The following is a 72,089-nucleotide window of genomic DNA, read 5'->3' as shown; positions in this document are numbered from 1 at the left end:
TGAATCTCCAGACAGTATTTATTTGATCTGCACTATTTAGAATTTGTATATTGTGATTGTTATTTATTTTCCCAATCAGCAACTAAGAGAAAAAGATAAAGAAAGAATATTTTCATAATTTTTACGGTGTAGAGTCGTTTTTGGAACGGATGCACGCATGGTTATTGTATGGGTATATTGTATGCTTAGCACTGCGCCTGTTTCCTGACCACTCGAGCCAAGCTACCCCATTGTGTCGGGAAGATCCACCACCACCCTGCGGAGTGGGAGTGGGCTGTTTCCAACATAAATTGGTGTTCAGTGGTGGGATAGAGCTGTGCCTACATATACTCAACAATAACTGTGGGTAGTCCATAGGCCTACACCGGGAGTTTTCTCACAGCGGCCTTCCTAATTGTGGGTTTTTGTTTTTTTCCAAATTTACTCTGGTGGTGGGAGGAGGTATTACTAAAGGTACCCCCCTGCATTGTTACTGCACAAAACCTGTCCTCTAACCTGAGTGGGCAAGATGGAGTTTGTTCTTGAAAATCTAGACACGTACACTGTGGCCCAACTCAGGGAGTTTTGCCAGCGAGAGGGGGTGTACTGTCCCCCAGGAGCAAAGAAGGGTGCACTCCAAACCAGCTTAAGGGCTTGGGGGGAGGCACGCAGGGAAAGCAAGGCTGAGGAAGAAGACAGGGATGGAGAGCCTGACCCTGAGGGGGCTGAGATGTACCAACCTGAGGTGGGGAACCTGTCCGCAGGGCCCAGGACACTTTCTAGGAAGGGCAGCACTGTCTCTAGTGGGGGCTTATCCGAAGTGGAGTTAGCAGACCGGAGAGAGAAGAGACAGCTCACATGGGACTTAGCAAGGCTGGAAAAGGAGAAAGAGGAGCAGAGGATGGCCCATGAATTGCGCCTGAAAGAAATAGATCTTCAGATTTTGCGAATCGGGGCACAACCTGTTTCCAATGGTGGCAGCCAAATCCAAGAGTCCACCAGGGAATCCAAACCTTACCTGCCAAAGGACATTGTAGCGAGCTATGGGTTGGGTGACGACATCGCCAAGTGGCTAGCCGCCTATGAGGTCTCCTTGAGGGCCCATGGGGTTCCAGTGAAGTATTGGGGAGGGGGATTGTATAAGTACATGCCTCCAGCTGGTAGGGATGCTTTATTGGCCCTCGAAGAGGATGAGCAAACCCACTACCCCCCCATGAAACTGACGCTCATCAGGAAGTTTGGACTAACTCCGGAAAAGTACAGACAGAAGTTCAGGGGTAGTCACAAACTGGGCACACAGAATTGGGTGGACTTCCTGGACTATGCAAAGAAGGCACTGGAAGGTTGGATTCAAGGCAGTGAAGTAAGGAACTACGAGGAGCTGTTTGACCTAGTATTGAAGGAACACCTACTCGAGAAATGTTTCCCTGAACTGCGGCAACACCTGGTGGATAGCAAGCTGACCAGTCCCCGGAAGCTTGCTGAGGAGGCGGACATTTGGGCTAGTACCCGGGTGTCCACAAGGGGGACTGGAGGGGATACTCAAAAGGCCGGACAGGGCGCCCCCCAGAAGAAAGAGGGAGGGGAAAAGAAAAAGGAGTTCTCCAAAGGCCCCCAAAATAACTTCCAAGGGAAGGGAACAGGATTCACCTCTAAGGCTAACCCGCCCAGAAACCCTAATCCTGGCCAGAGTCAGCAGCCAAGGGTTGTCCATTGCTACGAGTGCGGTGGCGTTGGACACTATAAAGGAGATCCGAAGTGTCAGAAACGATCACCCCCTCCCACTGGAGGAAAGCCCCCCGGAGTAGCTAGTGTAGTGCTCGGGGAGGAGATGCCCTTAACTAAGGGGAGGGAGTGGGCGGGTGTCACTTTAGTGTCCCTGGGAGAACGGGAGATGGTTCCTAAGATCCAGGTGCCCGCAAATACCGCAAAGTATGGGCAATGGATCACCATCAACGGCCAAAGAGGGGAGGCTTTGAGAGACACAGGAGCCAGTATGACTATGGTGCGTAGCCAACTGGTGTCTCCAGAGCAGGTAATTCCCGATGTACTCCACCCAGCCGCGATGGCTGACGGCAGAACCGGTCACTATCCAGTGGCCGAGGTTCCCTTTGAATGGGGGGGGGTTGCAGGTTCACTTCGAGTTGCCGTAAGCCCTGCCGTGCCAGTCGATTGTCTGCTGGGCAATGACATGGAGCACAACGCTTGGAAGGAGGTGGAATACCGGACTCACACCGAGATGCTGGGTACACCTGACTGGGCCTGTGTTAGCACAAGGTCCGTGACTACCCGAAGAGGGAGTTCATTCCGGCTGGAGCCTGGAACAAAGGCCCAGCCAGCTGCCAGTCAAGGGAAGAACCGAGGACAGGAGGAGCCTGCCTCGGCGTCTCCACCCCGTAGGACGGATAGGCCACCGGAGGTGGTGGACCAGGAGTCTGCGGAGGGGGACGTTACCAACCTGGAGGACTTACCCATCCCGGCCGAGTGGCACGTGGAGGGAGGCCCGTCCAGGGAGGAATTCTGCCAGGGCCAGAGGGAGTGCCCTACCCTTGAGGGGCTGAGGCGACAGGCCGAAGCCCAGGCAGCAGGGAACGTGGAAGGGAACTACAGTGTTTACTGGGAGGATGGCCTCCTCTACAGTGAACCCAAGGCACCCCTACACGGATCGTCACGAGCCTTGGTAGTCCCTCAACGTTATCGAGCCTTCCTTTTAGAGTTGGCTCACGAGATCCCCTTGGCAGGACACCTGGGGCAAGACAAGACCTTCGCCCGTCTTGTCCCACACTTTTATTGGCCTCAGATGAAAGTGTCGTCCGATACCTACTGCCGGACATGTGTGTCTTGCCAAGCCAGTGGGAAAACAGGGGTGAAGCTGAAAGCTCCCCTGGAACCACTTCCTGTCGTTAGCACCCCCTTTGAAAGGGTGGGCATCGACATTGTGGGTCCGTTAGATCCGCCAACATCAGCTGGTCACAGGTTTATCCTGGTCCTGGTGGATCATGCCACACGGTACCCAGAGGCAATCCCTCTGAGGACCATAACAGCACCTGTTGTGGCTAGGGCCCTGATGGGAATCTTTACCCGAGTGGGTTTTCCCAAGGAAGTTGTGTCCGACAGGGGGACCAACTTCATGTCAGCATATATGCGGGCAATGTGGAAGGAGTGTGGAGTGACCTACCGGTTCACAACTCCTTACCACCCCCAGACCAATGGTCTGGTGGAGAGGTTTAATAAAACCTTAAAAGGCATGATCAGAAGTCTGCCTGAAAGCCTGCGGAGGAAATGGGACGTCCTCCTACCCTGTTTACTTTTTTCTTACAGGGAAGTGCCACAGAAGGGAGTGGGCTTCAGCCCCTTCGAGCTTCTGTATGGGCACCCTGTACGCGGACCTCTTAACCTGGTGAGAGACGGATGGGAAAGAACTCCCAGAAAGCTCCCCCAGGATGTGGTGAGCTACATGCTGGCCTTCCGGAGCCAAATGGCTAAGTTGTGGAAGCAAGCTTCTGACAACTTGGAAGCCAGCCAAGCAGTAATGAAGGCGTGGTATGACCACAACGCTCACCCGGTGGAGTTGGAGCCTGGCCAGAAGGTGTGGGTGATCGAACCAGGAGAGCTTAGTGCCCTCCAGGATCGCTGGTCAGGACCCTTTGAGGTGTTGGAAAAGAAGGGTAAGGCTACCTACTTGGTGGACCTGAAGACCCCTCGTCAGCCCCTGCGGGTGCTGCATGCCAACCGCCTCAAACCCCACCACGAGAGGCCCGAAGTCATCTTGATGATGGTGACTGACGGAGGAGAGGACGTGGAAAGCGAGCCTCTCCCTGATCTGTTTGCGTCTCAGGAAAAGGATGGGTCGGTGGAGGGAGTGATTCTCTCCCCATCTCTAACTCCTGAACAGCAGGAGGACTGTCGCCAGGCCCTGGGGCAGTACTCTGCGTTGTTCTCCCTTGTCCCGGGTAGGACTCACCTGTGCGTCCATGACGTGGACACAGGAGACAGCCCACCTGTGAAGTCCAAGATCTACCGGATGTCAGACAAGGTGAAGGCCAGCATTCATAGTGAAGTCACTAAGATGCTGGAGCTAGGAGTGATTGAACCTTCTAGCAGCCCCTGGTCCAGTCCGGTGGTGTTAGTACCGAAAGCTGCACCACCGGGTGCCCAACCAGAACTGAGGTTCTGTGTGGACTACCGGGGACTGAATTCAGTGACAAAGACTGATGCACATCCGATCCCTAGGGCGGATGAATTGATTGACCGGCTGGGAGCTGCCCAATATCTAAGTACCTTTGACCTTACTTCAGGGTACTGGCAGATCTGGTTGACTGATGGAGCAAGGGAAAGGTCAGCCTTCTCCACGCCCAATGGCCACTACCAGTTCTGTGTGATGCCCTTTGGGCTCAAGAACGCACCTGCCACGTTTCAGCGCCTGGTAAACCAGATCCTCACCGGAATGGAGAGTTTCTCTGCTGCTTATCTGGATGACATAGCCGTCTTCAGTAACAGCTGGGAGGATCACTTGCGTCACCTGCAAGCTGTTCTCCAGGCCCTGAGACAAGCTGGATTGACGATCAAGGCCAGCAAGTGCCAGATCGGGCAGGGGTCGGTAGTGTACCTTGGACACTTGGTGGGTAGGGGAACGGTGCAACCTCTCCAGGCGAAGATCGAGGCCATCATGGCCTGGGAACCCCCCAAGACACAGACTGAGGTCCGAGCATTTTTGGGCCTCACGGGATACTATCGCCGCTTCGTGAAGGGGTACGGTACCATCGTAGCCCCTCTCACGGAGCTCACGTCCAAGAAACAACCTCGACGGGTAGTCTGGACGGAGGCTTGTCAGCAAGCCTTTGAGAAATTGAAGAAAGCCATGTGCGAGGCCCCGGTCTTAAGGGCCCCAGACTTTTCCAAGAAGTTCATTGTCCAGACAGATGCATCAGAACATGGCATTGGGGCAGTGTTATCGCAACTCAACGAAGAGGGTCTGGATCAACCCGTGGTCTTCCTATCCAGGAGACTACTTCCCAGGGAACAGAAGTGGAGTGCAATAGAGCGTGAAGCCTTTGCAGTGGTATGGGCTCTGAAGAAGTTGCGGCCATACCTGTTTGGCTCGCACTTCCTGGTTCAGACCGACCACAGACCCCTTCGTTGGCTGATGCAAATGAAGGGGGAGAATCCCAAGTTGTTGAGGTGGTCTATTTCCCTACAGGGGATGGACTTTCAGGTGGAACATCGGCCTGGAGTGGACCACGCCAATGCAGACGGTCTCTCAAGGTATTTCCGCCTTAGTGATGAGAACTCCCAAGGGGTTGGGTAGCTCTCCCCACTTTCAGCTGGGGGGGACGCGTGTTAGACCTGTCAGCCCTTTGGGTGGTCCCTCCTCATCATTATTTATTTTGTCCCACTTTTGCCTCAAACCCTGTTTGAATTTTTCCTTTTTGGGAACCACCAGACTTTTTAGTGTTGCTACAGATTCAGGGAGCCATTTTAGCTACCCCTGAAACTTCTGTCTGAGGGCCTGAAGCACAAAATGGTGGCCTCCTGTGACATCACCAGCATCCACTGGAACCTACCAGCACCTTCCAGAACCTTCCAGGAGATTCCAGAACTGTGTGACAGTTGGAAACCGTTTAGAATGTTGGGAGGATAAGAGAGGCAGTTGGCAGTTGGAGCTGGCAGTTGGCACCTGACTGGTGAAGAGAGAGGAGCACAACAGTGAAGGAGGAAGGAGTGAAGCAGCAGGGGTGGAAACTTGTGCCTGGAGTGGGGTCCATAAACCCACCCTTGATACTTGTCCCTACTGATGGATCCCAGCCTATAGCCCTGTGTGGGGAGAAGACAGAAGAAAACCATCCTAAGGACCTGGACAGCAGGAACAGGCCTTAGAACCAAGAAGACAGCAAGATTCTGACCTGAGAACTGGTTTCCCTGGAGCCTGGCGTCGAGTAGCCGAAGACCTGGAGCCCGAGGTGGAGAAGCGGCGCTGACTGAGGTGGCAGACGTCGTACCTGGAGCCGCCTGAGGTCGTAAGAGGGCGCCGGCGGAGGTCGAGAGGAATACCAAGGGTCGAGAAGGAGGTGAACCGAGGTCGAGCGAGCGGCGTCATCGGAGGAGTGAAGTCCGCCCTCCGGAGTCGTCGGAGACCGAGGTAGAGGAGCACCGGAGGTCGGGAGTGAGGATCGCACTCCGGAGTCGCCCGGAACCTGTGAGGAGGAACACCGGAGGTCGGGGGTGAGGATCGCACCCCGGAGTCGCCGGAAGTCGACAGCGAGGCCAGGCCGGCCGACGTCATTGGAGCCGAGAGCGCCATCGGACCGGAGCCGCCCGAAGTCGACTTCGTGAAGAGACTGCCCGACGCCGTCGAATCGGAGGTCGAGATCAAACCGAGGCCACCGACGTCGGACCGGAGCCGCCTGCCGGCGTCGTCAAAGAACTGACATTGTGCCGAGGCCGCCGAGACCGAACCGGAACCGCCTCACGGCGTCGACACGACTCCAGCGGCGTCGGAACATCAGAAAAGGGCAGTAAGTGGAGTAGAGGGCGCCTAAGGCCCTGTGGAGACCTGAGAGACTACTCTAAGGGGCTAGGGAGGTGCTGAAACCCACCTGACTGTGCCTGGGGTGAACTGGGACTAACCTAGAGAGGTTGTGTGGAGAAGGGAAGCCAGGGCATTGGAATTCCCCCCTTTGATCTACCTCAGTTTAGGCCTCAGCCTTTGCCTCAGCCAGGGAGTAGAACCCCCCCCAAGCCTTCCACAACCCTACAAGCTGTGCCTGGGCCAAATCAGCCCTTAAGAATTGAAGTGTCATCTGATTCACGAAGTGTACTGTATACTTCTAATTATTTATTGGGGATACTGTATTTATTAAGTTCTTATCTATTTATTGCTGCACTGAATTTATAGGTCCACAGGACTTGTTGGTGTACAGTATTTATTGGTACAGTATTTATTGGTACAGTATTTATTACCTCAAAGTATTTAATTGTCTGTATATATTGCACTTGTATTTATGCCCTGTTATTTATGATCACCCCTATTTATTGAATCTCCAGACAGTATTTATTTGATCTGCACTATTTAGAATTTGTATATTGTGATTGTTATTTATTTTCCCAATCAGCAACTAAGAGAAAAAGATAAAGAAAGAATATTTTCATAATTTTTACGGTGTAGAGTCGTTTTTGGAACGGATGCACGCATGGTTATTGTATGGGTATATTGTATGCTTAGCACTGCGCCTGTTTCCTGACCACTCGAGCCAAGCTACCCCATTGTGTCGGGAAGATCCACCACCACCCTGCGGAGTGGGAGTGGGCTGTTTCCAACAGGAGCCATAATCACGTTAATGTGCAGAATCACGCTTGCAGTAATATCAGCAGGATGGTGAAAGTACGTTTAGGAAAACCAATCACATTTAGGAGCAAATTCACATTTAGATGCTAGATCATATTTATGTGAAAAATCAATTGTAGATGCAATATCTCATGAAGGTGGAATATTACCCTTGGTGCAATATCAGCAAGAGTGAGAAGTCACTTTTGGGTGCACAAACAGGTTTAATAGCAAAAATCACATTTACGTACACAAACACATGTGCAAAATCACCTTTTGTGCAAAACCTTCAGCTGTGTAATATCACATGTAAGTGTAAAATATATTTGGTAGAGAGTGAAATGCAGTAGCTGTAAAATAATAATTGAATGACATCATATCAATATGCAAAATCACCTTTGGTGCAAAATCAGCATAAGGGTGGACAACATTTAGAAGCACAAAACACATTTACGTACCAAATTAATACTAATGCTTCGTGCAAAGTAAGCAATGGGGTGTTATTACATTTAAGAGTAAAATCAATGTTGAGTGCTAAACCACATTGAGGTACAAAATCATCCTTGCAACAATATCAGCAGAAATTCAGAAAAAGTTTTAGCAGTTTTAAATTAAATTTAACAGCAAAACCACATTTAGGTGCAACATCACCCCTGCTGCAGTAACAGAACAAATGTAGAAAAGTTTAAGAGCAATAAGCATACTAAGTGGTGAAGTCATTTTAGGTGTAAATTCAGCCTTGTGCAATATCGGTAGGAGTGAGGAAACACATTTAGGACCACAAATGCACCCTCACTGTATCACGTGAACACTTCACTACACCCTCATGTACTTTGATAGAAGCACTTCATAGGCAGGCAGCAGTGCTGGACTGTTCCCATGAGGCACAGGGTCAAGACTGATTTGCATATGGCTGGTTTCAAACTGGAATGGCATGGTGAGCAAAAAACACAATGGATTTAGGCCCAGATCTCTGTACTGGGGTGAATGTATGACATTGTTCTGCATTCTGTCCATCAACTGTTGTTTTTGTATTTGTCACCCCGAGTGGGACGGGTATGCCCAGATGTGGGTCCTGTGCTCTCCATGCCACTGGAATCAAGATATCCTGGCTGAAGAAGGGTGATACCCCGAAACCGGTCCTAGAATGCTGGTTTCCGGTCCAGGGAGGACCTGGCTTGGCAGTTCGGGCTGGACTGTTCCCATGAGGCAGAGGGTCAAAACTGATTTGCAGATGGCCAGGTCTAAACTGGGGTGGCATGGTGAGCAAAAGAATTATGGGTTTAACCCAGATCTCCTGACTGGGGGTGGATGTTTTGATTTGTTCTGCATTCCGTCCATCAATTGTGTGTCTTTTACATTTTCTTCAAGCAATGCCTAAAAGGTGCAGACTAGAAGGAGCCAATGGCTGAAGGAGGCTGACTTTTAGCCCTTCCCTGCCAGTGATTTTGGTGTCAATGACATGAGCTCTGGCAGGCAGCTACAGCTACACGTAACCAGGAGGCTAGTCCAAGTCTTTTTGAAGCCAGCATTCGTTTTGTCAGCTAGCCTAGGGCCTAATGAAAGTCAATCGCAACTGTACGTAAGCCTGTTAGTCGACCATTAAGTGAACAAAGGGGCGTAGCTTGGTCAGTAAGATTGAGGCATATAATGTTAAAATACATCATACGTAGTGCTTTAAATTGGCAGGTACTGTCCAGAACTGAGTGCCTGCGCTTCTTTAATTTGGAAGAGAAAGTACCTGCACTTTCTGGGACCCGTGCTCACTACGCCACTGGAGTCAAGCTATCCTGGCTGATGACGGCTGATAGCCAGAAACCGGTCCTAGGATGCTTGATTCCGGTCCAGGGAAGACATGGCTTGGCAGTTCGGGCTGGACTGTTCCCATGAGGCACAGGGTCAAGACTGATTTGCATATGGCCATGTCTGAACTGGGGTGGCGTAGTGGGCAAAAGAACGATGGATTTAACCCAGATCTCTTGACTGGGGGAGAATGTCTGCATTGTCAGCATTCCGTCCATCGTATGTTTGTTGTAACGCTTTTCGCCCTAAGTGGGATGGGTATTCCCAGACGTGGGACCCGTGCTCACTACGCCACTGGAGTCAAGCTATCCTGGCTGATGACGGCTGATAGCCAGAAACCGGTCCTAAGATGCTTGATTCCGGTCCAGGGAAGACATGGCTTGGCAGTTCGGGCTGGACTGTTCCCATGAGGCACAGGGTCAAGACTGATTTGCATATGGCCATGTCTAAACTGGAGTGGTGTAGTGGGCAAAAGAACGATGGATTTAACCCAGATCTCTTGACTGGGGGAGAATGTCTGCATTGTCAGCATTCCGTCCATCATTTGTTTGTTGTAACGCTTTTCGCCCTAAGTGGGATGGGTATTCCCAGACATGGGACCCGTGCTCACTACGCCACTGGAGTCAAGCTATCCTGGCTGATGACGGCTGATAGCCAGAAACCGGTCCTAGGATGCTTGATTCCGGTCCAGGGAAGACATGGCTTGGCAGTTCGGGCTGGACTGTTCCCATGAGGCACAGGGTCAAGACTGATTTGCATATGGCCATGTCTAAACTGGAGTGGTGTAGTTGGCAAAAGAACGATGGATTTAACCCAGATCTCTTGACTGGGGGAGAATGTCTGCATTGTCAGCATTCCGTCCATCATTTGTTTGTTGTAACACTTTTCGCCCGAAGTGGGATGGGTATTCCCAGACGTGGACCCGTGCTCACTACGCCACTGGAGTCAAGCTATCCTGGCTGATGACGGCTGATAGCCAGAAACCGGTCCTAGGATGCTTGATTCCGGTCCAGGGAAGACATGGCTTGGCAGTTCGGGCTGGACTGTTCCCATGAGGCACAGGGTCAAGACTGATTTGCATATGGCCATGTCTAAACTGGAGTGGTGTAGTGGGCAAAAGAACGATGGATTTAACCCAGATCTCTTGACTGGGGGAGAATGTCTGCATTGTCAGAATTCCGTCCATCATTTGTTTGTTGTAACGCTTTTCGCCCTAAGTGGGATGGGTATTCCCAGACGTGGGACCCGTGCTCACTACGCCACTGGAGTCAAGCTATCCTGGCTGATGATGGCTGATAGCCAGAAACCGGTCCTAGGATGCTTGATTCCGGTCCAGGGAAGACATGGCTTGGCAGTTCGGGCTGGACTGTTCCCATGAGGCACAGGGTCAAGACTGATTTGCATATGGCCATGTCTAAACTGGAGTGGTGTAGTGGGCAAAAGAACGATGGATTTAACCCAGATCTCTTGACTGGGGGAGAATGTCTGCATTGTCAGCATTCCGTCCATCATTTGTTTGTTGTAACGCCTGCACTTTCTCAGCACTGGTGTAACACATTTAATGGAAGAGTACCGGCACTTCTCAGGAGCAAATGGGTACCCTAAATACTGAGGGGCATATCTACAAGGCCAGGCGATAATTATCGCCCAGCGCTCTTAGCGCGAGGATAATTATCGCCGGCCAGCGCTGAATTTTATCGTGGCGATAGCGTGCTATCAGCAATGCTTATCTGCAAAGCGATAAAATTGAACGCGCAAGCTGCCAACTGTGCGATTATCACTGGAAATCCAGCGATAATCGCACAACGTTTGCCGATAGCTTGCTGATAGGGCAAAGCAGACTTAGCCATGATATCCACCTTCCATAGGATATCATGGCTAAGGGGAACAACCTTTACAACGCAACTTTTACAACGCACTACCATTACAACGCATTTTTTACAACGCATAATCCATTACAACGCATGACATTACAACGCATGACACTACAACGCATTTTTAAAAACTACCTTTACAACGCATTCCATTACAACGCATACTACCATTACAACGCATACCATTACTACGCATAATATTACACTATACTATCCAACACTTACCCTACTGATGCACCCCCTGGAGTTAGAATAGTAATTTTTACCCCTATACTATCCAACACTTACCCTACTGATGCACCCCCTGGAGTTAGAATAGTAATTTTTACCCCTATACTATCCAACACTTACCCTACTGATGCACCCCCTGGAGTTAGAATAGTAATTTTTACCCCTATACTATCCAACACTTACCCTACTGATGCACCCCCTGGAGTTAGAATAGTAATTTGTACCCCTATACTATCCAACACTTACCCTACTGTTGCACCCCCTGGAGTTAGAATAGTAATTTTTACCCCTATACTATCCAACACTTACCCTACTGTTGCACCCCCTGGAGTTAGAATAGTAATTTTTACCCCTATACTATCCAACACTTACCCTACTGTTGCACCCCCTGGAGTTAGAATAGTAATTTTTACCCCTACACTATCCAACACTTACCCTACTGTTGCACCCCCTGGAGTTAGAATAGTAATTTTTACCCCTATACTATCCAACACTTACCCTACTGTTGCACCCCCTGGAGTTAGAATAGTAATTTTTACCCCTATACTATCCAACACTTACCCTACTGTTGCACCCCCTGGAGTTAGAATAGTAATTTTTACCCCTACACTATCCAACACTTACCCTACTGTTGCACCCCCTGGAGTTAGAATAGTAATTTTTACCCCTACACTATCCAACACTTACCCTACTGTTGCACCCCCTGGAGTTAGAATAGTAATTTTTACCCCTATACTATCCAACACTTACCCTACTGATGCACCCCCTGGAGTTAGAATAGTAATTTTTACCCCTATACTATCTAATACTTACCTTAAATGTAATTTAATATTATGCGTTGTAATGGTATGCGTTGTAAAGGTAGTATGCGTTGTAATGGTAATGCGTTGTAAAGGTATTTTTTAAAAATGCGTTGTAGTGTCATGCGTTGTAATGTCATGCGTTGTAATGGATTATGCGTTGTAAAAAATGCGTTGTAAGTGCATGCGTTGTAAAAGTGTGCGTTGTAACGTCATACATCCCATGGCTAAGTCAGTTGAAAAGCAGGCGTAAGGAAAGTAGCGATAACCATGGTTAGCGCTACTTTTCTTATCGCTATGCTTGTTAGCGATTCCCTTGATAATTGGAGAAATGTCGGTTAGCAACATTTCTCCAGTTATTTCAGGAAGGAACGCCCACTTTGCAGCTGGGCGTTCCGAAAACAGGCGCTAAGGCACGGATTCACGCGATAATGTGACCTTGCTGATATAGCGATAAAATTATTGCCGCTTTTTGGCCAAAAACGGCTGCAAAAGCGGCGATAAGTTTTTTATCGCCGCCTTGTAGATATGCCCCTGAGTACCTGCACTTGTATATTTCCATTTAAAACACTGATCATACGACGAGCAGGGTGCACAAGAGGGGCTTAATTTGCAGTGGAAAAGGAGAAGGATGAGGACTGGTTGGGGTACGAAATGATCGAAAACACAAGATTTTGAAAAATAACCAACATTTTTTAAGCCTTTCAAAACGGAGAGAAGGAGAGAGTGCGTGTGCCTTTTTGTCTACACGGAACAATTCCTGTGAAATACGACACACAGTTCATAATAACTGATTTAAAGCCCATGCACCCAACTATTTATTTGAAAATACATTTATTAGGGGGGAGTAACAACCCAAACACCCCCCACCCTGAAGCTACGCCACTAATGATGTCATAATATGTTGGAAAGCGAGATGACATCACAAAACACAATTGATAATCAGTTTGATCGGAGTGACTGATGAGATAAGAGTTGCTACAGATAACAGGGCATTCTTTCCCTCATTGCACGTCCCCTTTAAACCATGCAAGGGTGAAACAACTGTACACCTTGACGTCTGCTATTGTGAGTTTCTGTGTTTTTAGTGTAAGGACAGGTGGCTGCCGCCCTGCGCCCGCCTGAGGTGTCTAGAAAGTGTGACAGGTGAAGAGCGCCCCAGCTCGTGACTGGTTTTCGCCGCACCTCACAAGAAGGGTGCGCTAACCGCTCACCTTTACCGGGGTTTTTAGTCGTGGGAGGGGCGAGTTCAAACCTCCGCCATCAGACAAAAGAAGCCGAGAAGTCGCATAACTCCTATCCGAGCCAATAAACCTGTCTCTCCAGTCCAGCGGCCCCCACCACCCACCTGCGTACAAAAAGGGACTGTACACCATCAGTCAGGCTTGTCAGCAAGCTCTGAATCCATATATACAGGTCCCCGCGAGCGGCCGGGCAGACTCCGGGCATCAGGGAAACATGAAGGGCCTCCTCGTCACGCTCGTGGCTGCCGCCCTCTGCTTTGGGCTGGGTGAGTCTTCCCCCGCGCTACACCGCTGCACTGGCGAGATGGTTACAAGTGTGTGTGTGAGAGTGTGTGCTGTGTGTGTGTGTGTATATATAAATATATATATACTCATACATGTATGTATGTATGTATGTATGTATATATGTGTGTGCACACACATATTATATATATATAAAATATAATATATATATATGTGTTATTTCGTGTACTCTGTTTCTTTAGAAATATGTAACGCTGACGACATAGCACGTGACTTGCATTTCTGAAAAGGTTGTCAGGACTCAGAGCGGCAGTGGATGGATGCTAATGTCATGTAATGTGATGTGATGTAAAGTTTGAGTTTTAAGTACTCTGCGTGCTTGTGAAATGCATTATAAATAATGGTGAAAGATATCAAAATATCTTAGGTTTATTTTAAACATGCTTTAAGTGTCTTGCCAAACACTGCAACACATTTGAAAAAATTCCACCCATAACAAACGCGCATGTTTCTTCTGAATTCTATTTTTCTTTTGTGCCCTGGTGAAAGAGCTTCCCAGACATCACCAGGACCGCGCCGATCTGGTCCAACACAGCCTGAAATATAGGCCAGTTATAATACCTGCAGGCTTTTTACGCTTGGTGGTTGTATCCTGGGGAAGCTTTAGTTGACCGCAAAAAATGGCTTTGCTGAAACCAGTTGTAAGAGCAAACACCACTACTACCAGATGCACAATGACACCAGGCAGCCAATGTATATTCAAGGCACCCAGTTGCTACTACCACAACCTTCAAAGCTTCAACCCAGCAATCCCCAAGCACAGTGGCAGTCTACTAGACACAGAAACCCCCCGACAAACAACTGCTCACAGACCACTATCATTTATTTAATTATTTCGAAGGTTTCCATTGAGTGGACTGCATCAGGATGACAATAGGAGGCTTTACATAGACAGAGTTCGTGACTTTGGAGGCACATTATTACACACAGATATTTACTTTGTATTGTACCCCTATGTGAGGCACGCTCACAGCACACTACACGAGTTACGTACAAATATGCACACAAATGCCTGCCTTTCAACAGAAATCTAAATGTAAAGCTTCGCAAACCTACACAAAGCACTTACAATCGTAAGGAAAAGAATAAAAATCAGCATTCTTCCAATCCTTTGATAAAAGAAGTGTGGGCGAGCCACCGTTACTTCCTGGAGGATGGTACTCCAGAGAAGGACTGACCAATCAATCAATCACTGCATTTGTAAAGCGCGCTACGTACCCGAGAGGGTCTCAAGGCGCTGGGGGGGGGGGGGGGGTACTACTGGTCAAAGAGCCAGGTCTTGAGGAGTCTTCTGAAGGCCAGCAGCTCCTGGGTCTGTCGTAGGATGGTGGGGAGAGTGTTCCAGGTCTTGGCGGCGAGGTTGGAGAAGGATCTGCCGCCGCCGGTGGTTTTTCGGATGCGAGGGACTGTGGCGAGGGCGAGGTTGGCTGAGCGGAGGCTTCGGGTGGGGGTGTGGAAGCTGAGTCAGTTGTTGAGGTAGGTGGGTCCGGTGTTGTGCAGTGCTTTGTGTGCATGGATCAGGAGCTTGAAGGTGATCCTTTTGTTGACGGGAGCCAGTGCAGGCCTCTCAGGTGGAGTGTGATGTGGCTGCGGCGGGGGACGTCGAGGATGAGTCAGGCCGAGACGTTCTGGATGCGTTGGAGTCGTCTCAGGAGCTTGTTTGTAGTTCCTGAGTAGAGGGCGTTCCCGTAGTCGAGTCTGTTGGTGATGAGGGCCTGGGTAACGGTTTTTCTCATGTCAAGGAGGATCCATTTAAAGATCCTTCGGAGCATACGGAGGGTGTTGAAGCAGGACGCGGAGACGGCGTTGACTTGCCTGGTCATGGAGAGAGTGGAGTCGAGGATGACCCCCAGGTAGCGTGCGTGGTCCGTGGGTTCCGGGGCTGTGCCTAGTGACGTAGGCCACCAAGAGTCGTCCCAGGCTGATGGGGTGGGTCCGAGAATGAGGACCTCTGTCTTGTCTGAGTTCAGCTTCAGTCTGCTGTCCTTCATCCAGTTGGCTACGGCCTTCATTCCTCTGTGGAGGTTAGCTTTGGCGGTGTGGGGATCTTCGGTGAGGGATATGATCAGCTGGGTGTCGTCGGCGTAGGAGATGATTTTGAGGTTGTGTTGTCGTGCAACGTGGGCGAGGGGGGCCATGTAGATATTGAACAGCGTCGGGCTGAGGGAGGATCCCTGTGGGACGCCGCAGATGATCTCTGTGGTTTTGGAGCTGAAGGGTGGGAGGCGGACGCTCTGGGTTCTGCCGGAGAGGAAGGATGTGGTCCAGGCCAAGGCCTTCTCTTGGATACCGGCGTCATGAAGGCGTGCTGATAGGGTGCGGTGGCAGACCGTGTCAAAGGCTGCTGATAGGTCCAGGAGGATGAGGGCGGCTGTTTCTCCTTTGTCCATCAGGGTCCGGATGTCGTCAGTGGCGGCGATGAGGGCGGTCTCGGTGCTGTGGTTGCTGCGAAAACCGGGTTGGGAAGGGTCCAGGATGTTGTTAACTTCGAGGTAGCGGGTCAGCTGTTCGTTGACAATCTTCTCGGTCACTTTTGCCGGGAAAGGGAGCAGGGAGATGGGCCGGAAGTTCTTGAGGTCCTTGGGGTCCACCTTGGGCTTCTTCAGAAGGGCGTTGGTCTCGGCGTGCTTCCAGCTTTCTGGGAAGGTTGCTGTCTCGAAGGAACAGTTGATTGTTTTCCGGAGGTGGGGCGCGATGGTTGCGCTAGCTTTGTTGAAGACGTGGTGAGGGCAGGGGTCCGATGGGGATCCGGAGTGGATGGAGTTCATGGTTTTGATGGTGTCTTCGTCGCTGACGCTGGACCAGACAGTCAGGCGACTGGTGCGAGTGGTAGTCGCAGGGGTGGTGGACTCAGTGGTGGGTGCAGGGGGGTCGGAGTTGAAGCTGTTGTGGATGTTGGTGATCTTGCGGTGGAAGAAGGTGGCCAGGGAGTCGCACAGGTCTTGAGATGGCGGGATGTCTTTGGTGTTGGAGCTGGGGTTGGAGAGTTCTTTCACGATGCTGAAGAGCTCTTTGGTGTTGTGTGCGTTGTTGTCTAGGCGGTCCTTGAAGGCGATCTTCTTGGCGGTCCTGATGAGTTGGTGGTGTCTGCGGGTGGCGCTCTTGAGGGCTGTGTGGTTGTCTGGTGTTCGGTCGTGGAGCCATTTCTTCTCCAGCTTCCGACAGGTGTGCTTGGAGATCCGGAGGTCCTCGGTGAACCAGGCGGCTTTCTTGTTGGTGTGGTTGGTTGTAGAGGTCTTGAGAGGGGCGAGGGTGTCGGCGCAGTCATTGATCCACTGTGTGAGGTTGGTCGCGGCGGTGTCTGGGTCGGTGGGGTCGGTGGGTGGTCTCAGGGCGAGGGCCGTAGTCAGTTGGTCCTCGGTGACCTTGCCCCAGCAGCGGCGTCCGTCTTATGCTTGTTCGGGTCTGGTGGCTTAGTGGACTAATGCCTGTGTTTGACCTCATGTTCACAGGTTAAAAGTCCCCACGGTGCCACTCAGCCTCTAATCCTTCTGAGGTTGATAAAATGAGTACCATTGAGTGGGAAAACAATAAACATCTGTTATTCAGCGCCAAGACAAACGCACATTTTATGTTGTTGAATTTGGGGACTTCAAGCACCAAGCCCTCGTTGCTTTTAGAACTCAATTTTTTTCCTGGGGGGAAACGTCCTTAAGGACGAAGCGAGAATCACGCTGGGCCTGATTCACAAAAGTAATCTGAGACAAAATCCAAAAGGTATTTAGGAGTAGTAAAGTTAGGGATCCTAACTTTACTACTCCTAAATGCCGTTTGTGGATTCTAAAAGTTGTAAAGTTAGGATTGTGTCTCAGATTACTTTTGTGAATCGGGCCCGCTGTGCCTACACAGCACTGGCAACAGAACGAATGAGTCTTTAGCACGCAATCGTTCTGCACACAAGTCATTACAATGACTTGCTTTAGGAGGGCGCAATGGTGGAGTGGTGTTGGAATTAAAGTCCAACACCTTCCCTACGGTTGCGCAGACTGGAGTTGGAATAGTAAATTAAACTATTCCAATATCCAGCGCCCCCTAAGGCAAGTCATTAAAACGACTTGCGTGCAGAACAAATGTGTGCTAAAGACGCATTCGATCCATTGACGGAGTTCCAAAGTCAGGCGCGAAAAATGCATGTGGAATTCCATCATAGATTTGTCCCTGGGATGTGCAGGTTCTGCACCAGGTAGTAAGGCAAGATATTCTGCAAGGTTTTATAGGTCAGCATGGCATCCTGAGGATGCTGGGGCCAGTTCACAGACCTAAGGACTGGCAAGACTTGTTCTGACCTCTTTGTCCTTGTGACTAGCCTCGCTCCTGAGTTTAGTCGCATTTTAATGGGAGTTAGGCTGGAGTTTGGGAAGTCTGTGAGTGATGCTAATCCATAGTTCAGCCTTGGGTATAGATCACTGTCATTTTAAGGATTTCTGACGACACAGGCAAGATATATTTGGAGGCCCAATTTTAGGAATAACTTTGTATTTTATTACCCACTTGCAGCTCATTCAAGCAAGCAAGATGCCAAACAATATTGAATTATCCGTTGAATTATTGGAAGCGGTGGTAAAACAAAACACAGCTACATTATGTCGTTCCTGGTGTTCTAAAATCCTTAAGATGACACTGGGAGGAGAAAACAGAAGTTGAGGTAGAAGTGGTCCGATGGTACAGAAGAGGTTAAACTAGAGACATAGAGCTATTATAGAGAGAAAAAAAAACATTCGCAGGGGCCTCTTAGAAGGTGCCTACTTTGCCATGCCATAGGATGCCTCTGCTATGGACTGAACTAGAGTTAGTACATCATGTTCGAGACAAGGTTGCAAGTGGTAACCAAGGGCCACTGAGTATCATTAGCTACGTCTTTGAAGTTTCTGCCTCAGTGCTTAATTTGAGCCTGTGGTTTCTAGTTCTCGGCACCGGCACTTTGTTCTCTACACAAGCACTTATGACAGTCTGCCACATGGTGGAGCTATTTATCATATTTAGAATAGAGCACAATACCAATTGTTTATTAATTCAAAATACTTTAAAAATGACGCCCTTAGGGCCCCTACAGCTCGCTTAAGTTTGAATGGCAGTTATACGATGCCTTTTTTTATTAAGCGAGTTACTAGGCAGGTGTGCACATGCTCGCCCCTCCTCTTTGCCATATACATTGATCCCTTAATACGATTATTCGAGGCAAATAATGGAATTATGCCTATAGTTTCTCAGGGGCTGGAATCTAAAGTATTGGCATACGCGGATGATGTTGCCATCGTTACGGCAAACCCGGCAACCTCGATTATGGTGGTTGAGGCGGTGGCCCAGGAGTTTGGTGAATTTTCGGGGTATGCGTTAAATAAAGCTAAAACTCAGATTATATAGAATAGACATCTTAGCTTGGCCGACCCGCGTGTATCTGAGTCAGCAGTGTTCTTAGGTATCATTATTATGTCGGACCTGGGGAATATAGTTGCCAGGAATATTCAATCAGTAATTAGGAAGGCGATGGCAGATTTAACAACTTACATATGTCATTAGTCGGCCGCTGCAATGTGGTTACAATGATGTTTTTACCTAAAATACTGTACCTATTTAGGGCAATACCACTAGAATTCGAAAAACATTGTTTTTCAACTTTGGAGAGTATAGTTAATCGTTTCATCTGGACGCATGGGAAAATAAGGCAGGCACTAAGGTTTATGTCACTGCTGTCCCTGATTTAAAAAGTTATTACTGGGCAGCGGCTCTTCAGTATATGAGTATATTGTCCGGTGCTACCCCTGGTGAACCTGCTGAAGAACCTAGACTCCCTGATGTTTATAAACTCCTGCTCGGGGATCAAGCCGGGAACTGCTTTATGAAATTTAGCGAGCACAGCTATTATAAGAGGACAAAATTTAAGACACTATTAGCCGCCTTTAAAATCTGGGCGTCACTTAAAAGAAAGACTGGTCTTGGAAGGATCAACCACTATACACAGCTTCATAAAAACCCTATGTTTCCCGAAATATTTTTTGATGCGATTATGGCAGACTGGGAGGAGCGGGGGGTTAGAAAGGTGGGGGATTTAATACAGAGCGAGGGTTTTTGCCAGTTCAAGGACATTCAGATTGAATATGATCTGGATCATACTAATTTTTTTAAATATCTGCAGCTGCGTAGCTTTTTCAGTAAGAAGGTGGGGAGGTTTAGTGGGCTTAGTAAAATTAAAGTTATTGCTGTCATTAGAGATAATAATAGATCTTCTATCAGGTTAATATATACAGAATTAATTGCACTTAAACAAGATGATTTAGATAAACATCAACCAAGTGGTCGGATCGGGTGGGTGTCGACCCGGTAAGGTTCCTGGATTCTTTAGAACTGGGTCAGATTGTGGTGTGCTCAGCAGGGCTCCAAGCACAGCATTATAAAACTCTTTTCTCACTTTATTATACTCCGGTAAGGATCACACATTGGGGTGGGCAGGCAGGATCCAGCTGCTCTCGGTGCAATACACCAAATGCTGATTTGGTCCATATGTTTGCACCCTTTTTCTTCTCTTGAGAACCTTTTATATTCAATAATGAAGTTTCTTGATTTTAACATTAGGCCTGAAAATTATTCTAACCCCTGCCTCTATACTTCTCGGAGTTAGCAATAACGAGGTACAAGATCCCTCCCATCAATTTCTCTTTCTGGCTATAGCTGTTTTACAGATTAATATTGCCTCTGCCTGGCTTGATCCGCTACCTCCAGCGTTCCAGCAGTGGTGGTCACGGCTACTTGCAATATTTACGGTGGAAAGAGCTATGTATGAGAGAAAGGGCAACAAAGCAAGCATTATGGTACACCGTATCTGGGCCCGTCTAATACGATGGAAGGAGGCATTCTTAGTTGATGTTCCATGAACTTTATGTTGAAATGGATTGGAGGAATTTCTTGGTGCAATATATTTTGGTATATTTGAGGAAACTTGATCCTTGCTCTATGTTTTGCCATTTGTTTGAGTTTTGCTTTAGTATTAACCATATTAACTGCATCCTGGTTATCGATGAATCTTCTGTTTGACTGTATATAGGAATGTATTGTATTCTGGATCTAGATGTACTAATGCCTAATGGGAGCTTTTCTTTTTTCTTTGGCCAAAATAAGTGTTGATGTCACCTCACGGTTAAATATGTCTTGTAAAATTTGTGCTGTTTATTAATAAATAAAAAAAAAATTAAAAAAATGACGCCCAAGCCATTCTTATAGCTTTGGAGACCTGGCTTAGTCTGAATTGTCACACTTGTAGGAGTGGGCGGGTTAGTAGCTGTTTTGGGACTGTCATTGGCAGCGCTGGCAGGGGCCATGGGTGGTGAAAGTAGTCGTGGCCTCCTGACACTTATTTTTGTACAAATTAAGCACTGGTCATGTGCCCTTGTAGTGAGAGCCGGTTATCTAGCATGAAGCCTGGGGACTTTGCCTGTTGACCGCCGTTGGTGTGGTTCCTTGTGGGTTTCGCTCCACTCTCCATTTGTTGGCATGGATGTTGTTAGGGGTTCTACAATTGAATTCCGAGCCTTAAGAAATGTCAAGGCGGCCATAAACGAGGTAACTATAGATCTTTTATGGGTACAACACATCTCCATAAACAAACTAGACTGTCCAAGATTCCAGCTTGTTACAAAGGAGCGGTGTCTGGCCCCACATGCGGGCGGCTGGAATAACCACATGTAATAACCATCAACCGAAGATCTTGCTCCATCCTTTTAGAAGGGGTGGATGTATCATGCCCCTCTTCTTTAAAGTGCAATATTATTGGCATGGCTGGTCCAAACCAGACTCCCACAGATATTGTTTATTATCAATCATTGTTATAGTTTGCCTAGTTTGGTTTAATATTCAAGGAAAATATTGCATGGTTCTAACATGTAAATGCCATTCAAGTGTGCTGTCTTCCTTAAATGTGAATCAATGTGAACGGTAGCTAGCATTTCCACTAGGGTGGTCCCTGTTTAAGGGAATTTTCTTTTTGCATTGCACCATGAATTGTCCTTTGTGGGGGAGCAAAAACCAAAGGAAATGATGGACGGAGTGTTGAACATTGCAAGCACTCACCCCCAGTCAACTGATCTGGGTTTAATCCATCACTGTTCTTTTGCCCACTCTGCCACCCCAGTTTTCAGACGGCTGAAATGCCAGAAACCGGTCCTAGGAAGCTTGTTTCCGGTCCAGGGAAGGCATGGCTTGGCAGTTCGGGCTGGACTGTTCCCATGAGGCACAGGGTCAGACTGATTTGCATATGGCCATGTCTGAACTGGGGTGGCAGAGTGGGCTAAAGAACGGTGGTGGATTAAACCCAGATCAGTTGACTGGGTGTGAGTGTTTGATTGGTTCTGATGCTCCGTCCATCACCACCCCCTTTTGTACCGCTTTGTTTGCCATAAGTTGGCAGGGTATGCTCAGACGTGAGTCCCTTGCTCACTTTGCCACTGGATTCAAGCAAGCCTGGCTGAAGACGGCTGAAATGCCAGAAACCGGTCCTAGGAAGATTGTTTCCGGTCCAGGGAAGGCATGGCTTGGCAGTTCGAGCTGGACTGTTCCCATGAGGCACAGAGTCAGACTGATTTGCATATGGCCATGTCTGAACTGGGGTGGCAGAGTGGGCTAAAGAACGGTGATGGATCAAACCCAGATCTCATGACTGGGTGTGAGTGTTTGATTGGTTCTGATGCTCCGTCCATCACCACCCTCTTTTGTACCGCTTTGTTCTCCATAAGTTGGCAGAGTATGCTCAGACGTGAGTCCCTTGCTCACTTTGCCACTGGATTCAAGCAAGCCTGGCTGAAGACGGCTGAAATGCCAGAAACCGGTCCTAGGAAGCTTGTTTCCGGTCCAGGGAAAACATGGCTTGGTAGTTCGGCCTGGACTGTTCCCATGAGGCACAGGGTCAGACTGATTTGCAAATGGCCATGTCTGAACTGGGGTGGCAGAGTGGGCTAAAGAACGGTGATGGATTAAACCCAGATCAGTTGACTGGGGGTGAGTGCTTGCAATGTTCAACACTCCGTCCATCATTTCCTTTGGTTTTTGCTTTGTGGGGGAGCAACAGGATTAATAATATACAACAAAGAAACGCTGTTTGCAAGGAGGATGAAGTTTACTGGAGTTCCTTTCATTATGTGTGTGAACTTTTCGAAAGGTAGAAAAAAACATGTTAGCCAGGGCTTTAAGTGGGCCGGGTCTCACCGGGTCTAAGCACCGGCAGTTTTTTAAAGGGGGCCTCGAAACGGGTCTCTATCCGGCCGGCTCTGTTTCGTGCCCTGGCACAGGCGGTCCGTTTTTTTTCGGACTGCTGTGACAGCAGGCACATCGATGTGTGCCTGCTCACACTGCTCACTTCTCAGTAGTGGAGAAGGTACCTCATGACGTCATGCCAGGTGAGTGTTGTAGGGGAAGGGAAATCCTTTAAAGAGAGTCATTTTCTCTCTGGATTTCCCTTCTCTTTTTGAAACTCAGGAGCAGCAACATTGTCGTGGTGTCACCAGGACTTTAAGTGGAAGCTTTTTCAATATTATATACAAGCCATAGGTGCTGCCTATTTATCTTATGCAACTAACAGCCATTGACAAAGCCAATAGTCCTGACTTGTAGTTATGATGTTTACTTGTTGTATCATATATCTGGATGCAATGACCGAAACAGCAAAATACAAGTCGGGCGGCATACTATGTGAAGCACAGATTTGTAGCTTAAGTTTGTAAGCCATGCCCCTAATTGGAGACCCCCCAGTTTTTACATCCCACTTAAAGCCCTGGTGTTAGCCATAGCAATAGCTGAGTTAAAAAAAGATAAATGCAGCTCTTTGAATGGGGTATTACCTCGCAAATCAGTGTTTCCACCTGGATTTGCTATGATAATTCCGATTTACTAGCCTTTTTCTGTGGAAAAATACTTAAAGAGCTTTAGGCCAGACAAATATATCACTGGAAATGTTGGGTGGAACAGTGTTACATGCAAAATTGATGGATTTCTCAGCAAACCAATTGAGGCGGAAGCCCTAGTTTCCACCCAAATTAGTTTTAGACAACTCACACGTGCTGGACTGTGTTTTACAGTGTATGTGAAGGAGTGGGGCCAGCAGGGTAGGGATGTAGTTTGTAAGGGGCTCTTCAGCGCATGAGTGGGTTGGGCGTTTGGAGGCTGTGAACAAGAATTGGTGGCAGGGGGCAAACAGTTACAAATGCTGATTCTGTAAGCAAATTCGGCCATAATCATTTTTAGGATTCGCCTGCACCGTGCTTGCATTGTGCTTGTGAAATCTCTTATATTTAATATATCTTAATATGGGGCTCTTATCATTTCCTATGGCCAAATTACTGTGTTCATTCGCTTTTGTGTGGAACTTTTTTTTTCTTAATTTCTTCTGGCTGCACACATTTACAATACTTCTACTATAGCTGTTTGCACCGTTTAAGCCCCATTCACTGTCAAGATAAGATCTTTTACCACAGAAAAGGCAGACAGCTTCTAATAGTATCAGCCGTGGCCCGTGCAGGTAATAGCGGTGGGGCAGAGTGAGGGGGATTTCGACAGGCGACCACGAGGGAAAATGTAATATTCATTTAATTGCTTGCTTTTTATTACTTTGTTATGTATAGTAGATGCTTTAGTCTTAGAACTTATGTGGCATTTCCTATTCATGCCTCAGTACCTTTCTTTGCACTTTGTAGCATTATCGGATTGATTTTTTCAACTTATCTATGTGGTCATTAGGATCACATTCTAAAAGTTGTCTTAAACATTGCATGTTAAAAATAAAGTTAATATACAAGAGATATGCCATATTTTACTACTAAACAGACAACCACAACCACAAGTGCAGTTACCTTGCAGACAACAGTGTTATGTTTTGAATTGTGCAGCTGGTGCAGTTGCACCGGGGCCAACAGTTGTCAGAACTCCTCTAAACACATAATATTGTTATATTTGACTACTAAACAGGCAGTCACCATTGCAGTTACCTTGCAGTTAACAGGGACGTGATTCAAATGGTGCAGCAGGTGCAGTGATACCAGGGTCAAAAGTTGTCAGAACTCCTCTAAACACCTAATATTGCTATATTTTCTAACTAAACAGGCAGCCACACATGCAGTTATCTAGCAAGCACTAAGGTCATGATTTCAATAGTGCAACAGGTGCAGCGACACCAGGACCAAAAGCTCCAGGCACCCCACTAAACACCTAATATTGCTATATTTTATTCCTAAACAGGTAAACACACGTGCAGGTACCTTGCAGATAACAGGGTAATGATTTGAATGGTGCAGTGGCACCAGGCCTAAAAGTTGTCAGAACTCCTCTAAACACATAATATTGCTATATTTTATTCCTAAACAGGTAAACACACGTGCAGGTACCTTGCAGATAACAGAGTAATGATTTGAATGGTGCAGCAGGTGCAGTGGCACCAGGCCCAAAAGTTGTCAGAACTCCTCTAAACACATAATATTGCTATATTTGACTACTAAACAGGCAGTCACATTTGCAGTTACCTTGCAGTTAAACGGACTTGATTTGAATGTTTCAGCAGGTGCAGTGGCACTGGGGCCAAAACCTCTGGGGACTCCACTAAACTCTGATTGTTGCAACATTTACTACTAAACAACAGCCACTAGTGCATTTATCTAGCAGGCAATAGGGTCATGATTTGAATGGTGCAGCAGGTGCAGTGGCACCGGGGCCAAAAGCTCTAGGGATCCCACCAAATGCAAAATATTGCTAAATTTGACTATTAAACAGGCAGCCATGAGCGCAGTTATCTAGCTGGCACTAGGGCCATTATTTCAATGGTGCTGCAGGTGCAGTGGCACCGGGGCCAAATGTTGTTAGAACTCCTCTAAAAACCAAATATTGCTATATTTACCTACTAACTAAGCAGTCACAAGTGCAGTTACATTGCAGGCACTAGGGTCATGATTTCAATGGTGCAGCAGGTGCAGTGACACCGAGGCCCAACTCTCTAGGAACACCCACTAAACACCACATATTGCAATATTTTACTACTAAACAGACAGTCACAAGTTCAGTTACCTTTCACGCAATAGAGTCAAGATTTGAATGGTGCCGCAGGTGCAGAGGCACGAGGGCCACAAGTTGTCATAACTCCTCTAAACAACGAATATTGCTATATTTTATTACTAAACAGGCAGTCACAATTGCAGTTATCTTGCAGGCACCAAGTATGATTTGAATGGTGCAGCAGGTGCACTGGTTCTGGGTCCAAAAGTTGACAGAATGCCTCTAAACACATAATATTGCTATTGCATTAATACATTCTATTATTTCCCTCTTTCATTTCATGTTTCAAAATGTTGCGATAACTTACCCGCAATAGTACAACTACTCAGCAAACTACAACTTACAACAAAAAACAGCTTATTAATCACATCAGCGAAACCTAATGCATTTACTGGTGCTTGTTTAAAATCTTGTAGGTTTTAAAACCAGCTTTACGGGTTAGCATTCCACTTGGTCTGTGGAATTTCAGGAAGAGATTTGTGAAAGGTATCATTTAAAGAAAATTAAGCTTCAAACACTACCAGGTAGGGCGGGGGTGAGGGTTGGAGGGGGTTAAGCATTCTCCCTAAGGGTTTGTTCCTAAGTTGTTTTACACATTGTGTCTGTTTTTACCAGGTGTGGTCAGTAGAATTTTCCAAACGCCTAGGAGGATTTAAGGTGCACTTCACAGGGGAGGAGGAAATTTTCAAAAGACTTCAGCTCTTCCAAGCCTGCCAACACCTCTCCTCACACCTTGCAACACCCCACCTGCACTCTGTGATGATGTGCTGTGGTGTTAGGATGGGTTAAGAAGTTTTTCAAGCATAACAATGAGGCACTTGGGGCTCCTGGGCATTGAGAGCATCCACATCGTTTACCCCATAACAAGCGGCCAATTACTGAGACCCTATGACTCGTCAATCTCCAACACATTACAGAGATAGCCAGAAACATTGTCATCCACAAGCTCAGATCCATGCAAGCTTCCATACCCTTCAAAACACTTCTACAGCGTGTTCCAAACTGACCCAATTTGCAAACATGGACCTCTTTTCAAACTATCTGATTCACTAAAGTGGGCCTATTTAATGTCCCAGTCAACGCTGTCAATAGGGATTCCAAAATGTTCCCTAGTTTGTTTGGGTTTTGTGATCGACTGTGACATCATTTACTGGAGTCCCTTTAATGTATCACATAGGAGATTTTACTTTTGATGCCTGGGCTGGTGAACAATACCTTTCTATAGCAGTCCTGGTGCACAATATCTTTCTATAGCGGGCCTGGTGAACAATACGTTTCTATAGCCGGCCTGGTGAACAATACCTTTCTATAGCCGGCCTGGTGAACAATACCTTTCTATAGCCGGCCTGGTGAACAATACCTTTCTAAAGCAGGCCTGGTGAACAATATCTTTCTATAGCGGGCCTGGTGAACAATAACTTTCTATAGAAGGCCTGATAAACAAAACCTTTCTATAGTGGGCCTGGTGAACAATACCTTTCTATAGTAGGCTGGTGAACAATACCTTTCTATAGAGGGTTTGGTGAACAATACCTTTCAGTAGAGGTCCTGGTGAACACTACCTTTCTATAGTGTGCCTGGTGAACCACATGTTTCAATAGAGGTCCTGGTGAAGAATACATTTCTATAGTAGGCCTGGTGAAAAATATCTTTCTATAGCGGGCCTGGTGAACAATATCTTTCTATAGCGGGCCTGGTGAACAATACATTTCTATAGTAGGCTGTTGAACAATACCTTTCTATAGAGGTCCTGGTGGACACTAGCTTTCTATAGTGTGCCTGGTGAACCACACCTTTCAATAGAGGACCTGGTGAACAATACATTTCTATAGCGTATCTGGTTAACTATAAATTTCTATAGCGGCATAAAGATCAATAACATGCTTTCGCGGGCCTCGTGAACAATACCCTGTTATAGTGTGCCTGGTGAACCACACCTTTCAATAGAGGTCCTCGTGAACAATTAATTTCTATAGCGTATCTGGATAACTATACATTTCTATAGCGGCCTGAAGATCAATAACTTGCTTTAGTGGGCCTTGTGAACAATACCTTTCTATAGTGGGCCTGGTGAATAATTTCTCTCTATAGCAGGTCTGGTGAACAATACCTTTCTAAAGAGGGCCTGTGAACAAATCCTTTCTATAATGGATCTGGTGAACTGTACCTTTCTAGAGCGGCCTGGTGAGCAATTCTTCTCTATAGTAGGCATGAAGATCAATAACTTGCTTTAGCTGGCCTGGTGAACAATACCTTTTTATAGTAGGTCTGGTGAACAATACCTTTCTATAGTAACCCGGTGAACAATACCTTTCTATAGCGGGCCTGGTGAACAATACCTTTATATAGTAACCTGCTGAACAAAACCTTTCTATAGTGGGCCTGGTAAACAATACCTTTCTATGTTGAACCTGGTGAACAATTCCTTTCTACAGAGAACCTGTTGAGCAAAACCTTTCTGCAGCGGGCCTGGTGAACAATACATTTCTGTAGTAACCTTGTGAACAATACCTTTTCCATAGCGGGCCTGGTGAACAATACCTTTCTATAGTAACCTGCTGAACAAAACCTTTCTATAGCGGGCCTGGTGAACAATACCTTTCTTTAGAGGGCCAGGTGAACAACACCTTTCTATAGTAACCTGGTGAACAATACCTTTTCCATAGCGGGCCTGGTGAACAATACCTTTCTATAGTAACCTGGTGAACAATACCTTTCTATGGCGGGCCTGGTGAACAATACCTTTATATAGTAAGTAACCTGCTGAACAAAACCTTTCTATAGCAGGCCTGGTGAACAATACCTTTCTATAGTAACCTGGTGAACAACACCTTTTCCATAAGGGGCATGGTGAACAATACCTTTCTATAGTAACCTGGTGAACAATACCTTTCTATAGCAGGCCTGGTGAACAATATCTTTATAAAGCAGGCCTGGTGAACAATATCTTTCTATAGCAGGCCTGTTGAACAATACCTTGCTATAGAAGGCCTGATAAACAAAACCTTTCTATAGTGGGCCTGGTGAACAATACCTTTCTATAGTAGGCCTGATGAACAATACCTTTCTATAGAGGGTGTGGTGAACAATAACTTTCTATAGAGGTCCTGGTGAACACAACCTTTCTATAGTGTGCCTGGTTAACCACACCTTTCAATAGAGGTCCTGGTGAACAATTAATTTCTATAGCGTATCTGGTTAACTATACATTTCTATAGCGGCCTGAAGATCAATAACTTGCTTTAGCGGGCCTCGTGAACAATACCTTTCTATAGTGGGCCTGGTGAATACATGCTCTCTATAGCAGGTCTGGTGAACAATACCTTTCTAAATAGGGCCTGTGAACAAAACCTTTCTATAATGGATCTGGTGAACTGTACCTTTCTATAGCGGCCTGGTAAGCAATTCTTCTCTATAGTAGGCGTGAAGATCAATAACTTGCTTTAGCGGGCCTGGTGAACAATACCTTTTTATAGTGGGTCTGGTGAACAATGCCTTTTCATAGCAGGCCTGGTTAACAATACCGTTCTATAGAGGACCTTTAGATCAATACCTTTCTTTAGAGGGCCTGGTGAACAATACCTTTATATAGTAACCTGCTGAACAAAACCTTTCTATTGTGGGCCTGGTGAACAATACCTTTCTATAGAGGGCCTGGTGAACAATACCTTTCTATAGTAACCTGGTGAACAACACCTTTTCCATAGGGGGCCTGGTGAAAAATACCTTTCTATAGTAACCTGATGAATAATACCTTTCTATAGCGGGCCTGGTGAACAATAACTTTATATAGTAACCTGCTGAACAATACCTTTCTATAGAGGGCCTGGTGAACAATACCTTTCTATAGTAACCTGGGGAACAATATCTTTCTATAACAGGCCTGGTGACCAATACCTTTTTATAGAGGGCCTGGTGAAGAAAACCTTCTGCAACGGTTCTGGTGAACAATACCTTTCTATAGCGGGCCTGGTGAACAATACCTTTCTATAGTAGGCTGGTGAACAATACCTTTATATAGAGGTCCTGGTGAACACTAGCTTTCTATAGTGTGCCTGGTGAACCACACCTTTCAATAGAGGTCCTGGTGAACAATACATTTCTATAGCGTATCTGGTTAACTATAAATTTCTATAGCGGCATGAAGATCAATAACTTGCTTTAGCGGGCCTCGTGAACAATACCTTTCTATAGTGGGCCTGGTGAATAATTTCTCTCTATAGCAGGTCTGGTGAACAATATCTTTCTAAAGAGGGCCTGTGAACAAAACCTTTCTATAATGGATCTGGTGAACTGTACCTTTCTATAGCGGCCTGGTGAGCAATTCTTCTCTATAGTAGGCATGAAGATCAAGAACTTGCTTTAGCTGGCCTGGTGAACAATACCTTTTTATAGTAGGTCTGGTGAACAATACGTTTCTATAATGGTCCTGATGAACACTGCCTTTCTCTGGCGGGCCTGGTGAACAATACCTTTCTATAGAGAGCCTTCATGAAAAAACCCTTCTATAGCAGATCTGGTGCACTATATCATTCTATAGCGGCCTGGTAAACACTACTTTTTTACAGTGGGCCTAAAGATCAATACTTTGCTTTAGCAGGCCCGGTGAACAATGCCTTTCTATAGTGGGCCTGGTGAACAATACCTTTCTATAGAGGACGTGGTTAACAAATTTTCTATAGCAGATCTAGTGAACTATACCTGTCTATAGCTGCCTGATGAAAAATTTCTTTCTATAATAACCTGGTGAAGAATACCTTTCTATAGTAAAATGCCTTTCTATAGCAATCCTGATAAACAATACTTTTGTATAGTGGACCTGAAGATCAATACCTTGTTTTAGCTAAACTAGTGAACAGTACCTTTCTATAGCAGGTCTGGTGAACTATGCCTTTTTTTAGCGGGCCTGGTGAAAAATACCTTTCTATGTTGAACCTTGTGAACAATGCCTTTCTACAGAGGACCTGGTGAACAAAACCTTTCTACAGAGGACCTGGTGAACAATACCTTTCTATAGTAACCTGGTGAACAATACCTTTTCCATAGCGGGCCTGGTGAACAATACCTTTCTATAGTAACCCGGTGAACAATACCTTTCTATAACGGGCCTGGTGAACAATACCTTTCTATAGTAACCTGGTGAACAATACCTTTTCCATAGCGGGCCTGGTGAACAATACCTTTCTATAGTAACCCGGTGAACAATACCTTTCTATAGCGGGCCTGGTGAATAATACCTTTATATAGTAACCTGCTGAACAAAACCTTTCTATAGTGGGCCTGGTGAACAATACCTTTCTATGTTGAACCTGGTGAACTATTCCGTTCTACAGAGAACCTGTTGAACAAAACCTTTCTGCAGCGGGCCTGGTGAACAATACATTTTTGTAGTAACCTTGTGAACAATACCTTTTCCATAGCAGGCCTGGTGAACAATACCTTTCTATAGTAACCTGCTGAACAAAACCTTTCTATAGCGGGCCTGGTGAACAATACCTTTCTTTAGAGGGCCAGGTGAACAACACCTTTCTATAGTAACCTGGTGAGCAATACCTTTTCCATAGCCGGCCTGGTGAACAATACCTTTCTATAGTAACCTGTGAACAATACCTTTCTATAGCGGGCCTGGTGAACAATACCTTTATATAGTAACCTGCTGAACAAAACCTTTCTATAGCAGGCCTGGTGAACAATACCTTTCTATAGTAACCTGGTGAACAACACCTTTTCCATAAGGGGCCTGGTGAACAATACCTTTCTATAGTAACCTGGTGAACAATACCTTTCTATAGCAGGCCTGGTAAATAATATCTTTATATAGCAGGCCTGGTGAACAATATCTTTCTATAGTGGGCCTGGTGAACAATACCTTCCTATAGTAGGCCTGATGAACAATACCTTTCTCTAGAGCGTGTGGTGAACAATAACTTTCTATAGAGGTCCTGGTGAACACAACCTTTCTATAGTGTGCCTGGTTAACCACACCTTTCAATAGAGGTCCTGGTGAACAATTAATTTCTATAGCGTATCTGGTTAACTATACATTTCTATAGCGGCCTGAAGATCAATAACTTGCTTTAGCGGGCCTCGTGAACAATACCTTTCTATAGTGGGCCTGGTGAATACATGCTCTCTATAGCAGGTCTGGTGAACAATACCTTTCTAAATAGGGCCTGTGAACAAAACCTTTCTATAATGGATCTGGTGAACTGTACCTTTCTATAGCGGCCTGGTAAGCAATTCTTCTCTATAGTAGGCGTGAAGATCAATAACTTGCTCAATGCTTTGTCATAGCAGGCCTGGTTAACAATACCGTTCTATAGAGGACCTAAAGATCAATACCTTTCTTTAGAGGGCCTGGTGAACAACACCTTTATATAGTAACCTGCTGAACAAAACCTTTCTATAGTGGGCCTGGTGAACAATACCTTTCTAAAGAGGGCCTGGTGAACAATACCTTTCTATAGCGGGCCTGGTGAACAATAACTTTATATAGGAACTTGCTGAACAATACCTTTCTATAGAGGGCCTGGTGAACAATACCTTTTTATAGTAACCTGGGGAACAATATCTTTCTATAACAGGCCTGGTGACCAATACCTTTTTATAGAGGGCCTGGTGAAGAAAACCTTCTGCAACGGTTCTGGTGAACAATACCTTTCTATAGCGGGCCTGGTGAACAATACCTTTCTATAGTAGGCTGGTGAACAATACCTTTCTATAGAGGTCCTGGTGAACACTAGCTTTCTATAGTGTGCCTGGTGAACCACACCTTTCAATAGAGGTCCTGGTGAACAATACATTTCTATAGCGTATCTGGCTAACTATAAATTTCTATAGCGGCATGAAGATCAATAACTTGCTTTAGCGGGCCTCGTGAACAATACCTTTTTATAGTGTCCCTGGTGAACCACACCTTTCAATAGAGGTCCTGCTGAACAATTAATTTCTATAGCGTAGCTGGTTAACTATACATTTCTATAGCGGCCTGAAGATCAATAACTTGCTTTAGCGGGCCTCGTGAACAATACCTTTCTATAGTGGGCCTGGTGAATAATTTCTCTCTATAGCAGGTCTGGTGAACAATATCTTTCTAAAGAGGGCCTGTGAACAAAACCTTTCTATAATGGATCTGGTGAACTGTACCTTTCTATAGCGGCCTGGTGAGCAATTATTCTCTATAGTAGGCATGAAGATCAATAACTTGCTTTAGCTGGCCTGGTGAACAATACCTTTTTATAGTAAGTCTGGTGAACAATACGTTTCTATAATGGTCCTGATGAACACTGCCTTTCTCTGGCGGGCCTGGTGAACAATACCTTTCTATAGAGAGCCTTCATGAAAAAACCCTTCTATAGCAGATCTGGTGCACTATATCATTCTATAGCGGCCTGGTGAACACTACTTTTTTACAGTGGGCCTAAAGATCAATACTTTGCTTTAGCAGGCCCGGTGAACAATGCCTTTCTATAGTGGGCCTGGTGAACAATACCTTTCTATAGAGGACTTGGTTAACAAACTTTTCTATAGCAGATCTAGTGAACTATACCTGTCTATAGCTGCCTGATAAAAAATGTCTTTCTATAATAACCTGGTGAAGAATACCTTTCCATAGTAAAATGCCTTTCTGTAGCAATCCTGATAAACAATACTTTTGTATAGTGGACCTGAAGATCAATACCTTGTTTTAGCTAACCTAGTGAACAGTGCCTTTCTATAGCAGGTCTGGTGAACTATGCCTTTCTTTAGCGGGCCTGGTGAAAAATACCTTTCTATGTTGAACCTTGTGAACAATGCCTTTCTACAGAGGACCTGGTGAACAAAACCTTTCTACAGAGGACCTGGTGAACAAAACCTTTCTGCAGCGGGCCTGGTGAACAATACCTTTCTATAGTAACCTGGTGAACAATACCTTTTCCATAGCGGGCCTGGTGAACAATACCTTTCTATAGTAACCCGGTGAACAATACCTTTCTATAGCGGGCCTGGTGAATAATACCTTTATATAGTAACCTGCTGAACAAAACCTTTCTATAGTGGGCCTGGTGAACAATACCTTTCTATGTTGAACCTGGTGAACTATTCCGTTCTACAGAGAACCTGTTGAACAAAACCTTTCTGCAGCGGGCCTGGTGAACAATACATTTCTCTAGTAACCTGCTGAACAAAACCTTTCTATAGCGGGCCTGGTGAACAATACCTTTCTTTAGAGGGCCAGGTGAACAACACCTTTCTATAGTAACCTGGTGAACAATACCTTTTCCATAGCGGACCTGGTGAACAATACCTTTCTATAGTAACCTGGTGAACAATACCTTTCTATAGCGGGCCTGGGGAACAATACCTTTATATAGTAACCTGCTGAACAAAACCTTTCTATAGCAGGCCTGGTGAACAATACCTTTCTATAGTAACCTGGTGAACAACACCTTTTCCATAGGGGGCCTGGTGAACAATACCTTTCTATAGTAACCTGGTGAGCAATACCTTTCTATAGCAGGCCTGGTGAACAATATCTTTATATAGCAGGCCTGGTGAACAATATCTTTCTATAGCAGGCCTGTTGAACAATACCTTGCTATAGAAGGCCTGATAAACAAAACCTTTCTATAGTGGGCCTGGTGAACAATACCTTTCTATAGTAGGCCTGATGAACAATACCTTTCTATAGAGGGTGTGGTGAACAATAACTTTCTATAGAGGTCCTGGTGAACACAACCTTTCTATAGTGTGCCTGGTTAACCACACCTTTCAATAGAGGTCCTGGTGAACAATTAATTTCTATAGCGTATCTGGTTAACTATACATTTCTATAGCGGCCTGAAGATCAATAACTTGCTTTAGCAGGCCTCGTGAACAATACCTTTCTATAATGGGCCTGGTGAATACATGCTCTCTATAGCAGGTCGACTGTGACATCATTTACTGGAGTCCCTTTAATGTATCACATAGGAGATTTTACTTTTGATGCCTGGGCTGGTGAACAATACCTTTCTATAGCAGTCCTGGTGAACAATATCTTTCTCTAGCGGGCCTGGTGAACAATACGTTTCTATAGCCGGCCTGGTGAACAATACCTTTCTATAGTCGGCCTGGTGAACAATACCTTTCTATAGCCGGCCTGGTGAACAATACCTTTCTAAAGCAGGCCTGGTGAACAATATCTTTCTATAGCGGGCCTGGTGAACAATAACTTTCTAGAGAAGGCCTGATAAAAAAAACCTTTCTATAGTGGGCCTGGTGAACAATACCTTTCTATAGTAGGCTGGTGAACAATACCTTTCTATAGAGGGTTTGGTGAACAATACCTTTCAGTAGAGGTCCTGGTGAACACTACCTTTCTATAGTGTGCCTGGTGAACCACATGTTTCAATAGAGGTCCTGGTGAAGAATACATTTCTATAGTAGGCCTGGTGAAAAATATCTTTCTATAGCGGGCCTGGTGAACAATATCTTTCTATAGCGGGCCTGGTGAACAATACCTTTCTATAGTAGGCTGTTGAACAATACCTTTCTATAGAGGTCCTGGTGGACACTAGCTTTCTATAGTGTGCCTGGTGAACCACACCTTTCAATAGAGGACCTGGTGAACAATACATTTCTATAGCGTATCTGGTTAACTATAAATTTCTATAGCGGCATAAAGATCAATAACTTGCTTTCGCGGGCCTCGTGAACAATACCCTTTTATAGTGTGCCTGGTGAACCACACCTTTCAATAGAGGACCTGGTGAACAATACATTTCTATAGCATATCTGGTTAACTATAAATTTCTATAGCGGCATAAAGATCAATAACTTGCTTTAGCGGGCCTCGTGAACAATACCCTTTTATAGTGTGCCTGGTGAACCACACCTTTCAATAGAGGTCCTCGTGAACAATTAATTTCTATAGCGTATCTGGATAACTATACATTTCTATAGCGGCCTGAAGATCAATAACTTGCTTTAGCGGGCCTCGTGAACAATACCTTTCTATAGTGGGCCTGGTGAATAATTTCTCTCTATAGCAGGTCTGGTGAACAATACCTTTCTAAAGAGGGCCTGTGAACAAAACCTTTTTATAATGGATCTGGTGAACTGTACCTTTCTATAGCGGCCTGGTAAGCAATTCTTCTCTATAGTAGGCGTGAAGATCAATAACTTGCTTTAGCGGGCCTGGTGACCAATACCTTTTTATAGTGGGTCTGGTGAACAATGCCTTTTCATAGCAGGCCTGGTTAACAAAACCGTTCTATAGAGGACCTATAGATCAATACCTTTCTTTAGAGGGCCTGGTGAACAATACCTTTATATAGTAACCTGCTGAACAAAACCTTTCTATAGCGGGCCTGGTGAACAATACCTTTCTATAGAGGGCCCGGTGAACAATACCTTTCTATAGTAACCTGGTGAACAACACCTTTTCCATAGGGGGCCTGGTGAACAATACCTTTCTATAGTAACCTGATGAACAATTCCTTTTTATAGCAGGCCTGGTGAACAATAACTTTATATAGTAACCTGCTGAACAATACCTTTCTATAGAGGGCCTGGTGAACAATACCTTTCTATAGTAACCTGGGGAACAATATCTTTCTATAACAGGCCTGGTGACCAATACCTTTTTATAGAGGGCCTGGTGAAGAAAACCTTCTGCAACGGGTCTGGTGAACAATGCCTTTTCATAGCAGGCCTGGTTAACAATACCGTTCTATAGAGGACCTATAGATCAATAGCTTTCTTTAGAGGGCCTGGTGAACAATACATTTATATAATAACCTGCTGAACAAAACCATTCTATAGCGGGCCTGGTGAACAATACCTTTCTATAGAGGGCCTGGTGAACAATACCTTTCTATAGTAACCTGGTGAACAACACCTTTTCCATAGGGGGCCTGGTGAACAATACCTTTCTATAGTAACCTGATGAATAATTCCTTTCCATAGCGGGCCTGGTGAACAATAACTTTATATAGTAACCTGGTGAACAATACCTTTCTATAGAGGGCCTGGTGAACAATACCTTTCTATAGTAACCTGGGGAACAATATCTTTCTATAACAGGCCTGGTGACCAATAGCTTTTTATAGAGGGCCTGGTGAAGAAAACCTTCTGCAACGGGTCTGGTGAACAATACCTTTCTATAGTGGCCAGGTGAATAATTGCATTCTATAGTAATGGTACAATACCTTTCTATAGCGAGTCTGGTGAACTATAACTTTCTATAGCGGGCCTGGTGAGTTTCACTCTCTTCTATATGAGCAAACAGCTAAGAGTAACATGGACTGGGGACACGAGATCTATTTTTCAGCTGGATTAGTAACAAGGCTGCAGTATTCACAACTTCTTGAGATGTCTCAGCTGAACGCTCAACAGCCCCAAATATGTATTGTTGACACAGTCAAGTCCTGATGGCACCGTTGCCATGACAACCGGAACCCGGTGTTGAAAGAAAAAGAATGGAAATATGTGAGCAGTTATTATAAGCTAGGCAAAAAGGGCCTCTAGGGATCTGAGTCAGGAGGCAGGGCATGTTTAGCCTAGATACCTTTACCGCCCGCCTGTTTCTCAGCCCTCCACATGCCTCACTCTAGAGCTTTCAGCAATGCCTCCAGCTGCCATAGGGTTGTTTTTGAGATTATGTAACTTCAACGGGTTGAGGCACATCCAGTTGTCAATTGGCTGAGAATACGTCAGAAAGTTCTAATTTTGATCACAGGTTTCAACATTTAACTAATTAGCTTAGTATCATCATCATAATAAAATGTAGTTCCACAGAACCCTACAACTGAAACACAAGGTCAATTAGATGTAGTATATGGTAGCGGTAACAATGCTGAACCCTGTGAAACCCCATGGATAACCCTGTCACTTTGGAGCAGAATGGAGGCAGAAATATCCCGTTCATCCAAAAAAAGGCCTGACCAACTCCAGATGTAGACCCCCAGCTGTGTACTCGGGCAGCCTTAGAAACTGAGCAGTGTGAGTCACTGTGTCGAAGGATGTGGACAAAGCTAATAAAATCAGGACCCTACATCATCACCGTCCCATTGCAAGCTGAGGTCATTCAAAACAGAGAGGAGGAGTGAAGGTTATCTCTTCTTTCTGATGGAGTTTACATCATTTGCCATTCCACAATTTCCTAGGAGGGTTTGCCCTATAAATGCATGACTTTGGCATTTGCTGCACACAGTCAAAGTTTTGAACTTCCAATACACCTCACATTTTGCACCCACTTAGTAATACCTGCAGTTTCACAGACCTTTTGTTGCTAAGTCATCCTGTGTCCTGGGCACCCCTATTTTTTGCTGACTGGTACTGATGGTAACTGACTTTGACTGACCTTGGGCTCTGCCTAACCAGGCCCAGAGCTAGTGCAATGCTGAAAACACTTAGAAATACTGTGAAAACACCTATACACATATATGGGTTAGGGTACCCCTGTGATTGGCATGGCCTCCCCTATAAGGCCCTAGTACATAATAAGGCTGGGGGATTAAAACTACCTTAAAGACCCTACTATATAATAGGGTATGGCAGTTTAAAGGCCAGCAGCCCTTTCTGCACTTGCATGTGTGCACTGCTGTGTTGCTGAACTGCTTTTAAATGCAAATTGTGCACAAACTCGAGTGGTGTTAGGGGCACCTAAAAAGTGATAAAATACAATATTGTGGTAAATAAGGCACCCCCAGGGTCTTCTCTAGGTGTCTCAGGGGTGGGGGGTCAGGTGCTTATAAGGAGGCCCCTTATAAAAGAGGTCTTATAGGCCATGGGGATAGACAAATTAAACATTTCACTTCTCTCCTTGTACTAAAGTACTTCCCCAAACCAACTTTGGTGCTAGGAGCACTGTGCAGTGAGGATCTACATTATTTTTGTAAATTCAGGTCCGTTTAAGTCTCCCCCAGGTGTCCCAGGGGTGGGGGGTCAGGTAGCTATAAGCAGGATCCTTATGAAAGCAGTTTTATAAACCCTGGTGTTGGAGAAATTGGACATTTCATTTTTCCCATTGTAGATCTCCCGCCACATAGGTTAACATTGCAATCGTTTATGAATTCATAAGTACCGCAAGGGACAACTGAAAATATAATTCTATGACATAGGAGAATAATATTGATAAATCCAACAATATGCTGTTGTTGAATTTATCCTAAAATGTACAGAAAATAAGTTATAAGACGTTCTTGCCTGTAAGTCAAAATTCAGCCTTCCAGTGGCCTGCCTTGATTAGTCAGAGTTAATTGGATTAGCCAGGCTGCTTTGATGAAGTGATAAGGGAGAAAGGCTATCTCTTGCAAGAGGACCCTGCTCCATAGGAATGCTAGAGCAGGGGGGAGGGGTCGTAAAGCATCAGCTTCGAAGGTAGAGGGGGCAGGCAGAGACAGCCAGGTCCATCTACCTCCTTCCACTCTGAAGGCAGCCAAATGGCAGGCTTAAGAAAAGAATGCGCAGATGTCAGTGGGAGGGGAGATATGGAAATGAGCCACCCTGGAGGTTGGTTTTGCTAGCTCTTGCTTCTCTGTCAGCCATCTTGAATTTAGGAGGAATAGTGCTCTCTGGCAGACCTTTGAGCCACACTATGGAGGAAATGGTCATGCTCTATGGGGTTGCCCTGCACCTCATTGGACAGCGGAGCCCTCCTTCTTGACCCCAGAGAATGCTAAATAAGTATCTGAGAGGTGCAGAGACTCTCAGATCTGCTGCTTGAAACAAGAAAATAAGGGTCCATTCTGGAAATTTGATTTGCATCAACCGTGCTCTGCACTCGCACTGACTGTGCCTGCTGCACAATCTGGAACTACAGCCCTGCTTCGAGAGGAATAAAGAGTGGGCTTCCTGCAAGCTATAGGTTAACAGAGCTCACCTAGACCATCACCACTAAGAATCCCCAGTCTGGAGTGCGTCCATCTGATTTGTAAGGGTTTTGTTCAAGTAAATTGTGGGAACTGAAGTCCCAAACTTTCAAATACCATATTGGAGATCCCAGGCCCTTAGATTGTGTTTTGAGCACTTTGGGACCCCAACGGGAACTTCAGGAAGAAGTTCCAGAAGTTTGGAAAACTTTGGAGCAACTTTGGGAAAAAGCTCCAAAAGTGGACCGACTCGCCCTGGCCAGCCAAGCCGGAAACCCTCAACTGCGAACCGCCCTGGATCTCTGGTTCGTCCCGCCTGAAAGCTCCAGAGGTCCGACTTCCATAGTTTGACCTGGAGCTCGTCGAAAGGCAAGTGGGCGAACCTTCACCGAACCTCGGCTGGTGGAGAGCATAGAGGGACGCCAGCAGAAAAAGCTCCAGGAAAGTTTCTAAGTCAGAAGGTAAAAACTTAGACTGAGGCCTACTGTGAGGGGTAGCCGCACAGGCTCCATAGCGGTCGCCCTGAATAGTGCTAAATCTTTGAAAATACATGTATCCGGTGCCCTTCATTGGATGCATTTTGTTTTGGTGTCATTTTCAGGATAACATTTTTTCCTATTTTTATAAATTGGTGTTGGATTTTTTTTGGGTGTTGTGTCATAATTATTTACTGGATTGGTGTGTTTAAATGCTTTACATACTTGTCTCTGAAGTTAAGCCTGCCTGCTTGGTACCAAGTGTTGAGCATGGGAATAATTTTCTGAGAACTATTCTGAGCCCTAGACTGTTTTAGTGGCCTTATTGCCAGTAATAGATATATATTTACCACTACTAATAACCCATTTTGCAATACCTTTGTATCAGCAGAAGACTGGTTGTCTGTCATCTTCTTTGCAATGTCATTCTTGAATGCCTTGAAGAGCAGGTGAGCGACAACTGAACTAGACTTTCATAAGCAATACATCTTTTGCTTATGCTTCTACCATTATTGTTATCAGACAACCACAGCAAAAAACTAAAGACACACAATCTTTCCTACAAAAACATCAGCTAAATTCCTAACACCAAACAGAACACTTTTGTGCCGCTCTTGTTGCTCCATTAACAGAGCCTATAGTTTTGGATAATACATCCAAGTTCTTTCTCATATTATCTCCTAAATATTCAGTATGAATGCCACAAGTAACATTCATTAAGCCAGGCCTAAAACAAGCCTGGCCTAAGCATGCTAATGCAATAGTTGTTTGTTTACAAAATTGTCCGTGCAAGTGAATGCTTCAAAAATAAAAAAACAACACCTGCTGTCATCTAAATGTGGCCATCAAATTCTCAAAAAGGTAAATTTCAAAAACAAGGGTTGCTGTGGCTGATTTACTAGTGATGTTTTTTTAAATAGGAGTTGTGACATGTATTTTACTAATATTTTTGGTGAAGGTGACAAGAAGAAATCACACAAATTGCAGGCAGCTACAATATCACAATGCCACTTCATAACAGCACCTTAAAGAAGGAGACACAAAATAAACCACCATCTAATTGGGCACCTGAAGTGCAGGCAAAATAAATAGCCTATATTTAAAGGTAACCTATGATGAATACAATTCAAAGAGTAACACTTTGAGCCAGCTTTGTTACTGATGAGACAGGAACATTTTTTAGTAGATGTGAACAATGTGCACAAGCTTTGTGCAGTCACTCAAAGTGAAGGGAGACAATGGGCAAAGTCAGTGGAACCATTGCTCAAAACTGCATGCTTCGGTGGGCACAAACACAATGTGAATAAATGTTTAACAGACAGATTGATGAAGAGCAAAAGCCCTTCTCTGTATGTACATTATGTACGCTGTTTTTTTATTTAAACAATAGTCTGCTGAAACATGAAAGAAGTCTCAAAGGGCAGACCTACAAAACATATTTAACTGGTCGCTCTATGGATCCCTCTGTGTTCTTCTCTGCTTGTGCCTTTGCTATCTGCCTTCTGCTTCTTTGACAAGTAAAGCCCTCAGCTAAAAGGTTATAAGATAAACAGAATAAAACAAATGGGGTGGAGAAGGAGATAGGTGTATTATACGAAGATTGTAGATAGGAAAAGAGGTGTAATAGTTAAAGTGGTAATTTAAAAAAACTATCTTTTTGGCCTGGATGTTGTGCAGTAACAGTAAAAGGCCACACATGAGTAAATTGGAATTACTGAAAGATACTATATTAGGCATACCAACTAATTCACAAAGGTCACGGAGGGCAAAGAAACAGTAGCAGAGTGTTTGACGGTTTAGCACGTATAGTAAATCGACTTCAGCGGCTTGTAAACTTAGGATGTTCATCAGTGTTCACAAAAATGGGCTATATGTAAGTCCAAAACTGGACAGACCACTTACAGCAGATAGACCGTCCTCTGAAGAGTGCACCAAACCTGTTAGGACATCAATTAAGACGCAAAGATGTCGCTGCACTCATTGTATTGCCAATGGGAGCCCAAGTGGCAATCTTGAAAGTGACCTTGTACTCTTTCTTAACAGATGTCACATACTGTGTACTCACAAGAGACTCATCAGATTATGAAGTTTGATCACTTGTGATCTTGTGGAGACCAAGTGCCAGTGGTTAAAGTCTGTGTGACGTTGTGCCAAACATACAAATACTGTATGGCCATCTAGCCACCCATACATCTTTAGCTGGCCAGATCTAAGGCTGCTCGATGTATTTAAATCAAGAGCATGGAAACTAGGGGTCGGCAAAACTTGTAGAATTTGACTCTGCGTAATTCCACAGAGTTACATAAAAACTCTGTAAGATTCTTCTGTGTTCCATCAGCGGCCTAACCAAAAAAGGCCTATCCAAATTGCAGAGGGTACAAAACGCGGCGGCACGTTTGGTTCTCAGCCTTCCAAGAAGAGCCAACATGAAGAAATGCCTGACAGCCTTACACTGGCTGCCAGTGGAGAAGAGAGTTGTGTTTAAGGTGATGTGCCACTGTCACCACATACTCTCAAATAAAGGTTCTAGATACCTTCATCCACTACTGAGTAAATACACCCCAGGCTGAAATCTAAGATCCATGGGGATGGCATTGGTGCCAGTTCCAAGAATACTCATGTATAGGGGCTAGCTCCTTCAGGTACTTAGCAGCAAAAATCTGGAATACCTTGCCAATCGCCATCAGAACTGAACCAAGCGAAAGTATCTTCCGCAGACAGCTGAAGACATGGCTGTTCACAAAAAACTGAATATAGTACAGTTTAACGGGCCTTCCTGGCGGCAACAGCAGACTCATTAGATATGTCTCAGCGCGGGGACACACCGGTTGGTGTAACCATGCGCTCTACAAATGAATAAATAAATAAATAAATACAGGTGGAAATAGGCACGCTGCAATGCTCACCCTGTAATTTTGTCCCAGTAGCACATTCTGCACTGAAAGGTCCGCTTGAAAGGCACCACACAGTGCACTAGAGGGTGCAGCTATGCAAGTTGATTTTGCTGCGCTTGAGTAGATTTTCTACCTGAGCTGAAGCTTTCTTACCACAAATGTCCAAGGCTGCCCACGTTAGAAAAAGCTCGCCGGATGTCCTCCTAGGGACTGGAAATCGCACTAGGGGACAACAACTCTCACTCACGCACGTTCTCGAGCTGCGTGCAAGAAACAATTCCACCATGTGGTGATTGGCCAAATTTGGCCAGAACTGAGTCGGAAAAATTCCAATTCTGCAGGCGGAACAGAATATAGGTCACCCTCTAGTGACAACATGTCCTTTGACAGCAGTCTGCTACACCCCAGCTCTCCTCAAGGAGTTCTCTAAGGAGCCAGAGGCATAGATTAAAGGGTGACAAGATGAGAAGGTAGAGATCAAGGCCATGACAAAGCCAATTCAATACCGTAACATTTTCGGGGAATTGATTTATGCCAAATGGGATTGTGACCATATCTTTCTAGTGAGTTTGATGGAGCAATTCACATTCATGCAAGACAACCCGTGTAAATATCTGTGCATAGAAAGTAAAATTGTTGGTTACGTGTCAGTCTGGAAAAACAATTTTTCAGATTATGATAGGCCTCCTTAGAATGTAAACGCAAACATAGTTTGGTGTGGGTAAAAAGCTCGAGTCGTTTTTGAGAAGAAAGGGCGTGAGGAGATGAGAGATTAGTAAAAGGATTTTTAGGCAGATGTAACAGATTACTTAGAAAGTTAGCTTGAGACCACGCACAATGATCAAGAAAAATGTATCTAACATTATGAAAATCAGGTTTGCTCGGATAAAATCTCTGCTGTACACCAGCTCGAAACAGAAGTACTTTATTGTGAGTAAAAACGGATGTGCTGTAAGATCATGTCATGGTCCCTAAAATTGAACATCCGGGCAATCAATGCTCTAGGCGTGGATCCTGGTTTTGGTGGCGGCCCCAGCGATCTATGTGCCCTTTCGACCGCAAACATTTTGGATAGCCTCAGATGGGGAACACTCTGCCAATCCAGTCCTCCAAAAATAGGTCTGCTGCCGGCCCCTCCGCCTTTTTCAGGAAATCCCAAAAAGCGGAGATTGTTCCATCTAGAGCTTCCTTCCGCTTCTTCTGCCCTGTCTTCCAGTCGGACCGTATGGTCCTGGAGTGCCGTCACTGTCTCCCGCAGCTGTCTGACCTCCGTCTGCAGAGTGCCCTGGTCTCCTTCCGTAGTGGTTACCCTGTCTGCCACCTTCCTGAGATGCAGGCGCAGGTGATTAATGTCAATGGCCATCTCATCCATTTTTGTTTCTAATGCCACCCTGGAGTCTCAAATCGCTGCCAATATGTCTGCTTTATCCCGTGCGGCCGAGTCCTGGTGGGCCCCCTGCTCCATGTCCGACGCTGTGGGCCCGGGACCGTTTATTGCACAATTTTATTCGTTTGGGCGCCTCTCAGGAGTCGGACCTTCCCCATTATCCGCAAGGAGATCCTAGGGGATGTCGCAGTGGCCCCTCCATCCAGAGACTAGTGGTGTCGCAAACGAACCAGGGAAGGGGTTCCCTCCAACAGTCCACCTCCCGCAGTGTTGTCTACGCCAGGCAGGCCTCCCGTCTGCCGCTCGGAGCAGTTACCTGGCCTTCTGTCATTGTTCTCCAGCCTCGCCGGACTGGTCTAGTGGAGTACCCTCGTGAGTCCGAATCTCGTAAACAAATTCCTCTGGCCCACTTCCACACACCAGGGGGTAACGCGAATCAAAGGGGGACCCCTCACCTCACCTCCTGGGGTACAACCCCCGGCCTCCGGCACTGTGCACCACTGACTAGCCCCCAAACATTTGCCAAATCTTGCTTCTGATTCCCCAGCTGAAGTGCAGGTAGGCCTCACCTCGCCTCTTCCACCTCTGTTAAGACCTATCTCCGGCCTCCCGTTTCGGTAGTGCCAGGCTTCCGGGGGGCAAGTCCTTCACTGGGCGCGCGGGGCAGCTCACCTCAGCAACCGAGCTCTAAATGCAGCCCTCAGACATCCGAGGCCCGCGACCGGACCCCAGGCGGTCTCTGCGTGGTCTTCAAGCCAAATAACAGGCAGGCCGCACCGCCGCGGCCTCGCGTTTATCTCTTCGCCGGCCCGCAGGGGGCCCTTCAGCCGCCTCCTCCCTCTTGTGGTTTATTCTCCCTCTCCGGGGGCCTTACTGTTAGCGCAGTCGTGCAGCGAGACTCACCAAGGTCCCGGGGGCTCCGCCGCTATCCTCCGATGCCCGTCTCTCAGCGCCACCCGGAGGTCTTCAACACAGGGCTCAGGAGTCTGTCACGGCCGTCGCGGCCCTCAACATGGATGTAGGCCTCAGTGCCGCGGCCTCTCTTAACCCCTTCCCCCAGTCCGTGGAGACCCGTCTGCCGGTCTCATACTTCGGTCGCCATCTTCCCGCGGTTTGGCCCTCCTCCTGCTGGGATCCAAGCTCTGTTTCTGCCTTGCGTCGGGACTCCCCGGGGCTGTGGGCCTCCACCACTGCTCTCCGATTTCCCCCGATCAGAGTCCAATGACAGCCGCAATTACAGGGATCAGAATTCCCCCGGGTTCGCCGCGGTCCGTATCGCCGGTCTCTTACTGCAGGCTGCTGCCACAAGGAACGACTGAGTCAGGGGAGGTTTCCGCTGCTATCATGCGTTATGAGGCTCACCATAACGCCAGGATTCTGTAGGATAACTGCTATTCAGGGCAGGAGCACCACTGAGACACATCTAACCCACCATGTTACCAGCCACAATAGATATATTTATATATATTTATATTTTATATAGATCTTTACAATACACAAGTCATGTACAAAGTGGGTGCAATGTAGACGACAGCAGCATCCGGGGGTTTGTTCGAGTTTTGCAGGTGGGCAAACGGGGTCTGAGACAGGCTAGCCACATAATCTGCTGAGTGACAAGCGGGGGCGCTCTCCATGCAGGAGCAGCCATTGGCTCAGAGATGCAATGGGTAATGTCAACGAAGTGAGGACCTGCAGGAAAGTTCTACACTACATAAATAAGAGATTACGTGAGAGCGTCTGGGCTTGTATGTGTTCACAGAAGATTAAGGGGGTGGTCTAATCCACTGTGTGAGTGTGCCATGAACATCAGAGTCCTTAAAGATCATGCGGTATATCCTGAGTGGCTTCAGTGTTGGAAGGAGCGTCATCATTCCCTGCAGCATATCTTGACAGACGCCAAAAGTGAAACTAGGGGCCTCTATAGCAATAAGCTGCGAGACGCGCTCTGTGGTGGGGGAGGGGCATTGAAGTGAGACGTGCGCTCTTGGCTGAGCGAGAGAAAAGCCAGACGGCGCCTCTGCTCGTGCCTGTGAGCATAACCGCATACTGTATGCCACACAAAACTGTGGTCGGACGCTTAGAAATCCACTCCTAAATGTCTCGCCAGAGCAGCACATGCGCTGGCTCAGGCAAGACCTAAAAAGTAGTCCACCAGAGAACAGACAAAGAACTGTAGTGTGATGAGAAAGTACTAAGTCCCTGCTGCATGGGAGGAATGGAAGAGAGAAAGTAGGGACAAAGAGGCAGGACTGACCACTGTCAAGCAAGGCTTTTTGATGGACACTGAAACAAACAAATCAAAAGCAGGGTGTTGGCTTTAAGCCAACGTAAAAAATTACAACATGTCTCGAATGCTTGACCTAAAAACAATGATCCAAGCTCATGCAGCATCTTGTGAATCATACCCCCTTCCTTTGTTTTTGCCCAAGAGCATGGGCCATTTCTCAAATTCCACAGTAGGCAGAGGGGGCACCGAGGTGCCATCTCTACGGCAGGAACCAGCAAAAAATTTAAAAACAGGTTCCTGCGACTTCAATTGCAGCATAATATCTTAGAACATCTTGACTGTAGTGCGAGAATTTCACCTCATCATGTGTACAGAAATGGGTGTGTTTCAAAATATCGGGTTGCAGTTTTAGGTCTGTCTTGAAAGCGCAGCTGTCTGCTAGACTTACTGTTACCAGTTCTATAAAGTATAAATAGAGTGGGTTTTGACAACACCCAGAGGAGCATTTTTCTCTCTCCTCAAGCTACTGGCTGTTTGGTGTATCATTCCGCCTCCTGTGGGGTACCTGCATTAGAATGCATGAGGGACTATTTCTTGTCTTAAAACCATACTGAATCATGACACATAAAATTATTTATCTCATAAAGGTATTGTATATAGGAAACTGTAGAGAGTAATCGGTTTTATATTCGTTTTTTTCCACTACAGCTGTGGGGTTTTTTTGTAATTAGTTCAGTTATGACTCAAAATGCAATCTTTTGGCATTGTAAATGTTTGTAATTATAGGCAAAAATGTGACTATATAAAGGCTGTATTTGTAGCTATGTGCAATGTATTTTATCATAATATCTACATTCATACAGTATACCATTATATATTTTTTCATATACACACTACATAAATGCAGATAATGCAAGAGTATTGTACATATCAAACACTGAAACTATAACTATACACCTACCCTTAGCTCAAGTCCTAATTGTGACCTTGAACTGATTCCTAGACCTTTCCCTACCGTGGTGCTCACTTAACAATATAAGTGCAGACAATACTATGACTCCCAATATCTGATCATATTTTCTCAGTGATGATTTTGGGGAAAGCTCTTAATGGGCATGGACCTAAGCTCCTACAGGACAAGTTTTGCTACTATAAACCCTTAAGATCTTCTACAGCAAGCCAGATTTGTGAAGGCTGCACAGATATGGAATAAACTCCCTAAAAACTCAAATCTGCCTATCTTCAAAATAGGTGAGATGCAAATAATTGCTTCTATCTGTATTTTTACCTTGCAGGCAAGTTCTTCTTCTTCTGCATTTTGATTGACAATGTTTACCACGCCAAGATGCCCGTCGGTCAAACATTTACGCTTTATAAATATTTTTATAACTAAATAATAATATCATGCCCTGTGTTTTCTTTTCTAGCTCACTCTCTCATATGCTACTCATGCACGGCAGCGATAAATGACAGACAGTGTATGTCCATCCAGAACTGCTCTGCAGCAGAGACTCACTGTGAGACCATAGTCGGTAAGTTGTTATTACCATTATTATCAATACTTATGACTTGTAATGTGTCTTATGCACTTTGAAGAGCACTTCAAAGTGCCCCCTGAAGCTGCTGTCTTTGAAAAGGCTCAGTCTCTTCCTTGGAGCCCGTCGGCAGGTGGTCTTACGTCACTCTGAGGGACTGTGTGAGTGCCCCCCTGTGTGCATGCTCCCCAGTTCCTAAAGAAACTGTTTCTGGCGTTCCTATTGCAGTGCCTATTTTCTGAGGCACTGTCTTGGGACGTCAAAAACCAGTCAGACAGACAGGAAGAAACCCCTAATCTGGTGGGCGGTTTGACCACGGTTTTGGCGGTGTCGCGGCAGGGAGCACCGCCAAAGTCGTACTCGGGGCCCTTAGTGCCCCTGGGGGTATGCAATTCCATTCAATGAACATTGGAACCATTCAGTTTTCAGGTCTTTCTTGAAAAGAGTGCAGATTTGTGTAAGGTCATTTTCAGATCTCCTTCTGTAGAACAGCAAATTTCTGCAGGAGAAATTACGAGGGGGCATTTTTCACTATTATTGCACTCCACCCATGATTGTCATAAGCCACCTTCTACTACAAGAAAACCCAAACAATTCCACAAATATGAGGCAGGAAATGAAACACTTACCCAGACATCACTTTTTTACAACTTTACAGATATAGGGAATTGCAACAATTTATAAGCAGTTAGGATATTGAAACACGGAGTCCCCCTTTACGTTTTGGAATGCTGACATATCTAAATCACTGCTCTGTCTTCTGTTTTGCTCATAAATTAGGATGAATCCAGTTGGCATCTCACACATCTATTGATTTACTTTATTTAGATATGGAAGCCATTTAGTCCCAGAGTATTAATTATGGAATCCATCAATTCTTCTCTCGATAAATGAGAACGGGAGCTCTGACCGCATATGTTTGTTGCTCCTATAAGTGGCTTCTAGAGAATACACACAGGCTCACACAGTACAGCGCCAGTGCTTAATTTGTAAAAAAGTATTGCAGGAGACTGGAGTTTTTGTTAAGAGCCTGACCTTAATTCCACCTCCTGCCTCCTTCTTTCACAAGTTCCTGCCTCTTAGGCTCTCTCTCTGGCAGGTACTTTCTCATTCTTACTTCCTGCGTTTGACATTATTTTCTGATCTTTCTCTTCCTTCTTCTCTTTTGGTTTTCTGCCTTTCTCTCTCTTGCTCCAAAAGCCTGGTCATGAAATACAAGTCTCTGAAAAAGTGAAATAAATCTCTTATATGGCTGGTTCCAGCATACATTGTCGGGTAGCCAGGGGGCCTCCACTTGATTTCTGCTGACTGGCAAACACACTCCTTCCCATCAGAGACTGGGGAAACTACTTTTCTGAAGTTAGGGTTCTACTACACCATTAAATACAATACCTATGTTATGTTATTAGGATTTATTCATTTAAACATTACCAGGAGGTATCAAGACGCTATGATCCACAGGGAGAGATCAGGGCGTGATGAGTTATGGAAACAGCCATGTTTTGAGGCTCTTCCTAAATTGAAGAAGATCTGGAATAATTTTAATGAAAAGGGGAAGTGCATTGCATTCCTTGGCTGTGGATATGAAAAAACTCCATCCTCCCCTGTAGGTTTTCCTGAATCTAATTATAACACTTTCTCGAGATCCAGAAGAGCGTAGGTATCTATCCGGAACATACCAATCTAAAGAGTGCTTTAGGAAACCTGGGCCAACTCCACGTAAGTCTTTGTCGGCAAGGCAGAGAGCCTTAAACTTGACTTGTTGCCTGACAGGCAACCAATGCAAGTATCTGATGGCCGAAGCTGCTGATTGCCATTTGGGAGTCCCGGTAATCATTCTTGCAGCAGCTTTTTGCAGAACCTGCAACTTGTTCAGATTTTGTTGCTGCATGTTGAGGTATAAGGCATTGCAATAGTCTATCTTAGAAAGAATAAGTGGTGTGGTCGCAATTTCTTTAGCTGATACTGGGATGTAGGGAAGAATCTTTTTTATCATCCTGAGGACATAAAAAGTGGAGGAAGTGATCTCATTAACCTGGGGTCCAAGGGGAGTCTGTTATCTGGGGTTGCGAGACAACCGACTTCTGCAGGCCGGCAGTGAGATGACCAAAAGGAAGGAGCATTTTCAAACATAATGACCTCCGTTTTGGTAGAATTCAACCACAGACAGTTCAGCTTCATCCAGTTACCTATGGCTGACATACAGTCACAAACATTTGAGTCCTCGCAGCTGTTATTGGAGGTTAGTCCCACAATGATTTGGGTCATCATCTGTGTAGGATGTAAGGTCAAATACAAAGGATCTAATAAGAGATGCCAGCGCTTTAACGTAGATATTAAAGAGGGTTGTGCTGAGGGCAGAACCCTGTGGAGCATCGCATGGCAAGATGAATGACTTGGATACAAAATGGTCCAAAGCGACCTCCTGTGTTCTATCTGATAGAAAGGAATCCAGCAGCTACAGGGCTGTCCCCTCGATCCTGACAGCCTGAAGACGTTCTGAAAGAAGCTTGTGGTCAACCGTGTCAGAAGCTGCAGACAGATCGAGGAGCAGCAGTGCTGTGTTTCCGCCGCCATCCACTATGGACCTGATTTCTTCTGTGGTTCTGATAAGAGCGATCTCAGTACTGTGACCGCTGACCACTCCTAAACCTGAATTGGGGAGTGTTCAGTAGAGAATGGTTGGTCAAAAGTTGGGTAATTTGTAAGAAAGGTCATCACAAGGGATGTATTGAGAGGGGCATATTGAGAGAATTTGGGTTTGCTTATATCCATCTCCTCATTAGAGGTAGTATCGAGACCAGAGGCATTAAAATTATCACAAATATTTATCACTTTTTCTACAAAGTCACAAAACCTTTGGCTATGGTTGGAGGTTGTGTTTTTAGGGGCTGAAGTTAGATTAGTGACCACTTTGAAGATTTCTTTGGCAGAGTTATCAGAAGATAGAATAGGTTGCTTTTTCTTTGGTTAACATATCTTTGTATTTATTCAGGCATAATTTGTTTTATTAAAAAATGGCAGGGGGCTGGTGCTGAGCACAATCTGAAAGCGGGCTGGCCCAGACAGGCTTGCCTTTGGCTGTGCAGACGCGCTATATGCGCCATTAAATGGTGATCGTGGGCATAACCCAGAAAGCATGCTATAGAGCGCGAAAGTAGACAGAAAATCAGGACGGATGGAAATAAAAACTAACAGGGATCCAGCTGCCCCAGTTACCCCACCCCAGACTCCCCTGAGCGGGATAGTTTATTGGAAACACAACTCTAATTAAAATAAAGGGGATAAAAGGAACTCATAAAAGTATTAAAACAGGATGAAATACGATTCAAAGATGGCACCCGTAGGAGGCAGGAGCCAGGCACCTCCTGTTTGAAGGCATTGATGTGCCAAATACAAGGAAATTAAAATACGGGCTGATTTCCCACACACTCGTTGCTCTCCCAGGAGCCGCACAAACTTGCTGTAAGCGCCATCAAATGATGGTCATAAGTGGTGGGCGAGGCCTAGAAAGCGAGCGCTATAGAGCGCGAAAGTTGACAGAATAACAGGACGGATGGAAATAAAAACTAACAAGGGTCCAGCTACCCTAGTTAACCCTCCCCAGGCTCCCCTGAGAGGGATAGCTTACTGGAAACAGAACTCTAACTAAAATGTGGTATAATCGTAAAGTTACAGTTCAGACCATTACGGATTTATGGTTGTATTAGCCAGTGCAACACATCCCAAGTATCTATGGTGAAAGAGAATGAAGATGGTGGAAGAGTGATACACGTTTTCTCAAAAATCTGCCAGGTCAAGGGGTGGCAAATGTTCAGCAGCAGACACAGTCCTTTAATGGTCCTACTCTAACTTCACCATTAAGTTGTGCATCATGGATGCTTTTAGGTCTGGTTGAGGTGAGCCACACTGCAGGACTCAGGAATCGGTCTATTCTATTTGAGTGCTAAGGCTTCAATTGATATGACCTTGTTCTTGTCTTCAGGATCAGGCAGCTATTTACCCTCTAAGGCAGTTTAGCTTCCAATCATCCAAGTCTGAAATAGCACAGTGGACCCTTAAGGTTGTATGTTCAGCCCTATACTCTGAGCAGGGGTGCAGCACTCCTTCCAAGATGTCATCTGATGGCAATATAATGGTACTGTTATTCATTTGCATACCTTGAACATTATCATTAATACCACAATTATTAGGGACGGGCGAAGAACTCCGCTCCCCCCGCAGAGTGTGCGGAGATTTACCTACTCCGCGTTCCGCGGAGAAGGCCAATCTCCGCACACTCAGCAAGGAGCGGAGAAGGCCATCCCCCACCTCCACCCCCTATTAACAATTAATTCTACATTTACTAAAAGTAAATTAAAAACCAATTACCTGTACTGTGGCGTCCCCGAGCTGCCCTCCTCCTCTTCCTAGCCGTCTCTGATGATCCAGAGACGGCATGCGCAGTTTTCTCAAGGATCACCAGAGACGGCGAGGAAGAGGAGGAGGGCAGCCCGGGGATGCCACAGTACAGGTAAGTGGTTTTTAATTTACTTTTAATTAATGTAGAATTAATTGTAAATAGGGGGGTGGAGGCGGGTGGCGGAGCGGAGCCATGTTCCACGGAGTTTGTTCGCAACTCCGTGGACCTCCGCCTAGACCCGCTACGACAACTACGCCCAGGGTTAATAATTATATAATAAGGGTTCTGAAGCTAATGAAAATAACAGGAGAGAGAGAGAGAGAGCACACCCTCTTTTAAATACCATGGTATATAACCTATTAATACAAATATTATTATCATAATTAACATACCAAACTATTTTATAAATTAATACCAACCAATAAATACAATGTAATTTACAATTAAAAAGCAAACACAATTAACACATAACATAATAAATAATATGATTTTAAATAACATCCTACCCTATACCACTACAAACTACACAACACACACCTAAAATATATTTTTAAAACATATTTACACATTTAACATAATTCTCAATTAAAATATTAACAGTAATTAACTAATACTAAAATAATTATATTTGATTACCTTCCCACCCTTAATCCCTACCAATCCAGCAACTCACACCTAATATATACATTTTAAAAACCCTAATGACATATTTTCATAATTAATTATCAGTTAAACAATTACTAATTATCTGATAATAAATCAATTGTATTTAATTAACTTCCCATCCTTTACCCCTACAAATCCAACAGCTCACACCAAATATATAACATTACCAATATCTTAATTACACAATTTACATAATTGATTATCATTTAAATATTATAAATTAAAACTCATAATTAATTATTATAATGAATTTCCTGCACACTCTTTACCCATACAACAAGGAAAAGCCACACTCCCCCCAAAAAATATTACACAAATTACATAATTAATGATCAATTAAATAAATAATTATGATAATAAATAATTATTATTCACTATAATACATTTTTCCCCAACCCATACCTCTAGTAAAACCCACAACCCATACCTAAAACTTATTTTTTTTTCTACAATTGAAATAAATAATTAATAATTAAATAATTGCTACTGATTAAAAAATATGTTAATTTATTATTATTATTAATTTACTTTCCTCCCTGTACCCCTATAAACTAAAAATGTACAAACTATATAAAAAAACATTAACAATAACTATACAAACAATTTATAACATATACAATTAAAATGTATAGTACAATACATAAAAATAATTTAAAAAACAATCCTATTAACAAGAATATTTTTGTAAACAATATTAAAAACTTAAGGGCTGATTAAGATGGCAGTCGGACGAGCGTTCGACCACCATCATTGTGGGAATGTGACCGGTCGACAGGTAGCCGGCAATCCCGCCTGCCAAATTACCATCCGGCCGCCATGGAGACAGTCGGAAGCATGCCTCTTTGCATTGAGGCTTGTGCTGCGACACAGAAAAGGGCAGCAGCACAAGCCCCAATGCCAAAAGGCATGTTTGTAAACATCCGTGCACCCTGTGGCAGGCACCATGCGGTGCCAGCCACACGATGCAGGGATGTTTTGGGGCACACCAGAGGTGCCCCCCAGGGCCCATTGTGGAGGGCTACAGGGGACAGGGGCCCTACTAGGGGCTCTAAAAAAGCCTGTCTGCCAGCCTTTAAGCGTCAGAAGAACCAACGTGAAATACCTCGCGGAAAGGTGGGTTGAAATCCCCACGGCGATGCCTGAGAAGGCACCGCCTCCACTGTGTGGAATGCGATCTGACCAACAGGCTCCTTGAGTCCGTAGGAAGCTGTCGGTCAGTCTCTGGGGCAATGTGGTCCGACCGACTGCATCGTAATGCAGCGGTCTGACCCCGGTTATAGATGTAGGTGAGACCGACACCGGCGGTGTGTTGTGTTTGTCCCACCTACATCGTAATCGGACCAATAGATATTTTTAACATGGATATTTCCAACATAGATATTTTTGTAAATGATATTACCAAATTACATATTTTTAAAATCGATATTACTTACCTTAAAATCGATATTCTTGTCAACAATATTCTTGCACATATTTCTGTATCAGGATATTTCCAACTTGAAATGTATGTATCTCAATATTACATTTTTGATATTTCGTCCGAATACTGTCAGAGGTGGTCCAAAACTCCACCACCATTCTGGTTCTCTATTTGCCCAGAACAACACATATGTCATGCTTTCCTAAAGAAACTACACTGGCAGGTCGCAAGAGGGACACAGTTAAGTCTCTTTGTCTTAAACATAGGATTTTAAATAGTCGGGCCCTAGTTATTAGGCCTGGGCTATTTCTACCTTAGAGTCCTACTCTCTCAAGCTGACATACACTATAATGCTTCTTTAGTTGCTCTTCCCCAGATTTTCCACTCCTCTGCAGGCAGTTGTAGTTTTTCTTTTCCTGCCACAAAAGAGTTGAATGAATTGCCCATTTCTATCAGACAGAAAATCAGCAATCAATATTTAAAATAATGAAAGCCTGGTTTTTCCAATACTTTTAATTTAGGACCTTCTCCTCGGTTTGGGTTAGTTAGATATCTCAGCACCAGGGCATCTTTAACTGGGCAACAGACCAGTCTACAAATACTATACCATAACATAACATTTAGAAATTTGTGAATCAAATAGAACTTTATCGTCTTCATAAATGTCGGTCGGGCAGATCACATTTGGAAAAATAGGTTAAAACAATGAGATTTTATTTAGGGCCAAATTATGACTTGGGCAGTCAGACCATAATTGGACTGCCAGCTCCACCAGGGAACCGCCTTTCCCTGGCGATGGGACGGCGGTCAGGGGCTATGTAATATTCAGGTGGTGCCGCTGCAGCACCGTCATGCATATTACAAGTTTCAGGACAGCCAGCGGGTTCATGGAAGTCTTTCCTCAATTAAAAGGTTGGTGGTGCTGAAACTAAGGGGGCCCTCCAGGGCCCCCTGTGCCCACTCAGCCTGAGGATGCATGCAGGGGGGCATAACATGTGCCCACTGAGTGCATGCACCCAGGTTCCTGCACAGCATGGACTTTCGAGTCAATGCTGTGCAGGAACCCCATCTGGTGTTCCCATTGCGGTGCCTCTTTCAAAGGCACTGCCGCCTTTCAAAGATGCACTGCAGCGGGACCAGGGCCGGACTTGCCATAGCGGGCACCGGGCGTTTCCCCGGTAGGCCGCTAGGGTGGGGGCCAGTTTTGGGTCCCCTGGACCGTTTTTGTTACACGGGGTCGACAATATCGGCCCCCTGTAACAAAAAAGGCCGAAAACGGCCCTCGCAAACTGCTCGGCAGAACCCCCCCTCACCCCGGTGGGGGGGGCGGCTGAGCAGTTTGCCAGGGCCAGTTTCTGTTCCCAGTCCGGCCCTGCCCGCCAGACCCCAAAAGTGGTCATAATCTGGTGGGCAGGCGGCAACGACCTTCGGCGGAACGGTGGTGCAGCGGTTCGCACCGCCGCGCCTCTCCTCTGTCAAAAGTGGTAATTTGGCCCTTAGGAATCAGTTAAAGGATTTAAGTTTATCAGCTATACCTTAGGCCGACATAATCCAATCATCATCCTGATTTCTATTGAAGAGTATTTATTTATATTGGTTTTGATAGTTTGCAGGTAAACAACCTGTTCAATTTGAACGTATGTAATGCGTTGCTTTATTGCCAGCAGTTAAGTAGCCCACTCATTTACTAAAGATGCACGGTTTTGTAACAAAAAAAAATAGCTATCTTTGAGATAATACATAGTCTTTCAGTTCATTTAATCCTGTTCTCAAACTGAGAAAGTCAGCTCTCCCACTTAGGGTGACACATAGAAGTATGCAAAAAACAATGGATTGGAGTGCGGCCCCAAGCAATCGCCATTGACTGACATTAATTTGAGCATTTCATCCATCACTTTTTTAATGCCTTAAGTGTGATGAGTGTGCCCAGACGTAGGTCCCATGCTCACTATGTCACTGGAGCCAAGCAATACTTGTCTGATGAGCCCTAATAAGGGTGAAACCAGTCCTGGGTTGCGGTTCAGGGAGGACCTCGCCTAACATTTAGGGCTAAACTATTCCCATTGGAGCAGGGTCAAGAATGATTTGCATATGGCTGGGTGCAAACTGAGGTAGCAAGGTGGGTGAAAAATGACAGAGTAAAATGCGGCCCGAGCGCTCGCCAGTGGCTGAGATTAATTCAAGGATTCCATCTATCACTCTGTTTTTTGATGCAGTAAAGGAGGTTACACATGGTGTGCCCCCCAAACAACACAGTGCAGCCCTCGGTTGCATTCTGTGTCACAGTGAATTCTCAGCGCACATGCATGATTGTAAGAAGTGCTGAGGCCTAAATCCAAAACCAACAGAAACTCCCGATAGGAAACTCAAGGCAGGAGCACAGACCCTCCCAAGCCAGGCAGAGGGCCTTTTCTGTCCCAACACACAAGATGGGAATGTTCATTTTGGTTTATCTGCGGCACTCTGCTATATGAACCGAGAATGTGTATCTGTAATTTTTTCATTTTTGTATCAACATTTCATAGTATCAGCATATTGCTTTGGGACGACAACACGTAAAGCCCTCTGGCTCTGTGCAGGGCGGGACTGGCCGTAGCGGGCACCGGTTGTTTCCCCGGTGGGCCGCCAGGGTGGAGGTTGGTTTTGGACCCCTTGGGGTCATTTTTAGGTCTCGCCTGACCCAGCGCATGCGCTGGTCTGGCAAGACTTATTGAGAGGGCTCCAAAAAGTGCTACCAGGCCAGCCTAGAGCTACAGTGCATGTGCGCGAGCGCGCGACCCACGCTTTACAGCGATTACTTTCATTTTCGGGACCGCACGGCCGCTTTGATGTGTGATCGCGATCACTTTCACTTTCGCGGCCGCTTTGCATAGCCAATAGGTCTCGCTTTTGGGACCTTATAAGTATTTGGTTATGCAACTGTTGCATAGCTAAACACTTATAAGGTCCCAAAGGCGAGACCTATTGGCTATGCCAATGCTTGTTGTTACCAGCGGCCAGTTCTGCAGCATAGCTGCAATATCGGTCCCCTGTAACAAAAGCAGCTGCAGTGTTTCCCACATGCAACCCCCCACATCCCCACTACTACCCCTGTGGATGGTCCGACTCAATTGCCAGGGCCAGTTTGCGTTCCCAGTCGGGTCCTGGCTCTGTGTTACGACGCTTGCCCTTCTGGTATAACATTTGTAGATGGTTTGTTGTCATCAGTGGCATAACCAAGGCCCCTGGAGTGCGGGGGGGGGCAGCTCCAGGGGGCTCCCTCAGCACAGTACCCTGGCCTTAGAGCTCCTGAGTGAGTCCAGAGAGAGGGGACCCTCCCTGTACTTTGAAGAAGGGAAGGGGGTCTTAAGTTACGTTATGCCACTGGTTGTCCTCTGTAACTGTTGGAGCCGGTTAGACACTTTTTTAGGCGGGGGGTCCCAACCTGATTTTTTAGGGAGCCAAAGGTCTCCTCAAGTAGGTGTTTAAGTTGTTTTTGACGGGTCAATGGCTGGCTTGATTTTTTGTTACAGAAGGACTGACATAATAACAGAGTCCAGGTCCCATGACTATGATGGCTTTTTCCCTATGTTTCTTTAAAGTGGAGCTGTCTTGTGCATTGCACTTGGAGAAGCAGATGCAGGAACGCAGAGGAAAACAATGTAGTGCTTTGTTTGAAGGAGTGAGTGAGTATTTCTCAAAATCATCAGCTCATGATTGGTTCTCTTAGCATCGGCTGATATGTGTAATTTAAAGGTTCAACCACATCTTAGGTTCTTTACAGTCTGATTTTGAGAAATTGTAACAAGTGCAGTTCTAGCTCAAGCCCAATGTGGTTTTCTGACAAACTCGTATGTGTGGAATGACTTTAAGCCTACTGGCCTAAAAAATACTTTTAAAAAAACAGAAATAGGCAGCAAAATTTCCAAAAAAGTCGAGTATTTATTCCTTATGTGTATGAGGTGGTATTTGCGCAGCAGAAGAACCCTAGATTACAGTAACGGGGCGTTTTATTTTAAAACACTTAAGAAACTGCGAAAATCGCCGACCATCTCTCTACAAGTTCTGATGTCTCATTCTCTTCCGTTTCAGCTAACATCATGTCCATCAAGTTGATGACGAAACGCTGCGCTGCCTCGTGCGTTAACGGCCATCAGAATCTGCTCGTTGCAAACACCACTGAAGGCTGCTGCTCCTCAGACCTGTGCAACGCCTACAGCATCGGCGACAGCAACACCTTCTTTGGCTTCTCCTCCAGCGCTTCCAGCGCCAAAATCAGCTTCTTGGCGGAGGCTGCCTCGGTAGCGGTCATCGGCGCCCTGTTGAAGCTGGCGCTGTAATGTTTGACGAAAGAAGAGCCTGGGCTGTATCGTGATGGGCTGTACTGGCGCAGCTCAGACCGAGCGCATGTTTTATGTGTCTGTAGTGCGAAAAGTAGATTCATTTAACTGGTGCTTCATTTGTAAAAAAAAAAGAGGTGTCGGGGCACTTCTCAGAAGGCCAATACAGCCTGTATCTCCCATACCGTACCAGCGCTGGCAATGACAGCACCAACATAACACCTAACCACCGCACTGCTATAAGTGTGATAATTCACACTATTTCAGGCCACACAAAGCTATAATGTCATGATATTCTGGTAATAATCATTTTCAATACCTATTGATTTAATAAACACTTGATTGTTGTGCTCATCTCGAAATTAAAAAGACAGCGCCACCATGTGGTGGGCTGTCACTAGAGCCGGTCCTGACAATTAAGGGGCATATCAACAAGGCGGCGCTAAAAGTTATCGCCGCTTTTGCGTCCGTTTTTGGACGATAAGCGGCGATAATTTTATCGCTCTATCAGCAAGGTCACGCCATCGCTTGAGTCCTTGCTTTAGCGCCCTTTCCCGTAACGCCCACCTTTGCATTTCTAATGAGATGCAAAGTGGGCGTTCCGTCCCAAAATAACTGGAGAAATGTCGCTCACCGACATTTCTCCAATTATCAATGGGCACGATAACAAGCATAGCGATAAGAAAAGTAGCGCTAACCTTGGTTATCGCTACTTTCCTTACGCCTGCTTTTCCTTTGACTAACATATGCTAGCCAATGGGTGGTGGATTATAGGGCCTAGACCACCCAGCCTTATCAACGAGGAAACCGTCGTTTTCCATGGAACATCGCTGGAAAACCAGCAATGTTTCATGGAAAACATCGCTATCACAGGAATAATTGCGATAGCCGGTGATAAAATTCCTCACGCTAAGGGCGGCCAGTGATAATTATCGCTGCCGCTTGTTGATATGCCCCTAAGTGCACCGGCACAAATAAAGCACTGCATTTAACCCCATTTTATTTGAGTTACAGCTTTATTTTCAGATACCAGAGCTCGAAAATGGTGGACAAGGCCTGCCACTTCCTGTTTCACAGTTATGCTGTCTGAAAATAAAACATATATAAATATTGGGCAGAGGAATACCCTTTATGCCCTGCAGCGCATTAAAAAGGTGCACGGCTCTATGTTGCACAGCAAAGGCCATTGTATACGCCCAGGACAGATGAAGGGCGGGGTCAGAGGGGGTCAGTGAAGGAAGAATCAGCTCAGCACTGATTGCTGGGAAATGATTCCACTGAATCATGCTACCTTAGCCTTGTTTACTACTGAGCCGAATTAAAGAGCAGGTTTCCTTTGAGGGCCTGTCCTGATAAACCGTGGTCTACTGCTTAAGTGAAAGGTATAGAAGCAGGAATTAAATACTTTCTCTGCTTCTTCAATTACCACTTGACCCTGGGCAATTCACACTCAAATAACTTCCGGAGGTCATTTAGAGACTGTGAAAAAAATTACCCGGTGCAATTAACATTTTTTCGTTGCAGGTCTTCCAATTTCGAGTCTAATGTAGGGACTCCATTTCCCACAAGTCTTCAGTCCCCCAAGATGGGGAGGAGCCGCTAATGCGCTCAAAAGCGCTGCTGCCATCCCGCGGCGTGGGACGCTTTCTCTGCCGGTGCTTCCAGCATGGGGACTCCATTTCCCACAAGTCTTCAGTCCACCAGGAGGGGGAGGAGCCGCGAACACGCTCAAAAGCGCTGCTGCCATCCCGCGGCACGGGACGCGCATGGGCCGCGCCTGGGCAAAGCTCCGGCCAAGGGCAGGCCCGTCCACGCCCCTCAGAGACTGGAAGAGGCTGGGCTAAGCCCCCCCCCCCTTGTTTTGACTTTAAATTCAATTTGACTGTAAGACTTTGCTGGTCCACTCACAATCTATACTAACTGCCTGGTGCTATATCTTTTCCAGTTACTTGGTCTCACCTGGTCCTTCTGGAGCGTCTCCTTAACATCGCAAACAGGAGTACTTTCCACCACCTCCCCACAGTTGTGACTGGGTTGTCCCTATGCACCGTATTGACAATTCTAACCTATTTGTTGTGAGTTCTGTATAATTGATATTTAATACTTCTGTGCAAAGAGTTGGAGGGGTGGGGAAGAGTCTCCAGCTCGACTCGCACAGATTTAAACCCCAGCCTTTTTTTCCATTGCATCCAATAATTACACTCTTGCATGTTCTATGCTTTGTTGATCAATTTGGGTTTGAGTGCTCATCTTGTTCTCTAGTTGGGTGGTTCATACTGTGGGTTTATTAAGCTCCAGCAATGGGGAAACGCACCTGTACTGCCAAGCAGCCCCGCCCTCAAGCAACCCCTTCTTCCTCATTGCCCCAAACCTCAATTGATAGAATGTTGCAGAGGGCTATAGGTGCGGTTAATACAGAAATAGAAGTGACAGAAAGGCACCTGTGTCTAACCCCAGACTTCTGTCTCCCGCTGTTAGACCCATTGCCAGATCCGCCTACTCCTAAAGCCCCCAACCTCCCCTTCACACTGAGAGCTTCTGAGTCCTCCCCTCCACCACAACCAGAAGCTGTCCCAAAAACTGTAACTAGGAAGGGGGGTGCTTCGCCTAGCTTATGTAAAAACCGGAAGCGCAAACAACCGAATGAGGGGGCACCCAAAAGTAAGAAAGTGAAAGGGGGGGTCGGTATCAATCGTAGAGTCTGTAGACATTCCCGAAGTAACCGGAGAACGCAATGACACCACTCAAATAGACCTCGACTATCCAGTGTGGGTTCAAAACCTGATAGTAGATCTACTGAGCAAATTTAGAGGGATTGTCAAGGAAGAAGTTGCCTCTCTAGCTGACTGAATACACATTTTGACTACAATGGGGGACGCTAGACAACCACATATATCAACTAATACCAGGCAAACTGTATTGAAGGGGACTGATTTCAGCTGCCAGGTAGACGCCCCTAGTTTGACACCCGTAGACAACTCAGAGGCACTTAGGACCCAAGAACCTGTTGGCCCAGGGGGCCTCAGTCGGTCAAACCATCGCACTAATCTGAGAGATACAACCCCCCGGATGCACGCACATAGACTAGAGGTACAGCGGGCACTGACCCATCCTACCAACACAGTATCAATGAATGTTAATTGTGCGGAAGGGAATATTAACACAATACGTCCAATGCTGAGCACAAACAGATGTAACACTTGCCCAACAGGGCAAAGAGCGAGTAGAGAAGGGTCGGGAGGGGTAGATAGTACAGTGGGCATTCAGCCCACCATCATTTTACCTCCATCCTCATTCCCCTATGTGATTATTTTGACAGGGGTTCCTGAACTCAAGAGTGGCCAGAGTGAGGTTCTGTAATTCTCAAGACTGACTCCATTTTATATTGTGCCACCATTTTGTGTTGCCCTCACGTAGGCCTGTGAAGGTAGCCTGACGAACAAAGTGGCCTGGCCTTCTTAGTCTATATATACATTAACTAGGTTTCTTTCTGACTCTGGAATGAACTGTAAGAAACTGACCTCTTCACCTGAAACTGACCTTGCAAAGTCAATTTCCCTGATCGATCTTTGTCTGAGATTGCCAATCAATGTTCAGGACATCGTTAACTTTTATTTTCCTTGCACATGCCTTATCTTGTTCATCATCTGTTACTGTTTCTTTTTTTATGTTTCTTCATTACATGGGTTATGCTTTCAATTATAGGTTTTTCCGGCTTTTGGAGATTGAATTTGGAACATTCCTAATGATTAACTTTTGGGTTGGGATACTGTACATGTAATCATGCCATGCCCTGCAGTGCCATCTAAATCAGATTAACCTTTGTGAACTATGTAATTATAATGTTTTGCCCATATCCTGTTAAAACCCCAAAGGCTACTCACCTGCTGACCCTCCAGATTTTCCATTTGTTTAGGAATGTAATTGGTACAACTCCCTTACATGCCTGGGGCAGGATAAAGAGTATATAAGATGTGAAGTAAGACCAGTCTATGGACTACCTCATTCAGTTGCTACGGCTTCTGTGTGACATAGTCACACTCATTTGAGTTTAATAAAAATGTTCTTTTATATTTCAGCTTCTGTGCCAAATTCTTTATTATTGGTTTGAATGGACTAAGTATCAGTGAGACCCCTGAGAAGAAGTTTATATTTCTTCAAGAGGGAGTCACAACTGGACCTGCGGAACAAAGGCTTGTTTTGGTTGGCAAGGCATAGGCAGTTTCCCTATGACAGGGCAGGAGAAATTTGAAAGGTCCGCAGAGTAGGTTGGGTGGCCAAAAGCCAAAAAACCACACAAGGGGACTGCTACTAGCCCAGAGCCGTAGCCCCGCAGAGCCCCATATAGAGGTAAGGGCCCTCCCACTGGATTATTGTTACCCCTACTCCTCCATCTTAGATAGGATCAATAATACACCAGACCCTGGTAGGTGGCCACTGGAATATCAAATCACTGACCACAGGAATCCCCCTGATAGACTCTTGCCCTATAACATATCGGTAGCAAACAGATACAGGGTTCTAGAAGAAGTGGACTGACTAACAGTGACCAAGGGAATAGACTGGGGTACTAGAATTTCGAGGTACTATGGACAACGGACCTGGAGATATTATCAAAGCAGGTGACTGGTGGTGCAGCCAGAACATAAGAAGAACCCCCTGGACAAGCAGTCTCCATAGCCCCTGACCCCCTAAACAGCAGTGGCACAATGGTAGAACAACCCAATAGCACATTGGTGACCACTCCCTCGGCTCCAGCGGGGGGCACCCAAACACCTGGCATTATTGCCTCGGTTGTTCCCACCAACGAACAAAATACAGGGAGGCAGCTAAGTGTCTTATCTTGGAACGTTGCTGGTCTCAAAAGCAAACTGTCCTGCTCCGACTGGGGGCTTTTTGTGGACCAATTCGACATCTGCATGTTCCAGAAGACTTGGGCAAGGGAAGACTCAGTGAGGGTGGGGTTTGCGTAATTTGGCATTTCGGGCATCACAAAGGGCAGGGGCAGACCATCGGGGGGTTTATGCATCTGGGTCGGCATGCATCTGGGTCGGCATGCATCTGGGTCGGCATGCATCTGGGCTGCAAAACTAACTGGTTGGATTCCCCGTCTAATGATATTCTGTGTGTAGCACTTTGCTTCCCCACCAAGTTGAAACTGGCTGTCATTAATATCTACTCCCGACCTGGAGCCCTGAATAAGGAATCACTGACCTTTGATTTACTGGATCTCTTAATTCCCACCCCCCCCCGAATATGCTGCTGGTTGTAGGGGGAGATTTTAATTGCCAATTTGAGCCCCTTCCCGACATTACTGAATCAATCGCCAGTGAGGAGGATGTGTGATGGCTAATTCCCGATCCACAAATTCCATCTATTAAGGCGTGGTCCCCGCTGGCAGTCCAGATCAATGTGATTACATTGAATCACTCTCTGAGAGCGTGCATTGGCCGCACACCCTGAGATAAACCGGGGAATTTAACATTCAATACAATTGGCCCAGCCTCTCTACTGGACTATATCGTAGTGGAGAACAGGATGTGGTGTAGGGTCCTTGATTTCATTGTCCATCAGCGACATGACAGCGACCACAACGCTCTGTCCGTGGAATTAAAGATGCCAGACCTTGGAACTGTCTTGACCAACAGCACCCCCTGATAATAATTTAGCACTCAGTAACAACAGGAGAAGAATCAAATGGGGAGGGGGGGCAATTGAGCAGTCACCCGAAAAGCTGACCACACTATATACTGCAATTGTTCCTGTTCTCTCAAAAATGGGTAAAATCACAGCAGTGATGGGCAACCCAGCATTTATTAACGAAGTTGCAGACCTGCATGCGGGCTTGGTTATCCAACTAGCTGACATATTTTTCCCAAAGTCACACTCTAAGGTGAAAACACTGACCATTCGATCCTGGTTCAACAACAACTGTCGGAAGATTAAAGGGGTTTTGCTAGAGGCCATTAAAGCCAAAGATAAACCATTAAACAAACATATGCGGAGGCTGTATAAAGAAACCACGCGACTAGCAAAACAGACCTGGGAACTGTACAGATGGGATGCTTTAAAAACTCCTGAAGACGCACTAATGACTACATCACGAGTTAGCAATGATGAAGCTATTGAGATCACCCTCCCTGAAGTTGAAAATGCAATTAATAAGCTCCCCTCTGGTAAAGCACAGGGTCCGGATAAGCTCCTGGGGGATCTTTTCAAGGTGGAACCTAAAATCTGGGGTCCCTACATATGGGCTCTATTCAACTCCATTGTGAAAGGCATGCCGATCCCTGAAACTTGGGCAGGGGCTGAAAAGGGATCACCACTCCTGCCTGCAAACTATAGACCGATCAGTCAGATCAATGTCACGCATAGGTTAAACGGACACTGGCAATAGTGGGTAGACCAGAGCTATTTAATTCCCCTGATTGTATTAATAAGAAGGATGTTATGGGGATTAAGACCGCATTAGTCACATTATTTATGGCTGAGAGGGAGGACTTGGAACTAAAAAAGCCATTAGTTAGAAGGAATTATGCGCTTATAACTGTTCCTGGTCTTGAACCCTACTTGGCCTTTGTAACCAGTCCATTTCACAGGTTTCTCCTAATCAAATTTCGCTTTAATCTGATACATCTTATGCTTGTTTTTTTTCCCACATGGGCTACCCCTGAAAACGCAACCCCATGTGATTGTGACAACTTCTCTACTCAGGACACACTACATTTTATTATGTTCTGTGAGCACTATGCACAGATTAGGAAAAGATACCTGTTACCCATCCTAAAGGAGGCTGGTTTCTTACAAGTGCGGCCAGCGCTCCAGTTCTTGCAACTTTTACCCAGCATTAACATTGCATTTTATGTATCAAGCTTTTTAGTTGCGGCTGATCGCATAAACAAGAAGCGTGTCAGTGTACGGCCAAGTCCCAATATGACTGACTTGGTGTGAAGGGTGGGTGGTTGCCCCTTTTGGAGTTTTTATTCTCATTAGACTTTTTATATTGAAATTATACTATTGCATCTTATTTTTTTTTTTTAATTTTGAATTGAACTCATGAAATATGTTCATTTCAACCTTTTTTAAATTTTGACAATTTTGACAATGCTATTTAGAATCACTATCGTAATTGATGAACTTTTGTCCTGTATTTTATGTGACTATCTGTTTGTTATGTCTTTTTTTGATTTTTTTAATCGAATAAAAGTAATTGACTGACAATGTCACGCAAAAACAGTTTGCAGGGATACTTCTGAATTGTCTCCAGGTGTGGATGGAAGAATATGAAATACTCAGCCCATATCAAGCGGGATTCAGAAAGAACACTTCCACCGTCAATCAAATATATAGACTCCAACTTATATTTTGGAAAACTGTGAGAATGGAAGGTGGCAGCCTCTATCTAATTTTTGTGGATCTCAAATCGGCTTTTGATTTGGTCCCTAGAGTCAAACTCTGGGGGGTAGCCAGTGACATGGGGATCCCCTGCCATCTCCTGAGCATGTTAATTAGATTGCATGAAAGGAATTTTGCTCAAGAGAGATGTGGGAAAGGAGGCAAACTAACGTCCCGTTTTCCAGTAGACAGAGGAGTAAGGCAGGGGTGCGTGCTTGCACCTACCCTGTTTTGCCTCTATGTCAATGCATTGGTTGCCCAACTATCAGTGGTAAAAGATAATGATGCCCCTAAGCTAGCAGGTACAAAGTTCCCAGCAATGATGTTCGCAGACGACACCCTCCAATCGCCCATGGGCATCCAGAGGGTCTTGGACAGTTTTGTCACTTTTTGTAACAACAGGGGGCTGGAGATAAACACCCAGAAGACCACGTTTATGGTATTCAATCCAGCCAAGACAACACCCTCCAATCCATGTCTGGATGATACAATGCTGTAGAGGGTGACGGTAATCGACTATTTGGGTGTCCCCCTGACCGAAAATATGGAGTGGTGGCCACAAATAGCCAAGGCCAAACTCAGGTTGGCCCAGACTACTGGGAGTATTGCAAAATTACTTAGAAACTCCTCTGCAAAACCCGCTGGTCGCCTAGTAGAGATCTATAAAGCGCAAGCCAGGGGTGTGTCAATGTACGGGGCGGAATTATGGGGCCATTCACCCAATACCAACTTTGGCAAAGTAGAGAACATTCTTTTGAGGCAGATCGTAGGTCTTTCTGTAAGTACCCCTCTAATCCCCCTACAATTGGACCTAGGAATTAGACCCATCGGGGATGAAATTGGTCTCAGGCCCATAACCTTCTGGTGTAGACTGTGGGTGACGCTGGAACTGGCTCTCTATCGAATAGAACTAAAAGAGCTATTGGGCCTCCCGGGTGTTGATAAAATCCCTTGGTTTACACACTTCAAGGATGAATGCTCCAGGTTGGGAAAGCCAGTCTTTGGAGTAACCCAGAGGAAGCTTACCCTACAATTTCACGCACTGAACTAGTAAAAATTTACCATGCGACCAAAATTGCAGCTATCGCAGGGAGCTCAAACATAGGACACCTCACCACTAATTCTTTGCTAATGAAAGAAGTATATATTATTGAACCCTTTCTGGATGATATGCAACCTCCTCTCGCAAGGAAACTTTATGTCAAGTTCAGATATGGCAACCTGCCGCTTCGTGCATTTTCATGCAAATGGTCAAAGACTGCTTTGCGAGGGTGCCATGCCTGTAGCAGTGAGGAAGAGTCAGAGTTACATGTTCTCTTTTTTTGCCCTGGCTACAAGCCAGCTAGGCAGAGCTGGCTTATCCAGTTGTACAGGAATCTAGGGGTTTTGCACTATGGGGAGGCCTTTAGAGTCCTGAAAACTGATACCCGTACACCCATTGTATTCGCCGTATCACAATTTTTCTTTTCAATGTGGAGTAGGCGTTGGACCCACTTAAATCAGACTCCAAAGAAGCAAGCACACACAATGCCCCTTGGTGCAGTGGTCTGACTCGACTCTAAAGTCTCTCAAGACGTAATTGTCCCCATCCACTAGAGCTTTTATTTAAATTTTAAAGCTTTTATGTCTCAAAATGTATTTTATTAACTTTTTATTGTTCCCTGTATGTGTACACAGGGTTACTGGTGAGATTATCCCCCTCAACTTACCACCCTACGACCTCACTAAAGTACTTTTTAATATTGTTTAAAACTAATCTCATTCCTAGAGCCACAAACACCAAGGTGCCGATTCCAATCCTGTAAAACCCGGGTACGATTCATCGTACGGAGCGTATTCTCCATACGATTCGTACCCGGGAAATCCACCGTACAATCCAGCAAGTACGATTCGTACAAAAATACCATTTCCGTACGAATCGTACAAAACACCGTACGGCTAAAAAATATCTACGAGTCTGATCCTGGACAGCGTGTACGCAACGTCCGTACGGAGTCAGGCAGCGTTTTACGGACCAGCAAGTACGATTCGTCCCTACGTCACTTCGAACAGCTATTTTTTTACGGCAGCCAAAAAAAGCCGGAAAACTGAGTCCGACGCGAAAACGGAGCCCCGGTACGTGACGGACAGCCATGGACCCCATCCTACGTGTTATCCCGGCCCTCTTAGCCTACGACCTGGTGCATCGAACCCGACGCACACGCCGCAGAAGGTGAGAACAACACCCAGGGGCCAAGGGGGGGTGAGGGGCAGGAAACATACCCCCTACCCAAATTAAAACCTACAATATTGAGGACATACATTACCTCAAGGGTCTGGTCACTCCGGGGGGCGTGTCCAGATGTCCACCAATCCCTGCATCACGCAACAACGGAAGTGGATGTGTACGCGTACCCCTACACAACACTACAATAGTGATACGCACCGTACTCACACATACATACCGGGGTACGGTCCGTAGCACTATAATAGTGGTGCCGTGGGGGTACACGTGGTACGGACCGTACACACGCCCTCAGAGCGTGTGTGCGGTCCGTATCACCATTGTAGTGGTACCGTAGGGGTACGCGTGGTACAGACCATACACACGCCCTCAGAGTGTGTGTACGGTCTGTAACACCATTATAGTGGTGCCGTAGGGGTACGCGTGGTACGGACCGTACACACGCTCTCAGGGTATGTGTACGGGCTGTACCACGCGTACTCCTACGGCACCACTACTATAGTGATACGGACCGCACCCACACATACATAGCGTGGGTACGGGCCGTATCACCATTGTATTTGGGCCGTAGGGGTATGCGTGGTACGGACCGTACACACCCCATGAATGCGGGGGTACGGTCCGTATCACATGTACCCCTATGGCACCAGTACATTTGGAATACAAGGCGTACACACGCCACAAATGTTGGCCTACGGCCTGTTGCAGCCTATTACCTCTATATTGGTGTGTGTGTAGGCCCAGGACAGCAGTGTACTGCACCAAGGGGGTGGGTGAGTGGGTGGCTGCATAGGATTCCCAGCAGTGGACAGACATGTGATGGGTGGGTGCAGAGGACTCCCAGCAGTGGACAGAGACATGGGGGTGGGTGCACAGGACTCTCAGCAGTGGACAGAGACATGGGGGTGGGTGCAGAGGACTCCCAGCAGTGGACAGAGACATGGGGGTGGGTGCATATCACTCCCAGCAGTGGAGAGACATGTGAGGGGTGGGTGCAGAGGACTCCCAGCAGGGGCCTGCAATATGAGGGGTGGGTGCATTTCACTCCCAGCAGAGGACAGACATGTGAGGGGTGGGTGCAGAGGACTCCCAGCAGTGGACAGAGAAATGGGGGTAGGTGCACAGAACTCCCCACAGTGGACAGAGACATGGGGGTGGGTGCACAGGACTCCCAGCAGTGGACAGAGACATGGGGGTGGGTGCATATCACTCCCAGCAGTGGACAGACATGTGAGGGGTGGGTGCAGAGGACTCCCAGCAGTGGCCTGCAATATGAGGGGTGGGTGCATATCACTCCCAGCAGTGGACAGACATGTGAGGGGTGGGTGCAGAGGACTCCCAGCAGTGGCCTGCAATATGAGGGGTGGGTGCATATCACTCCCAGCAGTGGACAGACATGTGAGGGGCGGGTGCAGAGGACTCCCAGCAGTGGACAGAGACATGGGGGTGGGTGCACAGGACTCCCAGCAGTGGCCTGCAATATGAGGGGTGGGTGCATATAACTCCCAGCAGTGGACGTACATGTGAGAGGTGGGTGCAGAGGACTCCCAGCAGTGGACAGAGACATGGGGGGGTGTACATCATTCTCACATGACCACAACTCCATGGGTGTATGTACGCATCCCTAACTTTGGACGATGATGATAGTGCCATAACAACACATCACTGACAGCAGTGTCCCACTCCCAGGAGGATGGATGTCACTCCCCCACTGCATGACACACCACATGTGGGTGTGAGGACAAATAACACATGCATACCCACCCCTGGCGGATGCAGCACAATACACACACTGAGATCATGCCACAAGACTGTATAGTTATGTCACTGCCTACTAAACTAAGAGAGCCAAAGGGAACACACACTGTCACGCACATCCCAGGACTGATAGGAATGTTCAGGTGCTGGGCCAGCCACCAAGATGTTGTCTCTCATGGAAGGACTAGGGTGGAGTTCCCACAGATACAATGCCCACAATTGTGAGTCAGGTGCCCAAATACCCTGCAGAAAAAGTACCATATGTGTGCTGGGCCGGGAGTACACACATGCATAGTGCTGAAAAGGGAGAATTTCTCCATGAAGGCATTTCAACATACTCAATACACAAGTACAGTGACTAGCAAGGATGGCACAGACGATGCAGCCGAAGACATTGCTGAGCAAGCATGGCCAGAGTTGAAGGGATCCGTCACCAACAAAGGAAATGTAGACACAGGTCAGCACAACAATTGTGCAACTCTTTGCAGGGAAGATGTCAGGTGCCACAGAGGAAGGAACACTCCTTGGGACAATGTCTCAAAACCAAAATAACACACACTACCAATGATTCTTTGCAGAGACCTTGTGATGGTCCACCTCATGACCATCAGAGTAGAACATTTCTCAGAACCATAACACATTACCACAACACCAACTCCAGGAGCCTCAGCACCAACATCAATACGTGAAATGCAATAGTGTGCAAAGTAAAAATAAAATGCTTTATTCTGCATAAAAAACAAATAATGAAATGACACTATATACAAAGGCCAATGGCCAGTCCATAATAGAAGTACTTGGGGGGACACATGGGCACGCGTCTCCCCTAGCTTGCCTGCACATTGGAACCCTCAGGTACGTCGACCGGGGGGGGGGCATCATGTAAGGAAGGACCAGGCACCGCAAGGACAGGAGGGGGAAGGGCAGGTGTGGTGGGTGCAAGGGTGGACGTCTCCGCCACAGGGGGTGGGGCAGTGCCAAAGGTGGATGTGAGCACGTCGCTGCACACTGCTGCCAGGGCGTCCAGGGTAAGCCCTGCACCGGAAGAAACCCCAGGGCAAACGGAGGGGGGGTGGCCGAGGGATGGGGTGCAGCGCTCTTGGGAGAGGGGGTGGACAGGGGCTGGGACTTGACTACCCTGCCCGGGGACTTCCTCGCCCACTTGCGGGGTGGTGTCACAGTAGGGGGAATGGGCAGCTCACCCATGTCAACCTCTTTGGGTGTCAGTTTGGCAGGGGAGCCAAGTGGAGTGCTTTTGGAGGGACTGGGTTGTGAGGCCTGCGGACTCAGACTGTGGTTGCGTGTATGTCTTTTTGCCCCAGACCCAGTGGGTGTGCCTACATCCCCCTGAGTGTGCGTGACAGGAGGTGTGCTCTTGCCCTTACTTGGTGGTGTGCTGCCTGTGTCTGGTGGGGTGCGTGCTTGGGAATGTCTGGGTGTGCATGGGACAGGTATGGGAGAGGGAAGTGTGGATGGGGCTGGGGTGGGGGGGACGAAGCGCTGCAGGAGACTCACTGCTGCCGTCAGTGAAGAGTCCATGGACTGCACGATGCTGACATGCCCTCCATGAACGACACCATCTGTGTCAGCAGTGTGGTGTGGCCATGGAGGACAGTCAGCACCGATGCCTGCCCAACCTCCAACTGCCACAGTATGTCCACAGGCTCTGCACTGAGGGCAGCAGGGGTGACAGGGGCAAGGGGTGCGGTGCCTGTCCCGAAGGAGACATGGTGGTGCCCTGCACGGACAGGAGGGACCGGAGCAACTGGGAGGCCGGTGATGGGAATGGAGGAGGCGGGGACAGATGTTGGGCTGCTGCCAGGTGTTGTAGCAGCCTCCGCCCCCTCGATGAGGTGAGCCTCAGACCCGTCTGCGTCGTAGTTGGAATCTCCACCAGACTGGTCCTCTGACTGACTCCCCTCGCCCTCCGTGCCACTGGCTCCCGCACACTCGCCAGCACTGGTGG

General features: G+C 46.2%; 1 protein-coding gene across 1 annotated transcript; it reads left to right on the top strand.

The window, feature by feature from the left end:
• Positions 1-13,266: 13,266 nt before the first annotated feature.
• LOC146830617 (prostate stem cell antigen-like) lies at positions 13,267-62,824 on the top strand. The gene is made up of 3 exons (XM_085604806.1): positions 13,267-13,521; positions 47,832-47,936; positions 58,499-62,824. The coding sequence occupies exons 1-3, from the start codon at positions 13,470-13,472 to the stop codon at positions 58,744-58,746; spliced, it is 405 nt and encodes a 134-aa protein (XP_085460932.1). The 5' UTR covers positions 13,267-13,469; the 3' UTR covers positions 58,747-62,824.
• The last annotated feature ends 9,265 nt before the right edge of the window (positions 62,825-72,089 follow it).

Source organism: Triturus cristatus, chromosome 5_1 (assembly GCF_964204655.1).
Source record: "Triturus cristatus chromosome 5_1, aTriCri1.1, whole genome shotgun sequence".
Classification (NCBI taxonomy): domain Eukaryota; kingdom Metazoa; phylum Chordata; class Amphibia; order Caudata; family Salamandridae; genus Triturus; species Triturus cristatus.
Note: the sequence above shows the minus strand (reverse complement) of the source record. Positions and strands in the feature narration are given on the sequence as shown.

What these genes read in the sequence shown, in the direction of transcription:
- LOC146830617 (XM_085604806.1), top strand. Translation starts at nt 13,470, where the DNA reads ATGAAGGGCCTCCTCGTCACGCTCGTGGCTGCCGCCCTCTGCTTTGGG. An exon ending in CGCCCTCTGCTTTGGGCTGG is followed by an intron (nt 13,522 to 47,831) that starts GTGAGTCTTCCC and finishes TTTCTTTTCTAG; the next exon opens with CTCACTCTCTCATATGCTAC. An exon ending in TCACTGTGAGACCATAGTCG is followed by an intron (nt 47,937 to 58,498) that starts GTAAGTTGTTAT and finishes CTTCCGTTTCAG; the next exon opens with CTAACATCATGTCCATCAAG.